This window comes from Ambystoma mexicanum, chromosome 7q (assembly GCF_040938575.1).
Source record: "Ambystoma mexicanum isolate Mex_15411 chromosome 7q, UKY_AmexF1_1, whole genome shotgun sequence".
NCBI classification, from domain to species: Eukaryota; Metazoa; Chordata; class Amphibia; order Caudata; family Ambystomatidae; genus Ambystoma; species Ambystoma mexicanum.
In genome coordinates, this window is record NC_090941.1 from 955,813,662 (window position 1) to 955,885,750 (window position 72,089).

Consider the following 72,089-nt stretch of genomic DNA (forward strand, 5'->3'; position numbering starts at 1 on the left):
GGTCGATTAAAGTGTGTTCAAATTCCACAGATGGACAGTGCTAGTTTTTGGGTAGTTTAGAAGACTGACGGCCTCATTAGGACCCAGGCGTTAAGGGGTTAACGGCACCGTAAAAGGTGTCGGCGCCGTTAAACCCTTAACGCCTTACTACGAGGTCCCTTTGCGCGACCCGACCTTAACGGCTGGTCTAGACCACCCCCCCCAACCTTGGAATGGGGTGGTAATTCTCCATTCCGCCATGGCGGCCTCCGGCATCGACCATGGTGCTAATAGTGTACTATGATTCAGCATTTGTAATCACCAGCAATGGATATAGAGGAATTCATGAAGTACACGTGGATATATAATCAACGGGTTGTGGTACAATGCAGTATCGAACTTGGGCAACTCTGGATATCGATATATAGGCCCCCATTAGGACTCTGGCGGAAAACCATTGTGCTATTAGCACCATGGTCAATGCTGGTTTCCGCCATGGCAGAATGGGGAATTACCACCCCATTCCAAGGTTGGCGGGGCGGTAATTCCTCATGTCACCATGGCCCTTCCCCATTTCCATTTTTGCCCCATGGGGCATAATGGGAATGGGGAAGGCGGTAAGTACAGTACCGCAAATTGCGGTACCATACTTACCTCGAGAGTTCCTTTGCAGGCCCCTACTTTAACGGCTGGTCTAGACCAGCCGTTAAGGTCGGGTCCCGCAAAGGGACCTAGTAGTAAGGCATTAAGGGTTTAACAGCGCCAACACCTTTTACGGCTCCGTTAACCCCTTAACGCTAGGGTCCTAATGAGGGCCATAGTGTTGAATGCGATTGTTGCTATAGTTTTGTTTACTGTCCCTTTGCCTGCCTTTCAGGTAACCACCCATTATTATAACTGCACTAAGGGGACTGGAATCCAGTTGGCGCAACAGCTAGAGGAGTTGTTTGGAGGATGACAGAAAAGGGAAGTGATTGATCAAATGTGCAATGGGGCAAATACTGCACCTGCATCGTGGGAAATATACAAAGGGTCACATTTACATGGTCACTTTGACTGACTTGAAAAAGCCACCAAGCTCATATCTGGGGCAGAGCTTACAGATAGTGAGGCACGAATTGGTGACGCTAAATAAACTTCTCCAAAGACTGATGTATGGTGTGCTTGAAGCAGGAAGGAACCTGCAGAGGGACACGATGTGTGAGGACGTGCAAGTCTACTTGAATACTCAGATGAGAAGACGTGCAACACAATAGCTGGACAAGATTGCTGAAGAATGATTCTGGGATACCAGAATGCCTATGGCTGTGGATACATTTGAGGGAGTACAGCGGCTGGTTCTGCAAGGACAAAGAATGTTCCTTCACTGTGCATGGTCCAATCAAGGGACTTTGGGTACTGGCGACTAGAATCTAGGTTTGGAAAGTGTAAGGGCTCAAGAGTAGGACTCAGACACAGAGGCACTTTGAATGATTGTTATAGACTTTTATATCCAGAAAGTAATGGGAAGGGTTGGGGGAAATCCTATCTATCCTCAATCCTAAAAGGGGTTTCCCTGTCTCAACTTAACTAAGGAATATCTGCATCAGGATGTCAAACAAAAGAGTGTACTCTGTCCTGTGTCCAAGAATCTTAATCTGACCTTACACGTTAAACTCAAAATAATGTGCACAAGGGTTTTCTGGTTAGCTTTATACTCGTAGCTTGCTTCAAAAGTTCTAAACATAAAGGTTTACTGTGCAGAACAGAAAAGTAATAAAAGTCCCACCAGGAAAGGGGTCTCCCTTCCTCCAGAGTCCTTGTTGCAGTTCAAAAATGTCTTTTCCTTATGGTTTCAACTATATTTAAAAGGTACCGATTCTTACTCTGAATTCCCTTCATTCATGTAGTTCTTTACAATGTTCAATTTCTCACACATTATTCACTTTCCACCCCTCATGTACTCTTCTGCCAGTGTATTTAATGATTCTCTTTCCAGCCCTTAAAAATGGTATGAGTCTTCCTTTTTGTGTCCACAAGTTCAGATGTATTTGTCTTCTCACTCCTGGTTTACTCCCTTGCCAGGATATCATTTTACTTCTCTCCTCTCTTCTGGTTTACTCTCCTCCCAGAATATTGTTTTACTTCTCATTTCTGTTTTACTCTCTTGCCAGGATACTGTTTCACTTCTTACTCCTGGTTTACTCTCCTGCCAGGACACTGATTCACTTCTCACTCCTGTTTTACTCTTTTTCCAGGATACTGTTTCACGTCTCACTCCTGGTTTACTCTGTTGCCAGGACACGGTTTCATCTCTCACTCCTGGTTTACTCTTGTGCCAAGATATGACTTTACTTCTTATCTTATTTTCCTGGTGCACTAACCTGCCAGGGATCTGCCTTTCTCCATTCACTCTTTCTTTTATCCACCTTATCACATATTCCAAAGTTGGGTCACTGACCTTTTATTTAAAAGTTCGCGTCAGCATTACTTCCTTCTTTCAAGTAGTGAGTCCTCAACCCTTTCTCAGCACTCTTCGTATGTATTTCAGTTCTTTCTTTCACTGGTTGGGCTTCTAACCCTAGTTCTGCCATATCAAAATGTCTCCTTTTAAAAACTGGGCTTCTGTCTTACTTTCAATACTGTTCATATGTGTATCCCTCCCTTGTTTAACACATTGGGTGGCCAACCTTTCTTTCGTAAAGTTATCATTCATATCCGTGTTTTTAATCTTCACCCTTGGTTTCTTGTACTTTGTCAATTTGATGCAGCAAACATTTGAAGATGCTGCGGTAACCCATTAATTCTCATTGGGCTTACCGGGCAGCTTGGGCAGTCCTTGTGTCTTCCTGTAAGTTGGTCCATCTTTCTTTTATCTTCTTTCACTCTGGGTGCCTTCCACTGTTCCTGGTCACCAGGTAGTAGGCTGCTTTTGGCACAGTAGTTTCCCTCGCAGTCCTATCTCGCCTCCGCAGTGCTGCTTACAGCTCGTTTGTCTCTGGCGTTTCATTCGGCATTTTCACAAGCTGCCAATAGCCTTTGACTCTACTACTCTCGGCACTCAGGATCAGCTGTGGCTGTTTTAAACTTCCCGGCCACAGTCAGTCTCCTCCAAAGACTAAAACGCGGCATTGGCTTACCGCATCTCACCATCTTCATTGCTCTATCTCTCTTCCTCGTCTAAGTACTAACATGGAGGTGGGGCATATAGGGCAATTGATTGGAAAAACCTGAATTTCTTTTTCTACAGTAAGTCATACATGTATGTTAAAAAGGCATAGGGATATCAAGTGGGATTTTGACTGCCAGGTTTCTGGGTCTATGATTGGAGATTCTACCTTTACATTACAATATATCATACCAGAATGGTGAAAAGGCAAATGGGTCTTACTAAGATACATAGATGAAGGGTTTTCTGATCTAATGCTTTGGTTTTGTCCCTCTGGAGTTCATCCTCTTCTACGCGGTCCTACCGCAGATAGCCGCCCCCAGGGGCAGAGTCAGGTAGTGTCAGCCCTTCCCTGGCCATGTAAAGGAAGCTTCACTCTAGAGAATCAGTGACGATAGTGCCATATTCATTACAGATGTCAAACCACGCAACAATGCCTCCTAATACCTTGTCTCTGCCCAGAGGATGGCCCTGATTTATGGTTTAGTCTTGGTTCAAATTGGGAATTGCAACTTTTGTAGCTGCCACCATTGCAATGTTTCAATAAATCGGGTGGGGACAGATAGTACTAGTCAGAAACATAGTATGTTGGGGAGGTGAGGGAGCTGAATATAGTTTTGTAGGACAGAACTTGTTTTTCGAGAAAAGGATCGTTGTGTAGAGTTTGTGACTTCTCCTGAGTCATATGTGCGTTTTACAGTTCATACAGGTACCAAGCGATTTACTGTCTTTTGGCCAGCTACTGAGAAAAGGACAGTAAAGGTGTAATGTTGAATTTTTGAATGGATGGCCTAAGTTAGTGCCACACAGATTTCAGGGTATTGAGGAAATAGTGGAAGCAGTAAGGTATGTGCAGGATCTAGCTAAGAGTTTACAGGTACTGGAGACGGTGTATAATAAAGAGAAACATGCATTTGAAGTAGCTCATCATACACCCACTATATGCACTTTAGGAGATGGTTTGTGTGCAGAGAATCAAGAAGTGTCTGAACAACCTTACCTTACCACCACTTTCTGTTTTACTGTGTTCTCTCTTATATTGGCGGGGTTAATCTGGTGCTTTTAAAGATGTTATCACCAACAAGGAACTGTGGTAATCAAAAATGGAACCTCCAGATTGCCTCCTATTCGATCGGCCCCTGATCATTGTCCCTCCTACTCCCTGCAAGAAATACAGCAGGAAACTGACATGTAACCGAAGGAGTTGGGGAGGTGTTGGAGCATGATGAAAATGTTTGTATGTACTATACATAATTATAATTGTAGTGCTAGGTGGTTTACCTGCGCAAATGAAAAGCAGCATTGGTCCATATCTGAGGGGAGTTAAAGAGTAGAGATCCCTGTGAAATGAAAATGAAAAATCAGTGAATTGGGGGCTACTACAGGAGAATACAAAGACATAGATTAGTTGCGCAGTAAGTGCAAAAGCGGAATATGTGAATGCTGACAACCCCCAAGGGAGGGGAGAGGATTTGTATTGTGACAATGCCTTCAAGGCATTTTGTGATGCGTAATCACAACATGTGGGTACTTGGTGATATGAGGAGACGTCTGGGATGATATCTGGATACCTGAATTGGCGCTCACTTCATGTATGTCAGAGCGCTTATCATTTCCTTTTAAATGCTAGCAGATATTGGATAGGGAAATCACTACCTATTGGATTTAGGTAATGCTTGCCCCTGAGCACTCTCTATAGGGACATGAACTATAGGACTGATGAGGCAGCTTTTTCGGAAGTAACTGGGTGAAGGCCATCCAGCCACCATCTTTGGACCCGACTGGACCGTACCATATAAAATAATAGAACCTTATTCCTCAATGCAAATACGCAAGCAAGCGGTGGCTCTATATCCCTGATACTCTTCCATTTTTAATTGTTTCAAAGACTGTAATGGAATCCCAATTTGTCCATTCTCAATGGGACTCATTAGTCTTTGAGAAAAAGACTAACGAGTCCCATTGAGAATGGACAAATTGGGATTTGTCCCTTCCCTCAGATATGAAAAATGGTGGCTGGATGGCCTTCACCCAGTTAATTCCGAAAAAGCTGCCTCATCAGTCCTATAGTTCATGTTTTCACTTCAATATATGGTTGAACATTCTTCGTCCTGTGATGAGAAGTGCTGCGAGAAGTGCTGCAGACAGCTGTACGGCTTTCAGTGGGTCCAAGGTGGCATCTAGACCAGGACTTGGACAGCTGTTTTGAAACTTGGGGCACTGATTAAAGTGTTGACTTTGCAGCAGAGCCCAAGCTGGCACCTTACAGTTTTGGCTTTCTTGGTGATGTGTGTTTTAAATGAGAGGTCACATTAGATGGAAAACTGAGACATTCTGCAGGGGTGAGGGGCGGGGGGCATTGAGGCATGAATCCGTGAATTTTTATGTCACTTAGAAAAACATGGACTTGGTCATTCTTGGTGGGATTCTCTGGGAGAATGCACTGCATCTATGTTGGGTTGAGCATCAGATAGGTGCTTAGCATCCAGGAGGGAAAGACAGTGCTTGAGCCGATGAATGCTATTAATACAATTGATAATTAATCAGTAAAGCTGAGTGTCATCTGTGTAATGGTGTGTCTTTATGGTGATGGCAAAGAGTTCCCTCAGAGATTTTATGTAGAGTTAAAGATAACAGAGGATAGGATGGAGCCTTGGGTGACTCGTCAGGCTACTGGGCGATGCTGGGATTTGTGGGACAGGGGGATGTCTGAGGAAAACCAGGACTATTCTGCAGAATACCATGCTCATGCTAAGTATGTTGAAGAGGGCTTTATGGTTGCCGTTATTGAAATCCCAGCATCGCCCAGTAACCTATCAAGTAGGACCAGTAAGCAGGAGTCTCCTATGGCCAGGATTTTCAGAGTGTCATTGATAACTTGGATTGTAGGTTTGTTGCAGCATCATGGTCAAAAAACAAACTGGTAGTCATTTAGGAAATTGTGCTGTGCTTCATTTCATACAACTTAATAGTTGAATCACTTTGCACAGGAAGGGTAGATGCATGATTGCATGATAGTGGGACCACTAATATGGTTGAGTGAGGTTTTTTTCAGTAGTAGAAGATCTATACTGTTTTCAGTGCATCTGGGACGGCGCCTTGTGTGATTGATGAGTTGAAGATGTAGATTAGTGGTATGAGTGCTTCACCATGAAGGAGAGGAGGACGTTTTCTTTGTATCTGATGGGTTTGAGGGATGCAAGATCCTTCTTCAGGTCTTCTGAAGTAATTGTGCTGAATTTGATCCATCTTGGCTGTAATGGGTGGGTGTATGTGGTGTGTTTGGAGCTGTCAGTGGGCCTCATGCTGAGTTTGCCTGTCACCCTTGTTTCCAGACCGGAAAACTATGGATTTTCCTACTGGAGCCGCTGTGCCCGACAGGTCTAACCCTGTCAGCACAGCGGACATGGTAGGCAAAGCAATCACGGAAGCACCGGCACTGTTAACAACAGTGCCGGTGCTTCCATGTCCCCACTCCCATAGAGTTCTACTGGACTCTATGGAAATGGAGGTTAACAAAATTACTGGCGCCTGACTTCCCTTTATTACGGGTGCAGTGGCAACCCTTCGGTAGCAGGGTTACCGTCGGAACCACAATGAGGTCCAGTGTGTTGATTTAACATTTGTATCTGGTCTGTGACAAAGTTATTGATGATGTTGCATTTGGTGTGAATTCCAGTGTTGCAAGGTCTGGCAGAGAGTTGATGCAGTGTAAAATGGCCTGGAATATCCATCTGCTCTAGTCAGATGCTTCCATGATGGTTGTTGTGTAGTAGCTTGCTTTGACAGTGGTGATGAGTGTCTTGCATGCTAAATGGATAGTTCTCCGGGTGATATGACATTGTAGTTGTTTGGGCTTCCTCCAGCACTCGTCTTTTCTGCGTATGGCACACCGGCTCTTGATGAGTTCCTGTGTGTACCAAGTCTTGGAGGGCTTATGCTCATTGACTGAAAGTTTCAGTGGTGCATAGGTGTTGGTGGACACAGTTACGGTATGGTTGAATACCCTTAGCTAGGTGTTGATATTCTCTGAGGGGTCGGACATGAAGGCACAGCAGGTGAGATTTCATTCCAGCACATCCCATCGGGAAGTTCTTGAAAGAGCAGTGGGGATCTTGGTTGGATTGAGTTGGCCCTGGTGGGGGAGAGGTGTGTAGAGGATCAGCATGGCTATGACTGTGTGGTCTGTCCAGTGAAAAGGCAGATGATTTAGCTGAAACATTTAAAGAAGGTACACTTCCTCCAACTGCTAATAAGATGTCAGGTGTATGGCTCACCTGAGAATGGACATGAAGCAGAGATGTAGGTGATGTGCTGATTGGGCGTCTGTTCTGAAAACGGGATTCCTGAAGAAATGGACGGTCCTCTCGGGACACGACCCTGCCTGGTAAGGGTCAACACCTGGAGTGAGTGTCCACAATGTAAGGGAAAGACAACCAGTGGGGGAAAACCCCTTTTAGATACAAGAGTTCTTGTGTATCAGCAGAAAGTATCCTGATGTCAGGTTAAGTGGGGAAATAGCTGATCAATAACTACAGTAGTCCAACAGGATGCAAAGTAGGAAGAAGGCATGAAGAATAAACAGGGGAGCAGAAGCAGGGATCCAGGTGGGAGCAAGCAGGTGGGCGACTGAGCCAGCAGGAACAGCAGACACAGAGAAGATGGAAAACAAGACAACGGAGGCAATGGAGGAAGGGCGAGGAATGGGGAACAACAGAAGGCAAGTAGAAAGAGACAGTGCTGAGCTAAGGAAAAAGCATAACTCTGTTATTTGAAAGGTGTACCTACAACCGCTGTGCTGAGCCAAGCATACATGCCGCCATGATGGATGTAGCACGTACTTAAGCGTAGGTCTTGTTGTGATCTCTATCTTGAAGGTGGCAAAAAGTGATGAATATGCAGCTATGTGTTCTAGGTGCATGAGATGTTTCCATCTTTGTCAAAGAGACCAGTGAGAGGCACTGGGATCCGTCACATAAGAGGAATGAACTTCATCAAAAACTTTCTATGGGCCAAATAATAAAAACTCACTTTCAGAGTTGTTTAATTGCAAATGGGCCAATGTCATCCAATCCCCAATAGCTGAGAGGCAATTGCCCAGTTGACGGGCCTCATCTTCAGATGACACAGCAAGATATAAGTGCGGCTGTGACAGGTTGAGGGCTGAGTGGCACAGTTAAAAGGAGGTTCCCTTGATTTAGTTTTTCATTTTTTTGGTCTGTCGGTTTGAACATTTATCTATAGCCTCTACTCGTTGACCTCAACTCCCCTGTTCTCCATACCCAACATCTGCCTAAACAACAGAAGACTGCAACTAAACAAAATGTGTGCTGCCATTAATGGAATTTCCAGGACTGAAAGTTTTATCTTCTCTGGTCTAAAAGAGACCTAGGGATGGACAGACGTTGATCCTCCATAGATGAAAGGTTATATTCTGGGATATGTACTGTGTGATGCCATCCCCAGGGTAGGTTGGGGCTGCCCCATGTATGCATTTGAAGATAATGCAGAAAATTGTAATCTGAAATTTCTGCTCTACTGGAAGTCAAAGCAAACAGTTTGGACATAATCATTTTTCCTACATCCAAAAACCAATTGGTTTTGTTCCCCCTGAGTCTGCTACTAGGTTTCATTGAAGTACCTCTCAAGATTTGATTGCAGTAGACGAACCGGCAAGTCACTAAGGCCCCCCACTAAAACTGCATACTTACCCAGTGGCATGTAGAGACAAATTCCCAAAGGCACCTGATATAAACATACAATTCTTTATGAATGGCCAGGACCTTTCAACTATAATATACAAATATTTAACCTGAGATAACAAATTGACAATGTTTCCACAAATCTGGGGGATACGGGAGTGAGGAGAGATTCCTCCTTAATGTTAGCAGATCCATCTTTACAGTTTAGTTTCATCATCAGACAAAAATAGACAATCAGGGTTGGGACAATTATCTCCTTGATCTGTTCATTCAATCCATCAGCGAAATTTGGGGCCTTTGCTTCCTGTGTAGTGCAAAGGACGCGTTCAACAACCGTTATTTGCCCATCCAACTTGCCTGCCACTTCCTTCAGATATATATCCAGTGAGGTTTGTGACTTCTCGCTTGGTTTCATTCCGCATTTCCTTGGGCTCTCACCAGATACTGCCTCATGGGGATTGGGTGCTTTTCATTTTCCCATTAATTCCAACAGATTGGTTCAATTGTTAGGGATTATGGCTCCGATTTCGACAATGCCTCATTGGGCCAGAGCAACTTCACGAGTGGCCCAAAGTTTGAGGGCATAACCACAAGCAGTGACCTCAGGTATATAGCTTATTTTGGATTGTTTAGTCCACCAAATTCCACTGAGGGTCCAAAGGCACCTGCTCACAGTCACCCCCAGTGAAAGCCCCCCCAACATGAATACAATAAATAAATTAAGAAATGGCAGACTCAGTCCCAGGTACAGTACCACGTACTCACTATGATTTCATTGAGTTCAGCTCAACTCAAACGACTGGCTTCTCAGTAGCACCTCGAGGGGCTGACCACATCTATCAGCAGCTACCATAGGCTACCAGAGCCAATTTAGGAGAGGACGGAGGACGTAAAGCGCCACATAAACGGCACGTACTTAGACGGAGAATCCTTCCACATAAGCATCCGCATAAGCATCCAGGAGCATTCAGAGGCTCAAACAGGCTGTGACAAATGAAGAAGATGAAGGGCTCTCCAGGAGTCCCACGACTCATACCATGGACCACTGAACACAAGCTGGCACTGTGGGTCCCCAGCTGATGTTGGAAGAACATTGGAAACATGTTAGAGAATCCAGGGCTCACCACACCAAACTCCCACGCTCAGTCTCTCAGGGAAGTAGATGGGGCGTGGAACACTTAGTTGAGCTTCCTGCTCCTCCCAGGAGAATAGTGGGAACAGCCTGCTGCCAGCACAGCTCTGCTTGAGCGAGCAGGGTCAGGCTTAAGACGCTTCCAGTTCCTGGTCCCTCCTCCAAGCAACGATGCCGCTGCACAGCAGTGGGAACATCTCGCTGGCAGCACTGCTACATTCTTGCTCCTCCGATCGGTGACAGAGGCATGGTTATGCATGCCTTTTGAAGGGCATTGCCTACTGAGCCAAACCGCAGAAGAGGATTTATTGCACTTTATGTTTTTCTGCTTGGCTTGTTCAGCTATACAAGCAAGAACTCTGAACCCTATACTTAGAGAAACAGGATTTCCTCATTATCGACAGCCCCATTGTTTTTATTGTGAGTAGATTCTCCCCAGATAGGATGATGTTTACTGTCATATTTAAGAACAGCTTTGTACAGGAGGAAGCACCTTAAAAATATATTTTTTAAGTTTTGTATAGAAGAAAATACGTATTTGCATTTTATATGTCTGCTTTTTGTACATGCTGATGATTTTTTATATCTCTGTTTTTATGGATATTTTATCTGAAATAAACATAATTGATTGATTGATTGTTAGCAGCAGCTCCTCCATCTCCAACTAGCTTAGATGAAGCAATGTAGAGCCTATCCAGGCTGAGATGCCAACCAGGCTTCATAAATGTATAGTCAAACATACTTCATAAATGTATAGACAAATATGTTACATTTTTTATGGTAACTGTTATAGGGTAGTACAATGAAGAGGTATCTTTTAACTTTAAAAAGTACATTTCAGGAATGGGAAAAAATTGTTGTAAAAAGTAGTTTAACAGTAAAACATAAAAGTAGTGGAACTCAGCTCTTGATAGTTCCCGCTCACTTTGACCTCTGTTTGGGAATGACTGTGGGCTCACACAAAGCCCCAGGGAGGAGCCTCTCAGAAAACAACATATCCTCAAATTGGCAGGAACTGGCTGCAGTGGATCAGGCCTTGATGACGTTTTCTCTCCAGGTGCTATTCAGACCAGTCAGGGTTTGAACAGATAACACATTGGCAAAGGCAAACCTAAACAAACAAGCGGGGACGAGAGTCCTGTCACTGATGAGGATGGTAGAGAACATATTCAAATGGGCATGGAGAGGCATATTTTCCTTGACAGAGACCCATATTTAGGGCTTCATGAACAAGTCGTAGATGGGCTAGGCAGGAAATGTCCCTTGTCCAAAGAACTGACGTGTTGCACAGAAGCTTTCTTGTTGACATGTGCCAAATTTAGAGTGCCTTGGATCAACTTTTTGAATCCACGCTCATTGTAGAGGTTCTTTTGTACTGTTTCCAGTTTCCAGATCGTCATGCTTGGCATTTGGATGACTTTCAGATTCCCTGACCAAATTGTCTCCTAAACACTTTCCCTCTATTTCCGGCTTATCCTGATGGTTCTCTGAATTAAAGAGTAGAAACAAGCAGAGATCACCCCTGAGGTTTCCTTTGGATCCAGGAGGATTTAGTTCTCTCTCCTTAGGGGGATTTCAGTGACCCTAGAGATTCTGCTCCTTAAGTGTCCTCCCCCACTTCACTTCATAGGGCAAGAGTCATCCTCGCTGAAATGCTTCATCTCGAGATTGAGGGGCAGGACCTCCAGGAGTTTTGTATAGCAGGCACAATCATTCAGAGCAAGCGAAAATCTACTTGTTACTTATGGAGAGTACATAAATGGTACCAACCTGGCCACAGGGGAAACGCGCTGGTCTTGCAAGCAAGACCACGCAGAGCAACAGAGGTTGGGATCCCTGACCCACGCTTAGAAACCAAACTCAGTTACAGTATTATGCACGTTATAAAAAAACAATGACTTTAAATTAAATTTAATTACATTATTTATACACTAAGCAGATGACTTACCTTGTAAATTCTACGACCTATCTGAAAGGATTTCCTGTTTCTCCCACTTTGCAGGGCACATCAACTAGAGGTGTGGCAGCCTCTTAGGCAGCGGCCATTGGGACCCTGTTGAAGGACATCTGTTGATTTGCAACTTGGGCAACCCAGACAACATTCATTGAACACTATAAGGCCACAGTAAAGAGTAGAAACCTGCTGGCAGATTCTGTGTAGAACACAGTGAATATGGGTTCTAATGGTGCACAGAGTGGAACCTTGCTGGTAGGTTCTGTGTAGAACACAGTGAATATAGGTTCTTATGGTGCACAAAGTGGACCTTGCTGGCAGGTTCTGTATAGAACACAGTGAAACCTTGATGGCAAGTTCTGTGTAGAACACAGTGTATATGGGTTCTTATGATGCACAGAGTGAAACCTTGCTGGCACGGTCCATCCAGAACACTGTGAATATGTAATCTTATAGTGTACAAAGTGGAACCTTACTGGCAGGTTCCGTGTAGAGCAACGTGAATATGTGATATTATGATGCATAGAGTGGAACCTTGGTGGCAGGTTCCTTGCTGAACACAGTGCATATGGGTTCTTATGGTACACAGAGTGAAACCTTGTTGGCAGGTTCCCTGTAGAGCACAGTGAATATGGGTTCTGATGGTGCATATCATGGAACCGTGCTGGCAGGTTCCTTGCTTAACACAGTGTATATGGGTTCTTATGGTGCACAGCATTGAACCTTGCTGGCAGGTTCTGTGTAGAACACAGTGAATATGTGATCTTATGGTGTACAAAGTGGAACCTTACTGCCAGGGTCTGTGTAAAACAACGTGAATATGTGTTATTATGGCCCATAGAGTGGGACCTTGGTGGCAGGTTTTGCCTTGAACACAGTGAATATGGGTTCTTATGGTGCACAGAGTGGAACCTTGGCGGCAGGTTTTGTGTTCAACCCAGTCAATATGGGTTCTTATGGTGTGCAGAGGAGACCCTTGCATGGGGAATTCGACCATCCGCATGGTGGGTGTCTGGTCACCTAGGCTTTTTTGAAATTTTAAATGAAATTGTATGATGTTAGATCAGCCTCCGGAAAATGTGTGGGGCTAATCCGCACACATTTTCCAATGCTCACTGCACGACATGCACATAGACTGGTGTACTCTAGGTGGACAAAGCCTACAGAGGCATTCTCCCTGTCATATATAGTTAGGATATGTAAGTGAAGATTACACCTTGTCTCTCAGAAGGGGGAGGGCAAAACCTTCCTCCTGCCATGGCCAGCCTAATTAACTATCAAAGGCTCCATGGATCTGCCCTGTTCATTGTCAGTTCTGCTGGTGGCAGCCTTGCATACTGAACAGAGTTAATTCAAGCAGGCCCACAGGAGGCCTGGTCGCAGGACTGACAAAAGATAGAGGAAACCCCCAACAATCTTTGATATGCACTTTGTCAACCTGAAGCCAGCTCCCACCTCTCACTATCAATGCCAGTGAGCTGTCCTGTTTGGTACATGTGTTTGCAGTAGGCAACCCCCATAGTGGGACCCCATTCAGAGGGTAGGAGTATGTGGTTTAATGGAGACAGAAAGTCTGGTCTCGCCACATCATCAAGGGAAACCTGCTGGTTTAATCAGGAACCACAGAGATCTCAATTAACCAGAGAGATCATGTGGGGCTCATCACGAGTTGGGCGGTATCCCAGCGGTATTACCGCTCGGATACCACCCGGCAAATAGCGCTACCGCCAACCGGTCCGGCCGTATTACTGCCCCAACACGGCTTTGGCAGTAGCAGTGAGTCCCCATTCCCCATTGGACTCAATAGGGCATTTTCGGTGCAATCACTGTGTGCTAATACCACCGGCTGTAATTGCATCGAAAATTGGCATTTTCTCATCCTATTTAATGTAATGCTGCCAGACTTGTGATACGGCCAGCCCTTAAATGCAGCTGTAATGCCATTATCGCTGCATTTAAGGGCTACCGCCCAACTCGTGATGGAGCCCTTTGATCCACAACAGACAGGAAGATCGGTGGGCCTTAGTATTATACGTTTTCATCCCTTTACCTTTTCTGTTGCAAAGCACTCTGGTTATGTCCTCAGTCATACAGGAGATTGTTGGTGGGGACCCAGGATTTGTACATTAAGGTAGGCTTAGCCTTAGCTTAGGGTTTGTGCGCTTAGTTTGTAGGAGAACACAAAAAATGAATCTTCCATCATTGAAGCTTCCCAGTCAAGGGTGACAGTAAAGAACATTACTGTTGGGATCCAGACAGACTCAAAGCCTCATCCGTCTAAATGGGAACCTGTTTTCTATCAAACAAAAAAGGATCAATCTTTTCTCTCAACTCCTAGTGTGGGATTAGAAAATGTGATGGTAGAGAATAAACAGAGTACAATTAATGACAAAACAAGTGGTTGTTCAGGCACTGTTGTGAAGGCAGAGAGTACCCAGTGTACATCATCACCTGTGTTGGTAGACATTGGATCATTGGCCACCAACACTCATACAGGAGAGAATACATTAGGTTCAACTCAAGATGTGCAATCGAACCTTTCTTTTGCAATTCACAGAGTCTGGATGAGTAGTATGAGTAATGATGGCAAAGCATTAAATCGGATTACATTCTTAAGTATTTTTAAGAGTACTAGTGACTTGTACTTTTTTTCTTCCACTGACATAGAGTATATTTGTTTTCCTCACCCCATATGTACAATCATAGTTAAAATGGGCTCAAATTCCAAATTGGGAGCAAATGCAATTCTGGCAGCCAATCGGGAATTGAAAGAATGGGCCTATGAGGTATCTAGTGAATTTATTTTAAAAAAGTGTTGAGGGAAATTATGGGACAGAGGAGGATGATAAAGGTCAGAAATTGTGGGGTCAAATAAATTTACATGTAAACAGGCCAGGGTTAAAGGGGGATGCCCGGTCAATGAATAGCTGCTCGGGTGACACAAAGACAAAATTATGGTCCCTGCTAGCAGAAATTCTCTCACAAATCTTTGAGAAATTAGGGGCTACTGAGGATTGTCTCTAAAAAGAACAGCGATAAAATGGATGGGCTGGAATACAAGGGGTTCCAGTTCTTTTACGAACCAATTGATGAAGGAGACAATCTTTGGCCAATTTTTTCATCATAATGCTGCAAGAGACATGGTTGACTACCAGTTTTATGGTGGATGGGTTTCTGATTTTGGAGCAATTAGCCATTTAACGGGAAAGCGGACAACCATTAACATGGTATTATTTAGTGGGAATACCCAAGGTATACTGGTTGTAAACATAGAATTTAGGGTAGACAAGGCTATTCAACCTGTTATAATAGTCAACCTTCACTGGAACCCTCTGATTCTAATCTGTCAGATTTTTGTTATCATTATCTGCAATATTGCTGGAAATTAAAATACTACATGGTCCGATAGGGATCATTCTGGCAGGTGATTTGAATTCTCTATGTGTTTCAGCTAGTAGTCTGGGAGTTATGAGAGGTAGAGAGCCTTGCCAGAATGGTTGTCACTGGTCTGCATTTTTCAAAGAGTGGAACCGTATGATGACTAATGAGAACATAGAGGGGGCATTCCTTTGAGCTCTACATGGAAGCGAGGTTCATCTTGGTCAACTATTGATTACCTAGTACTATCTGAGGACTAGATCTCAAATTGTATGCATTTTTTATAAGGAAGGCACTAGTGATCACAACATATTGACATGGTTCTTTATTAACCCGGTTTTGATTTCAGACAAACAGCATTTAGATACTCTGTGCATCAATGTAGGGTGGAAGATTATTGCTGGCATGATATTAAGTGAGCTGGAAAGCTGGGCGGAAAGTAAGGAGATCCTTTCAATGAATCAGTAAATAGGTTACTATTGAGCATGTTCAGTAGTAAGTCTCTATTGAAAGGTGGTCTGATACTTTTTGGAGCATGGATAGACCTAAAGAAAGCCTATGACACTGTAAACAGGGAACGCATTTGGCTGAAGTTGAAAGAGTGGGGATCCCACATTCCTTATTGTCAATAATAGTAAATTGACATGATAAATCCAGGTTCCAGCTCAAGTTGAACTCGCCGGGAAATCTAACAGATTCTATTCCAACTGAGAGAGCTGTAAGGCAGGGATGCATATTAGCATCCTACCTCTTTAATTTATCTCTTGTTGATTTAGCTCCTGTTCTGGAGCAGGCGGCTTTGGCAAGCCCAAATATCGGGTCTGAAAGACGGAATTGGGTTGCATATGCTGATGATATTGTTTTGTTGGATTATACAGCTATTGGACTACAACGCTTATTATCAGCATCAGGGAATGATGTAATTGAGAATAATCTTGCAATAAACCCTGCTAAATAAAAGATTGTCAAATTTAAGAGGCTTTTAAAGAAATCATCACTCTTCAAATGGGTAATGAGCAACCAAGAGATACCCGTAGCAAAAGAAGTTATCTATTTAGGTATCAAAATAAGATCTTCCCCTACTTTAACTCAATTGACATCAGACTTGGAAGGTAAATTACTGCAATTGACATGTCATATGAAAAAGATCTTTTGTACATACTGCAAGTTCTTAGTGATCCCGTTGATAAGGGTTTATGTGAGTAAAGTTATTGACTCTCTATAGTATGGCCTAGATGCAAATCCCCCCTCTAGATCATTAGTTTGGCCAAGACTAGAAGGGAGGATTGTGAGGCCTGTGTTAAATTTGCATCAAAGTCTTTCGATTCCCTATTTAAGGTATGAGTTGGGTCTGCAGTCAATGTGTTTTGTATGGACTGGAGACTTGTTTCTTTATATAGGCTAATTATAGGTCCTTATCGAAAGTCATTATATGAGGAAATAGTTCAGGTCCTGAACAAATCTAACAATGCATTTTCGAATCATCTCAAGTATGATGTGATGAAGATCCTGCAAATACGTGAATGCTCAGTAAAAGATCTAGCTGTAAATCACATGAGGGTTAAGGAATTCTTGAAAAGACAAGATTGGATCCACACAATATGTATTATGTGCAGCTCAGGAATTGCTGTTTCTCTGTCGCTGTTTGAAAAGCCAAGGGGCTCTCTTCCAACATATTTGAGGCGTTTTCCAAATGCTAAATGGCTTTCTGAATTTTTAAGATTTGGTTCAAACCTGTTATTGACAAGAGAGATACAATTCATAAGGCATAGTGAAGTGGAAGGGAATGATCTTTGCACTCTTTGCGTAAAATCAGAGCGTCAGACTTTGAGGAATTTAATGCTGAACTGTCAAGGTACTCTGGACTTGAGAATAAGACTCCCATCTCATTTTGTGGATACCATTTGGTGGATATCTTCAGACTCATTTTAGGAGATATTGGCCTCCGGGCATGAATTTCCTTTAACTTTGGAGGTATTAAAAGTTTTTATTTTCTAATGTTTAATGTCTGATTAACTTGACATTTTTATTTGTATGGTTATGTAAGTATTTTCACTTATTTGTATTTTTTTTCTTTCCTTCTTTTTTCTTTTTTCTTCCATGTTTTATCAATGTGATAGGCTGTATATCGTCTGTAACACAATAAAATAGAAACATTTTAAAAAGTAGGCTTAGCCTACACCAATCACTGGGGCCCTGTTTGCAATTAAAAGAGGGTCAAGCCCCTCTTTTGGGCAGATTATCTGAAGACTTTGCAAGGAGTAACAAGAAGAACTAATTTGGACTCTGGCTGAAGTTACAGTCTGCCTTATAGCTTCCACCAGTGAAGGAAGGCCAGGATTTCCAAGAGGGAAGCACGACCCCTCCCCTAAACAGCTCCCAGGGAACAGGGGGAGATAGTGAATCCAGAGGACCCTCAAGCAGCTCCCGAACCGGTACCCAGTCAGCACACAGCGTGCCCTGCTAGGCTCTGCAAGCAAGCTTCCTAGGTGGAAAGTGCCAGAGAGTCTCTGAACCAAACACTGTAACACTCTCCTCAGCTTTGGCCATCCTCCTTAAAGGATGACTCAAGCCCAGTGAAGAAGCTAGGAGGAGTGCATCAAAAAGCATCAACCAGCGTCTGCCTTAAAGGGCATTTTATTTGAGCCAGTCGAGCCCGTTGAGCTGCAACCAACTGCACCACTGCAGGGACGTCATTTCACCAAAATGCCACGGGTAGCGGAAGTGACATCATATGGCCCTTGACCACTGATGATGTCACAGGAAGTGATGTCATTTGACCACACCCCAGCGCGCCCCGGAAAACGATGGAACACGACCTTTCACCCTTTCACAAAACAGCAAGTGGCATCACATAGCATTGTTTCTAAGTACACTACAAAAAATATGGTTACGATATCACTGTAAAGTGATATACTTGTAGACAAGAATGGAGCTCCACATGTACCATTAATATCAGTGCGTATAAACCCATATTACCAAATTACTGTGAATGCAAGCAGACGTCCAAGGCCAAATGATGATGATGTATTATTATATAGCACTTACGCTTAAGCGCTTCATATAGGACAAATATACATACAATATTACCCAACCTGTGTTGGTACTCATTTATCAACCTCAGCAGGATAAAAGGCTGAGTTCACCTTGCCGGGAGTCGAACCTGTAGATCACACACATATTGCAGCAGCTAGCGCTCAACCAATGGAGCTATCCTAACGGCTATAGATATCAGAAAACCAGCCACCCCAGAAACAAAGAGCCCCATGCTGGTGGCCACAGCCCAGAAGCCCTGATTTAAAAAATGTTTAGGGCTAGCAAGGGAAACCACAGGGATAGCAAGGGGAACCTCAGGGGTTGCAGTTGCAACCCCTGGCGATCCCTAAATGACGTCCCTGCACCACTGATCGTTGTCATGCCGCAGCCATTAATGTCGTCCAAAACGCCTCGACCAGTGTTTTAGACCCACCAACTAGCACTGAGATAATTATTCCTGACCCTGAGGTGCCATGTAGGCCAGCCTGCCGTCTGTCCAGCTTTGCATGCTGAACTACCTGCCGCCTGATACCCACAGCTGTTTTGTCTCGTAACTGTCTCACACCTCTATTCTGGATTAGCTGAAGGGGTCGTAGAGTGGAAGAAAGAAGATTGAGGAGGAGGCTATTTGTCATGATTCCTGCCCGTCATGTCCCCAGCACTCCAACGAGCCCGCATCAATCAACGCGCCCCTGCGCTGAAAGCAGGACGAAGAGCACACTATCCAAGAAAACAAGGTGAGCTGTGGATCAAAGGAAAGGGTTGGACCCCGGGGAAGAAGGGGTTCAAGCACACAGAGACAATAGCGAGTTAAACTCTACCAATCCTGTGTTTCAGGCACAGTCTTCAGTCGAATAGCCTCCAGGGAAGGGTTTGAGGGCGTAAGAGGTCAGAACAGGCTGAGTGACGTCCCCGTGGATACCAGGTGAGCGTTACAGAATGCAAAGCCTCACATCAAAATCCACCTGGGCATCATGGAAACGTCAGAAACTGACCAGTTTGCCCACATGTTGGGGCAGCTACGTTCCGAAGTACATGCAGCCAGGCAGGAGACCAACACCCTGAGGAGAGGAGAGAGCTGATAGTAGCCAAAGAACGCACTGATGATTTAAGCCGGCAACTTCTCCAGTAACAAGCAGGGCATGCACCATTGCCGGGAAGCGTGCCCTCGATGCCAGCGCCATCAGCCAATCCCGTTCAGATAACCCTTCCTGGGGCAGTTCTCTTGGCCCCTCCAGAACGATTTACGGGGGATCCCAAGAGGTTTGCAACGTTCTTGAAACAGTGCTGCCTGCACTTCCTTTGTAGGCCAGGGGCCTTTCCGAATGACCAATCACGGGTCGCTTTTGTGCTATTCTTCCTGAGTGTTAGCGCCGCGGACTGGTCTGTACCCTTTGTGGCCCAAGACGATCCTTTGCTGCATGACTTCAGGGGCTTTCAGCAGGAGATGGAAAAGCTGTTCGCCCATCGTACTCATGGGCAGGCATTAGACAACAAACTTCTGTCCCTACGCCAAGGGAATCAAGACCTATTAACATACATAGCCACGTTCAATAGATTCGTAGTTGAAGCAGAATGGCCAGTGGAGAAGAGAACCACGTTATTTCCTCAGGGGTTGCGGGGGGAGCTCAAGGATGTTCTCGCACAAGTAGTGAACCCCCCGAAAGACTGCTCAGAATTCATTGACCTTGTTGTTCAACTGGATCTTAAGTTGCAGGACCGAAGAGCAGATCGAACCAGACTGGACCCTTGTCCTATGTATGTGCGTTCAAAGGACAATACTGCCCGAACAACGGAAGGTTCAGGAGAACCAATGCAAATCGGGGGGTCAGATCCCCCTTGACTAAAGCGGAAAGGGATAAAAGGAGACAGCAGCAGTTATGTCTGTTCTGTGGAAGGTCAGGTCATTTCCTTAAAGAGTGCCCTGTGAAGCCACCGAGGAGGACGGTAGGGGCCACGGACAAGGAAGAATCCATCAAGGAATCAGAAAACTCCCCAGCCCAGCAATTGTAGGGATCCAGTTGTCGAGCGAAGAAAGTGAACTACAGACCTCCCATTTTGCATCTGTGGTCTTGATCAATCACCAACAACCATCTCGGATGCACGCAGTAAGAGCGTACATAGACAGTGGAGCCATTGGGAATTACATCGACCAGGATCTTGTAGCAAAGATGGGGCTTCCGTTACGCCCTAAATCAACCACCGACACTGTTACCACTGTTGACGGCACGTAAATAGCTTCTGGTACAGTATCCCAATGCACTGCAGCTTTAACCCTTCTGTGCCAGGATGGGCACCAAATATCTATTGTTTTCGAACTCATTAAGGCACCACAGTTCCGGTTGATTTTGGGAATGCCATGGTTGGTAGCTCACAATCCTCGAATCGATTGGCGAGCAAAAGAATTGGCCTTTCCCAAGACTTGCACCCACACATGTTATCACCAAGAGAAACAACCAATAGACACCAGAACCTCCACGCTTGCGACTGTGGCAATCGGCACCCTACCAAGTAAATACCAGGACTTTCAAGAAGTCTTTCAGAAAGAACAGGCTAATACCCTGCTACCGCATAGACCATACGATTGCCAAATCGACCTGATACCCGATGCACAAATCCCTTCTGGGCGAATTTACGCACTCACGGAACCAGAAAGCCAGCACCTGAAAGCCTATCTTGACCAATACCTGGCCAACGGGTTCATCCGTCCCTCGAAGTCTCCAGCAGCCAGTCCTCTATTCTTCGTACCAAAAAAGGATGGGGACTTGAGAACGTGCATTGACTATCACGCACTGAACCAGATTACCGTAATAAATCGCTACCCCCTGCCACTGATCCCTGAATTGCTCGATCAAATCAAAGATGCCAAAATCTACACAGAGCTAAACCTGAGGGGGGTATGTCACCTTGTTCGCGTAAAACAGGGGGACGAATGGAAAACCGCTTTTCGCACCAAATACGGCTTGTACGAATATCAAGTAATGCCCTTTGGCCTTTGCAACGTGCCTGCTGCATTTCGATACTTCATGAATGATGTCCTACGGGAATTGATTGATGTCTGTGCTCTAGTGTACACCGACGATATCGTAGTATATTCCGCATCAAAGCAGGACCACGTTAAACATGTCCGATCCGTATTGGAGAAACTCCGTCAACACCAGCTCTACGCCAAGCTTGAAAAGTGCTCATTCCATGTCTCAGCCTGAATGGAATCTGAATGAATGTACACAAGGTAGATGTTATCCTGAACTGGCCATCCCCAAATTCATTCAAGGGGGTTCAAAGTATGCTGGGTTTGGAAACTTCTACCGCCGGTTCATTCCAGGATTTTTGCAAATCGTGCATCCCATCAGGTCATTACTAAGGAAAAGCAACAAAAAGTTGCAGTGGACAACAGAAGCTGAGGAGGCTTTCCAGGAACTCAAAGCAAGATTCACATCTGCCCCAATCTTACGCCACCCTCGCCCTGATCTCCCATAGCTGGTGGAAACGGATGACTCAAGCATGGCTATGGGAGCCGTCCTCTCACAAAAGGACCCCGAAACGGGCCAGTTACACCCTGTTGCCTTCTGGTCGTGTAAATTCACACCACCTGAACTCAATTACGCTATCACAGACAAAGAACTCCTGGCCATTAAGTCAGACTTTAATGCATGGCGGCACTATCTCTTGGGCGCCAGACACACAATCACCGTAATAACTGACCACCGGAACCTCCAGTACCTAAAAACAGCAGAGGCCCAATCCTCACGACAACTACGTTGGGCTCTTTTTTTTGCTGAATATGACTACGTGATTACATTTCGACCAGGGGTGAAAAACGGGAAGGCCGATGCCCTTTCCTGTATGGGGGTGGAACGATCCGTCAGTCCCATGTTAAGCGACCGGAGTCACATCGAGAATCAGGACTCGGAATTTTTCCTCTCCTCTGGTTGCTCACTTCATAGAGCACCTTCACAATTGTGAAGACCTACGATGGTGGTGCCTGGAACGTGTAATGGGCACAGACCAATATGCTATAGCCAACAGACTCTCTGTACGCGAACATTGGTGGATTTACAATACTCAAAGTCATATCCTGGGCTTGAATGTCCAGGAAGAATGGCAATCTGTATTCAATTAACAGTTTCACCCGAGCCTGGATCTACTTTTCATAGCTTGCCTGACCATCCATCCATCCGGTCAGTACATTTAATCTATTTTCCTATATAGGTTTTTGATCTTTTCTTTATATTTCCCCATTCTTCTGGTCTAATCTAGACGTCCATCTTGAGTGGATAACCATCGAGCCGTGGTGTACGGCGTGTTGTTGCTTTTCTGACGCGCACGCATGACCCGAGTTACGTTGCGCCTTTTCCACCCGGAACGTACATCTAGACCGAGAAACATTGTGCAGATGCGGTTCCGGCTCTTCCGGTTATAGCCGAGTACGAGACGTGAGCGATCAGGTAAGCCGGGGCTTTGTTTTTCTTTACGAATCACTACCTCGCGTAGTGCGAGACTCTGAGTGCATACAGCATTTTGCCTCTGTGACTCTGGTCGCTTAACATGGGACTGACGGATCGTTCCACGATCCCATCCTCAGGCTATTCATAGCCTGGATTAATATGCACGCGTACAGTCCGTACCTTTTTTGTTTCACTTTACTTCTATTTCTGTCTTTGTATCGGCTTGTTCATCCAGCCGTCTAATGAGTTAGTGGGCTGATTTATTCTCCGTTTTCTGTAAAGCCATTTGTACATTTTGCGCAGGCGAGATTAGATTGCCTACAATGTGTTTGATTCTCATTTCGCTTTCTGCACGCATCTAACAGAGTTTCCCCACTCATTTGTTTGTTCTATAGATGCGGTTCACTTTCCCACATGGATTAATCTAATCCAAGTTTACTCTCCAGCACTGCTTTCAACAGAGTTTCTGACACTATGAACTGCTGAAACGTTACATTCTTTAAAAGTTAATTGCCAGCACATGCACGATCAAGCACACCTGGAGGTGAGTCGTGTGCTTCCCTTTGGGTGTTTGATTGTGTAGTGGTCTGGTTCCTTTTTGAATATATATGGTTCTACTTCAACTGACTCATTTTCGGATCCTTTGGCGACATTCATTTTATTCTATTAATTCAATTTAATTTATCCTTTCAGATTAGTGGATTTTTCTTTAATTTTGTTATTAAGGTTTGACTACTGAAGACTCAAGGCAATTTGCAACTTGAATTGTGACGTGACACCTTACTTTACAGATCTGATTTGTATGAGATCTTTTCGTGATGTGGCTGAGCCGTTAGCTCCTGGACTTATCGACAGGTTTTTTGAGACCAGCCCCCGTTCAGGGTTGAGACTATGGTAATTACCTTTCTCCCCTCTATTCACATGACTTGTCTTAACCTAAATATATGGGCATAGCACTGCTTGTTCATTTTTTTTCGGATCACCCTGCTTTTAACAATTTTAATCTTGCTGTTGATTCATGATGATATTTTCTTTTTCCTTTGCCTATTTTCTGTTTTGTTCAACATCTTTTATATAGGCCCCCATTAACCTAATGTGTTCTATTACAGATGTGAATGTTCTTTCTTCAATCTGAGCATGTTTATTATGATGCGGCTTAATGACTCAGAAAAGATTCAATTTTTGGGAATGCTCTGTCCTGATGAAGATGGATTCCATCTGCACCTTTCTGCACGATGTACTTCTTCCATCTAAACTACCTAATCTTTCATGATGCCATGCTTCTCTGATTACCGTTTATTCTTTGCACGACATCGGAGTAGTTGACACACAGCATCCCTAACTTGTACTTTTATATGTATGTCCTTTAGATGTGTTTTTACTCTGGTATTGAGTTTTTTACAATTGGTCCTCTAATTTGATGATTATGACAATGATTCCATCTTGTTTCGCTGCATTGTTCAGCATGTGCCATTAACATAGTTTTGCTGTTTGCACATTAGAACTCCCTTAGAGTTTCTGTGGGCTTCCCCGATTGAGTGATCCCCTTCACTCACTCGGAGATACCCCCCAGTTACCCTGGTGTTCTCCGTTTGGGAATCTATTTAGATTGATGTACTTTCTGTCGCTATCCCTTTGAGGTTTACAATTGACATTGGCACTTTACCACAGTATGCACTTTATCTCTTAAATCATATGACCTAACCTTATGCATTGCACAAGTTTTTGGCTATCTAATTCTGTTTTTTAATATATTGAAATAAACGTATATAAAAAAACTCAATAAACATGTTATTTTTTATGATATATTGATTGATGTACGGTGATCGGTTCCATACAGATCCAAATTATACTACTTAGTAGACTGGAAGGGGTATGTTCCACAAGACAGGACATGGGAGCCTTGTGAGTACATCCATGTACCTCGCTTGCTTTGACGATTTCATCAAAGCCATCTAACCAAACCAGGACCAGACAGAAGAGCCATCTTGAGAGGGACATTGGGGGGAGTGCTGTCATGATTCCTGCCCCTCATGTCCCCAGCCCTCCAAGATGTCAGGCTGGAGCCAGGCCACGATCACCTACATGGCCCTCAAGGGCCTCTCCATCCCTCCAAAGACCCACTTGGAGTCAGACTTGTTGCTTCTGGCACCAGACTCACTCACTCCCATAGGATAACATTGGGGTCTAGTCTTTTGGGTGTGGTTCAGCCCAGAGACACCTGCACCTGCAGCGTGACACTCACCGTGACACTCATCGTGTTCGGATCGGTCTCCAGTAGGCCTGCATCTTTCTTCTGCGCTCAGTTCCTGAAAGAACAAGAACACTGTTAGGAACAGCCTTACCTTGCGGCACTTCTGCCCATCATTCATCGCTCCTTCTGTTCTGCGGGCATCTTTGGCGGTGTCATTCCCATCCCGGCACGCTGCTTCCTAAGGAAAAGGGAAAAGAACAGAAAAAAGGCATTAGTAAGCATTCTGCAAATCTTTGCTTATTTTTAAATACTGTACGAGCTTCAAACAGTTACCTGAATCCCAGCTTCTCTGGCGGAATTCTGCCTCCAGAACTTCTCATCCATCTGCAAGAGGGAAAAGACACTCCAGGTTAGCGTGGAAACATCTAGAGGCACTGCATACCACGCTTACCTACCGCATTTGTTCTTCATAACCGGCATCCACTCCGAAAACGTTGCGGCACCTAAAGGACACAGAAAAAGAACTCTGTTCAATATAAATACGAAAGGGGTGCATCGCGCATCGCGCTCTCACTCACCTTCAGCAATACTCATCTCAGCAGCACGCCGCCATCCCCGGACGCCGGCCATCATCTAAGGAAGGAAAGGAACGAAGTTAGAGAACTGTTCAAAAGACTCATTATACTTACCTGTCGGACTCTTGCCAGTGAAGTAACTAGGCAGCAACGAGCCTGCATCAATCAACGCGCCCCTGTGCTGAAAGCAGGACGGGGAGCACACTATCCAAGAAAACAAGGTGAGCTGTGGATTAAAGGGAAGGGTTGGACCCCGGGGAAGAAGGGGTTCAAGCACACAGAGACAATAGGGAATTAAACTCTACCAATCCTGTGTTTCAGACCCAGTCTCCAGTCAAATAGCCTCCACGGAAGGGTTCAAGGGCGTAAGAGGTCAGAACAGGCTGAGTGACGTCCCCGTGGATACCAGGTGAGCGTTACACTATTGCAATAGCCAATCCTTTGAGAAGGAAGCGTCGAAAGTGAGACTTCTTAGCAATGTCCTGAGTGTGAGGGAGGAAGGAGAGAGAGGAGTCAAAGATGACTCCAAGGTTTCTAGCTCCAGAAGAAGGAGCAGGGGTAGAGCCCATTGAAGGCCAGAGAGAAGGGACAAAGGAGGGAGCAGGGGTCCCAATCGGAAGGATATCGGTTTTGCTTGTATTGAGGCAGAGATCATTGGAAGGGCACCAAGTCTGGATGGCAGATAGGCAGTCAGGGATGAAGGAAGGCGCAAGTGAGTCAGTAGGAAGTCTGAAAAAGAGTTGAGTGGCACCTGCATAACACTGGAAGTTCGGGGGAGAAGGAGAAGATGAGGAGTGCCAGCTGAGCAAGGTTGATGCTAAAAAGCCAGGGGGAGAGGATAGAACCCTCGGGGACAACACATGTGGAGAAGGAAGTAGGAGAGGAGAAGGTGCCACGGATGACATGAGAAGAGCGGTCCGTTAGGAAGGAGGTCAGCCACTCCAGGGCCCGTACCGAGATACCCAGGGTAAGATGGAGCCTTTGTATGAGGATGGTCTGTTTGACAGTGTCAAAGGCAGAGGAGAGATCAAGTAGAATGAGGGCAGCTGGGAAGTTGAGTCCAGGGATGCAAGCAGTTCTTCACGGGTGTTCAGAAGAACAGTTTCTGTGCCTCTGGATTCTCGGAATCCAGACTGATGGAATCCAGACTGATTGATCCTTTTGTGCTGAAACCAAGTATCCTTGAGCTATTGCGATTAATTACTTTACCGACTACCCTCCTGTCAGTATCCAGAGTGCATCCCCTTTCCTTCTTGAAACTGTCTGTCCTCTGCATTCCTTTACAGGGTGGGTTGTATTTTGTAGTGTGCTAGAATTGTCTGTTGTGATAATAATAAAGTAGATATTTGAATACAACCTTGACTGGTCAGTCCCTTTTATCATTGGGTAATGATTGTATTTTGGCTGTGTTGCAACTAACCAACGATTCACTACCTTGCGGAGATAAGCCTGCCAGTCTGTTCACGTTACCAAAATTGGACAAAGAGATTTATAATTTGCTTGTGTTTCCAATCTGTTCAGATCCCTTCTGCAGTACTAGAGCTGGGGGACTGATTGATGGTTTAGAAACCGATATTAATCCCTGGACTACTGGTGCCCTGGAAGTTGATTTGTCACAGCTTGCTTGCAGGTTCTGTGTTGAACGCAATGAATATGGGTTCTTATGGTTTATATAAATAAATGTGCTGTTGCACATTTAGTTTGGTATGCCTGTTCTTTCCCAGTTATTGTTTGCTTTGTTATTTATCCCGTCAGTGCGGATGGTAATGAGAGGGGGTTCTTGGCTAACGCCAGCCTTACATACTGTAATTATCATTACCTACAACTCCTCTCTTGTCATTTTACCTACGCTTCATCTGTTTGACCCTTGGGGCAATGTCAAGTCTAGGACACGATTAAACTCAGGAGGGATTAGGGGCAAGCGTCATTCTTATTGGTAGCCTCTGAGGGACAGCCGTGTTGGATCAAAACGGAAAAAGGTTTGAGAGGTTCTGCATTGATATAAGAATATCTCTATTAGTGAGTAGGGTGACGACGTGGGAGGGTATATTGGTAATAGAAATTGTCATACGTAATGTTGGCAATGCATCTGTTCTCGAGTCCTGCTGCCAAGTCGGCAAGATGTGTGTAAGTTGCTGATAAATGGAATATAAACGTATTACTGTGTTAATATCTACTTCCTCAGCCCAGTGTATATAGCGCATACATGAATAATGGAGCTGTTGCAGTATGATATCCCCACATTGTGTAACTACAAAACACTCGCAATATGCAGAAAGAAAGGTTACTTTGCAAGTGAAGTTCCTAGTGGGCGTGCTCCCTGGTTCACCAAACCTTATTTCTTAGACTTTTACTTCCTGTTAACCTCGTTGGCACCAGTCCCATTATACACTTGGGTCCAGACCCTTAGGGCCGTTAAGCCTTTTCAATTGAAATGAGCTTCCGCGTCTTGATAGACCCCTATGACACTGACAAAGAATGCTTAATATCTTTTTGTAATTGTTCACTTAGTATTTCAGTGCTCCTGATGGCTACCTTTCTTTGTTATGCCATGCAAAGGCCAATACATTTGTACCTTGATAATCTGCAGCCACTGACCCCGTCCTGTCATTTATTTATCTACAATTTGTCCATAAGGTGGGTTGATTGTATGCACACATTCCCCAATGAAGTATATGTCTTCACAAACTAAGTTCAGAGGATCCAATTCATAGAAAAAGCAATGTCTGCGCAAACTACTTTGCACCATGAAGAACATTGCTTCTGCAAAATGTGTGCGAAATGTTTAGTGCTGTTCGCTGATTCATGGATTCCAAAGCGTAAAGTAACCCGCGGCACAAACAACAATGAGTTGCCCCTGAAACCCCCATAATAAGCCCCCATGCAAACAAAACTAGCACCAACAAACAACCTTTGCACTCTGCCTTTTCACCACCATCCGGCACCACGGCAAAACTGCAGACCGTCCCCCGTAACTGAAGTCAGCAACACAGCAAAACTGTAGACCATGCCCCATAACTGAAAGCAGCAACCCACCGAAACTGCAGACTGTCACACGTAATGCAAGGCAGCACCCTGGCGAATCTGCGGGACATCCCCTGTAACTGAAAGCAGCACCCTAGAAAAACTGCGACTGTTACTTCTGGGTTCAAGAAACCTAAATTGTGGGCCTACAACCCTAAGTCATAGCAGCCCCCTCAAGTACTCACACCTCCAACCACTCCCACTCATCCATGCCCACTACCCCAAACAGCCCCCTCTAGTCCTCACACCTCCCACCAGCCCCACTCACCTACACCCATTCCCCCAGGCTGCGCCCTCAAGTCCTCCCACCTCCCACCACCCCACTCACCTACACCCAATACTCCAGGCAGCCCCCTCAAGTGCTCACACCTCCCACCACCCCCACTCACCTCTGTCCATTCCCCAGGCAGCCCCCTCAAATCCTCCCACCTCCCACCACCCCCACTCACCTCCATCCATTCCCCCAGGCTGCCCCTCAAGTCCTCCCACCTCCCCCACTCACCTACATCCATTCTCTCAGGCTGCCCCATCAAGTCCTCCCACCTCTCACCACCCCCACTCACCTCCGTCCATTCCCCCAGGATGCCCCCTCAAGTCCTAACACCTCCCACTACCCCCACTCAACTCAGCCCATTCTCCCAGGCTGCCCCTTCAAGTCCTCACACCTCCCACCACACCCACTCACCTACCACCCTCACATATCTATGCCCACTACATTCCGCAGTGATAGACAATCGTTGGAATTTAGCCGTCCCGCACCACAGGAGGGGTCGCCGGCATGTACTATGTACTGTAAGCATGGCATTGGAAGTATAGTATTTAATGACATTTGGCACAGACAAACCAGACATGCCTCCGAACTTCAGTGGCCAATCAATGGTAGTTTTGAAATCCCTCGTATTGAGTATTTAGAGTCAATTTTATTAAAGAAAAAAGCTAGACCTGCAGCATTTGATGTTTTGCAGAATTGGAAAAAAGAAGCGTTGCAACAACTTAAAAGTAGAGAGAAACATGTACGCCGTCATAAAACGAACACTGAAAAAGCGTTGTTATATGATCAGGACAAACAGTCTGAGGCGACTAAAAATATGGATAGAGCTTTTTCACTCGGTATTCAGAAAATCTATCCTTCTAAAGATCTTCATATTTCTGATGAGTTTATTGACAAAATATTAAATGAACAAAGGCCTGGTGCCTCTGCGCCACCTCCGTATGTTCCTCTTCCTGCTGCTTTGCCTCTTCCTCCTGTTATTCCTGCTCCACCTGTTGTTGTTCCCATTGTTCTTGCTCCGCCTAATGTTCCCCTTCCTCCAGCTCTCGCACCTCTTTTTATCGCATCAGTTATAGTATCTCCATCAAATATGCCTGCTCCCTCTCTTCCAAGTGGTCCTGAGCCGCTTGTAATCGATCGAGGTACAGGAACAAAGGTTGTCACTCGCAATACTGTACCACTGGAGAAGAAACGTGAGTTAATTGCATGGGCTAAGCATTGTATGGAGAAGGATGATCAAGCTAGCGTTTTTGCCACACTTTGTAATGCGGATAATTTTCCTGAGAAAAATGTTTTTATTGAAGGTTTAGGGATTCAGTTATGTAAAATGTGGGGAAGATTAAATATTGAGGATCTTCCGCAAGGGTTAAGGGATCTAAATACTCTAGCGCTTTCTAGTGACACTGTGGAGAAGGTAAATGAGCATGTCGAGAGGTTGTTTGGGTATAGAAAGGAGTTATAAAAGTTACAGAATGAGGATGACGAAGAGGAAAATATCTATGTACAGAAACGGTTCCTTCCATGTCGTTAACCGATATCTGAGGAAATGCGAATTTGTAAGAAAGACGCGATTAGATGGATTTCAGACATATCGATAACTCCAGTTAAGGTATATGACACATATAGTCAATATACACTAGAAATGCAGAGGAAAGCGATACAGGTAATGGTAGAGTACCTGCAGGATGAGTGTGTAAAAAGGAAGATTAGTTGTCCCACAGAGTTATTGAGCATTTATTAGAGAGCTTTTTCACTTGACACTTCTTCGACTGCTTTAGTGCTCGACTTGGCTCTGTTGCTTAGTAAGCGTTCAGAGTCACCTACTTCTCAGTTGCCTATGAGAGAGGTTCCTCCGACATTTGTCCCGAAGGTTGAGATTGCGGCTGATCCTGCACATAATATAGTCGCTATGAACATTCCTGCGCATTATGTATCGCAGTTCATTCACGTCCCGTTCTCAAGACAGGAAGTGAATACTATTAGGCAATCTATTCCTGATATTAGGAAAAATCCGACAGGGTTCTATAAATAGATATTGGGCCTCATTACAACTCAGGCGGTAAGGGGTTTACGGCGCCGTAAACAGCGCCGACCCTTACCGCCTGAGTACGAGGTCCCTTAGCGCCATGGCGGATTTAACACCTGCAGGTGTTAAAATCCATGGCGCTAAGGGACCATGGAGTTAATTACGCCACCGTAATTTACGGTGGCGTAATTAACGCCTTCCCCACTCCCATTATGCCCTATGGGGCAAAAATGGGAATGGGGAAGGGTAAATGGGGATTGGGGACTTACCGCCCCGCCAACCTCGGAATGGGGCGGTAAGTCCGCCAACCACCATGGCGTAAACGTAGTTTACGCCATGGTGGTAAAGTCACGGCCCAGGCGGTAACTTACCGCCTGGGTCGTAATGAGGCCCATAGTCTGTTTTGCAGTCCTCAGTGTTCACCCTAGGTTACATTGATTTGTTGTTTCCTGTACTCCTGCCCGTAGATTTATGGAAACAAGTTAGAACTATTAACAACGTACCCGGGTTGGGAGATACATGGGTGAATATAACTAGACTTGATGGGGAAAGGCCAGCTGGTGAAAGACCGCCTCAGGTGATATTAACTTTGCCTGACAGAATCGTTGCTAAATTAAAAACCATAATTCCCAAAAAGAGATTTATTTGGGACAAGCTTACGGCCTGTGTCCAAGGAAAGTCTGAGGGTGCTACCGAGTTCTTTAATCGCTTCGAACAGGTATTCTCGGATTTCAGTGGACAAGACTTAGGCACAGAGTCTGGGAAAAGATTATTTGTGGACAAATGTGTACGTGGATTGCTGCCTGACATCCAGTCACAAATTATGTCTTCTGAGAGCGCTTGGCAGGCGAAATCACAATCAGAAGTACTGCACATGGCTCAGTACTATGAGAACCGTGTCAATAATGAAAAGGATAGGCTTGAAAAACGGAAAGGCGATTTAAAAACTAAAGTGCTATTGCAGAAAATTGTTAGGGGCCCCAGAGGGGGTAGTTCTCAGGTTAGAGGTCAGTATGTCCCGCAGGGGAATGTGCCCTTGGGTCCTGTGAACATTAACCAGTGCACTTATTGTCGTCGAGAGGGTCATTGGCGAGCACAATGCCCCGTCCTTCAACAAAGGTCAAATAATGCATTTGGTAATATGGGTAGGCAATCCAGAGGTCGCCCGGGTGTAGGGGGCCCTGGTAGAGGTCAGTTTACACAGGACCCTCAGCAACCTTTTTCGCAGGACAATCAGACTCCGAGTGTGGACACCAGGAACATATTTGATCATCCTTCCGCTGCATATTTATCTGAAGAGCTTTCTTTTGATGATATTCTGTTTCGATAGGATTGCTCGAAGCAGGGTTTGGAACCCACACCTATTCCCGTCAATCAGAAAGGTCCCTACATTGAAATGGTGGTGGGAAATAGGAAACATCCATTTTTGATAGACACTGGAGCACAGAAGTGTTCCATTGATCATTCACGGGTTCCGAACATTCCACCGTCAGGGCAAACCAATGTTTCTGTAGGGTTTTCTGGTACACCAGTTGTTTGTCCGGTTTCTATTGCTGGTACCTATTTCTTTGGGTCCCTTTATGGACCATTGTCCATTTCTGTTGACTTCGGATTGCGGAGAGAACTTGCTGGAGTTGAATCTGTTAAAGGAATTAAATCCAGTGATTTATTGTTCTTCTGATGGAGTGCGCTTGACGATTTCACCACAGCAATTTACTGCCTCGCAATTCTTGACTAGACCTTTGCCTCCAGAATTCTTTAATGTACCAGAGAGCTTGTGGGCTGTCGACGACAATGATGTCGGTGTTTTACAGATTGAGCCTGTCGAGATAGTTTTGAAAAATGGAATTGAGCTACCACGCATTCCTCAGTATAAGATTTCAGTTGAGGGCGAGCGAGCTTTGAAATGTATTGTTTCTGATTTTGTGCATTGCGGGGTGATTGAAGAAATTTCAGGAAGTTTGTGTAACAGTCTGATTTTACCCATGTACAAGAAAGGCGATAATTCAATTCCATTTCGTTTCATAATCGATTTACGTGCCATTAACAAAGTTGTGGCACCACAATTTCCAATTGTACCTGATGTAACGACAATCCTAACCATGATTCCAGCTACAGCTACTTACTTTAGTGTTGTGGACTTAAAGAATGTGTTCTTTAGTATTCCTATACACAAGGATAGCAGATATTTGTTTGTGTTCACCTTAGGGAGACGCTCGTTTACATTTACTCGTGCACCTCAAGGGTACACAGGGAGTCCTGGCATTTATAGTAGGGCTTTGAAAGAACAACTTGATACCCTTGAATTGCCCTCTACCTGTACCTTGCTTCAGTACGTTGATGATTTGCTTCTAGCTGCTGACTCTGAGAGTGCCTGTAAGGAGGGCACTGTGTTATTACTTATCCATTTAGCTAAGCATGGTCACAAAGCTTTGCTTAAAAAATTTCAATATTGTTGTCGGAGGTCGCCTATTTAGGCTATCTCCTGTCAAAGGAGGGAAGAAAATGTACACCTGAAAGAATAAAACACATTTCCGGTATGTCTGTCCCAAATACACAGAAGGAAGTTAGGGCCTTGATAGGTATGGCTTCTTACTGTAGGTTGTGGATCCCGAATTTTTCACTAGTGATCAAACTGATGTTGGCTTTGACAAAGCAGGGCATTTCTTCGCCATTGCCATGGAACGCGGTAGACCAGCAGTCGTTTGACTTGCTTAAGACTGCATTATGCTCTGCACCATTTTTGGGCACACCAAACTATGAAAAGGCCTTTGTGTTGTTTGTGCATGAATGTGATGGATGTGCTTTGGCTGTATTAACGCAGGAACATGGAGGGAAGAATAGGCTGTGGGGTTACTTTTCTACCGCCCTTGATCCTGTAGCATGCGCTTTGCCAAGATGTTTGCGAGCTGTCGCTGCTGCTGCCGCGTTTGTAAAACAGAGTGAGGGAATGGTCCTAGGCCATGATCTAACCCTGATGGTGCCTCACTCTGTAGATGTTCTTCTGAACCGAACTCAAACGCAACACCTCACTTCTGCACGGTTGACAAGATATGAATTGATCTTGTTTGCTCCTCACATTCAAATTAAGAGGTGTTGTGTCCTTAATCCGGCTGAACTCCTACCTTTCCCGCAAGATACTACTTGCGGCGATGAAGTGCCACTTGTTTGTTTGTATACGACCGAACAAGAGACAAAGGGTAGAATTGATTTGAAAGATACTCCCTTGGATAATCCGCACAGAGAGCTGTTTTGTGACGGCTCCTGCTTCAAACTTCCAGATGGTACATCCACAGCTGCTTATGCGATCACTACCGTACCAGATTCCTCCCCAACTATCTTCAAGGCAATACAGAATCTGCACGTCCTTAGTTCCGAAGTGCATGTTCCCGAGGGAAACTGGGATCTAAGCGCTTGGTTCTGGGACTTCTTGCAATCTTGGGGTTGGAAGGTACTTTCGGTCTTACTAATTATTTTAGGAATCCTGTTGTTTCTTTGTTGCTATATTCAGGGTCTACCTGGTATGTGTTCGATGCTAGGGGATGCTGCGCACAAGCGATAGGTTCGATAGGACATAAAGTGTATGCCCCAGATAAGGCTTCCAAAGAATAAGTGTTGAAGGATATTTTAGCAAATGACCTAATGGCAATAGATATTTCGGATAGTGATTCAGGGTGCATGGACGATGATGCATGGAGTTATTTGCAAGGAGATCCAAAGTGGTTTTTAGCACTTGGCATAGGCCAAAAGGAGGGTTTGTCGAAAGAGAAAGTATATTGTGCCTCCTATTGTAATAAATATATTAATATTGGCCTACGCCAAGCTGCTCGAAAGTCGCTTGCAAAAGAAATCTGTGTTGCAAGGTCCTGACCTTAAATCCATGTATGCCGCCATTTTAGGCCAAACCGCCATTTTAGGATTTGCTTTGTAAAAGTCACCCTGTGAGTTAAAATGGTGGACGATGTAATTCCAGGATACAACATGGCCGTCTTGACCTCTGTACATAGCTAATGTGTAACTTGCCTACAAGCCACTTGTTGAGGTCGTGAACTGAGACCTTGTCCTTCGTTGACCTGTGTGCAAAAGGATTACTCGTGCAATGAAACTAATCCACAAGCATATGCTGAAACAATGTATTAAAATACTGAACGTAGAACATCTGTTTAACTACATTGTATTAATGTTTGAGAAGGCCTGCATGGAAAACCTTAGAATACACAGTTATTGCATAGGCTTGTTGATACAAGTATTAAAGGCAAACCAGTTATATGCGGTTGTTTGAGACTTGGCACGAACCCTAGATCGGTGATGTATTAAAAGGAATATTAACCCGAAGTGGGGCTGGACATCATGCCCACCAAGTGTATAAAAAGCAAATGCATTCTAATGTACAAACGTCTCTCACTGAACACATTGAACCACGCTGGAGTTCGTTGTGTTGTACTGAGGGCCGATAGCTATCTGATCTTGCTCTGTTTTTGTAACTGGATTCAGTATAAAATAAAGTAGTTTGTATGTTCCTTTGTAACTCGTGTTCGGTGTATTTCCTTTTGGGGTACTCAGCCTCGATATTATGATTTTGTTTTCACACCACCACCCCCACTCTCCTACTCCCACTACCCCGGGGCAGCCGCTGATAGTTTGCCCTCCTCCCACCACCCCCACTCACCTATGCCTACTACCCCAGGCCGTCCCTGCTAGTTTGTCCTCCTCCTATCACCCCCACTCACTTCTGCCCATTACCCTAGGCTGCCCCTGCTAGTTTGCCCTCCACGTACCACCCTCACTCACCTCCACCCACTACCCCATGCTGCCCCAGCTAATTTGCCCTCCTCCCATGCCCCACTCACCTCCACCCACTACCCTAGGCTGCCCCTGCTAGGTTGCCCTGCTCCCACCACCCTAACTCACCTCTGCCCACTACCCCAGGCTGCCCCTGCTAGTTTAAAACAAAAGGGGGGTGTCCTGTCGTCTGGAATCAGATGTTTACTTTCTAATTTCTGTAAACAAAATCTTATTTTGTCATGCTTGACACAATCAAACTTATTCTGTGTTCAATGGAGCTTACGTGACTAATAGTAACTAAGCAACTAACAGCAACTAAGAACAAAAGGCTAGGTTGCATTGCCAGGCAAGAGGATGACCTAACAGTTAGTCTACATCTAGATATCAATCAGGCAATACATATATGGTTTTAAGGACAGTAAGGGCACCAAAGGTGCGATATCCAGAAACGTTTTGGCAAAATGCCTTATTCTTGGGCCTGGAGTAGGTCTCCCTGTAGGTGGCACATAAGGCAAGGAAGGGGCTCTATTAGTGCCAATTTGTTGTCGTGTATTAAAAAGCCTTACATGACATGAAAACACCATTATTGTGTCACACCTTAAAAAATCTAAAAACAGGACAGCAACGGACTGACCTTAAGTGTATTCCTTGTGATGTATCCTTAATTGGTAGCTTCCACATGTTGGACTCTGGGCATAGTTGGAATCAAACGTGACTGGGGCACAGATGCTGTAGGGCAAGAAAATGCATGTGTGCACGGCTTTTAGAACATGATATTTGTATGAATGTGCATAGCAGAACAAGTGACACATTTTGCGTTTGCAGTCTGAGTTGCAAACAAAGAGGCATAGCTTATTAGGCAGGCGTGCTTGACTAACCTTTCTTGTAGCTGGGAATTATAGTTTCCAAGATGGCTGGAAAGGTATTGTGGGATGTTTTAACCCACTTTTTGCTCTGCTATGCTGCAGCACTGTGTTATGATGGTGCCAGAAACATCAAAATGGCCACAAAACCCTTCTGCGCGCCAAAACCTCTGAAAACCGCACTTTGCAAAGCACAAAAAGATGGCTGCCCAATCTACCACACATGTTGTCAGTGGTGGAACAGAGATCTCACTCCTGAAATATGTCACTGGGCTCCACAACATGTGAAAATAGAGTACAGAAGGAAAAAAGCAGTGCTTTGTTAACTGAAACCCCAAAATCTTGCTTTAAACCCTGTTTCTTTGTGGCTGAAACTGCAGAATGCTGGTACAAAACACCCTCAAACATCCAGAATTCTTCCTGGGTGCTACAATTCACTTAGTTTAAGAAAGCATTGTGAAACTTGCAAGGTCATGAAAAGCTGAAAGCATAAAGGGATTTCCACCGCAAAAGTGACCTGGCTGTGGATGTCAAAATCTGCCTGATTAAACTTTAAACATGTATAAACTGAAATCAAATGTTTGCAATCTAAGAGGCCTGATGCTGATAGTAACCTATCTTGTAATTGTTTGATCCCATGGTTTAAAATCTAGAATAAGTATTTAGCTGCTATTTTGAAATCACAAGTTTGTTTTAAGCTAAGGAAAATTGCAACAGAATTAACATTTAAATTCAAGCCTGGCTAAAGCCAACCAAACTGGAATAGCAGGTTCCCTCACAGAGGCCTTCTTCCTCTCCAGCAGGAAACACACCTAAGTGATAATTATAGGGTTTGGAAAGAACCTGGGCTACAGAGGCTTGAGGAACAATGAACAGCTGCTACTCAGGAAAGGCAAAGTACGAAGACAGTCGTAAATGGCCTCTGCCAGGATAAAACAAAGGGGGATGGCTCTTGGGCTCCCAGGGAGAGACCAAAGGGTGGAGCTAAACAACAATTTTTTGCTTAACAAGGACAAAGGACACATTTTAAAAAGACTGATAACTTACTATGTGAAATTGTGCAACATATAGAAACAACAGCATTGTTAACATCATTTTTGGCTGCACGTTTCAAGAGGCGGCAAAATCGGGTGACATGTTCTGGAAAGAAACGGCAGAAAATGTATTGCTGCTAGAAGTATGAAACTTTATACACTTATTCCCATGGTAAACTCGCACACTTGTAGAAATTTGTTCATAAATTAGACATTGGCCCTCATTACGACCCTGGCGGAATTCGCGGTGCAAAATGCACCGCGGAGCATGGCGGAAAGCCGCCGATAGCGCCATGGGGGTTGGCGGATTTACCACCCCATGCCGACCTTGGCGGAGCGGTAAATCCCCAATCCCCATTTTACCCTTCCCCATTCCCATTCTTGCCCCATAGGGTATAATGGGAGTGGGGAAGGAGTTAATTACGCCGCCGTAAAGTACGGCGGCGTATTTAACAACGAGGTCCCTTAGCGCCATGGTTTTCTCCGCCCGGTAAAACCAGGCGGAGAAAACCTCCATGGCGCTAAGGGAACTCGTAGTAGGGCGGACGGGTCCGCCGCGATTACCGCTGGCGGTATCCCACTCCGCCAGGGTCGTAATGAGGCCCATTGTGGGCAAAATTCTGTGAAAAGCAGAGCCAAGATCCCATGGCTATGGGGTTTGGAGGCATAGCTGCTATATAAAATATGTAATCTGTATATGTGATTCTTATAGAGGTTGCACATGTGTAAATATGTATGGTGCCAAAAGTAGATTTTGTGTTCAAGGGTCTAGGGGTGTAATCTCAGCCTCATAAAATCACACCATAAAAATGACACACTGTTTCTCTCCTCCTATCAAGGCAGAGAGGAGACTCTGAACCAATCGGCTGTCAAAGGGGCGAATTTAGGATAAACCAGCCCACACACCCCCTTATCATAGCATAAATAGAGACAGCTCACCACTCAAAAGGACAGACAGATTCACCCACTATCCCGACGCTGGCGGAGCACCCTGTTACAGAACTCTCCATCTTCCTTGCTCCAGACTCCAGAAACTTGGCAAACCAGAAACCCATTGCATAGCTGAACCATTTTCAGGTTTAACACCTCCCGCATTCAGGCGGACGAGGAAACACCGGCAGCATTACGAGATGCTGCCGGTGTTTCCATGATACCCATTTCCATCGAGTCCCATAGGACTCAATGGGAATGGGGTTTTACACCATTCCGCCTCCGTGATTCCTGGAAAACCGGGGTTGAAATGCCCCGGTAATTCCGGGAATCACGGAGGCGGAATAGTAATACGAGTCTGGCGTTAACCAGGCGGTTTTACCGCCTCGGTTAATGCCGGACTCGTAATGAGGCCCACTGTCATTTTAAAAGTACATTCCTGTTTTCCATTCTTGCGCCTATCTCGAAAAAAACAACCTCCTTTAAAATGTCCATAACTCCCTCAGAATTTCAACTTCTGCTTGTAACTAACATCTGTAGTTTTAAATCACATCTAAAACCGCATCCCAAATCCATATGGTTCTCCCGTTATCACGATTACCGTGCAGTGAAAAGTTTGCAGCGAATTTCGTTTTGGGGAAATTCTGACAAGTGTAAAACAGATTTTAATTGCTTCGGACTTGAATTTTAAGATTAAAAATTGTTTCTGGGTATTAAATCATTGCTTGTGTTTGTGTGCAACTATCCAAAGTGGATCCCATAAGAATTTATAGTAATTTCCACATTTTTGACCATATTTAGTGTTTTACCCAGTTCTTTCTAAGATAACTCTAAAAGCCATTCTGACAGCTTAACAGTCAATTCCGTTTTTCTCTTGTGTTTGCTGGGGGAAAGTAGGATTGCTATTTTGTGTGAATTCTGCCATTCCTGAATACCTGCTCTCTCCTCCTATCTCTTTACATTGCCTATTGGGGGTTGAGGGGTGTGCAGGGGGATCCTTTAACCACTGTGCTAAATGATCTGCGCACACACAAAAGTATTATTTCTGTGCTGAATTGTTTTGCTCACTACTTACTCCTTGTGTATTAAATCGATTATTCAGTGTTACATCACCCCATTGGTGATAATTGTATATCCATTAAAACATAGTGTGATTAAATTGTAAATACATAAATAAATATTTTAACTTTGCAAACCAGCCTGATTCCTGGTTCAGTGTGACAGGGGAGGTTCCAGGAGGGGGGCGTGATATGAGTGGTATATCGTTCAGAATAAAGAACTTTTAGACAAAAATAAATAAGTGTTTCCGTTGCGCATTACACGCTAGGCGTTGACTTGGGTGTGTGCCGGATTGAAATCACTTACAGTATTTGTGTAGCGCTTCAAAGTGGAAATACTGCAATCCGAAAAACAGAGAGCTCAGCGTGTGATACTATCTGTTTGCAGGGAACTTAGAGGTTTGGAAATGTATTTATCCGGAGGCTTACCTTTCAATAGCGTGAATTACTGTGTGCCAAAGGACCTAGTATCTCGTGGGGTCTGTCTCCATTGCGGAAAAGCTGGTGCTGTTAGAGAGACGCCGAGCTGTATATTTCTATTGCACGCAGGAATAGTGGCAGTGCTTAGCACTTGCGCTGTGTTAGTGTTTACCGTTGCCTAGGTAGCGAGAAACGCCACTCACCTCCACCCAATACCCCAGGCTGCTCCAGCTAGTTTGCCCTCCTCCTACCACTCCCACTCACCTCTGCCCACTACCCAAGGCTGCCCCCTTAGGTCCTTACAACTCCCACCAGCCCCACTCACCTACACCCACTACCCCAGGCAGCAACTGCTAGTTTGCCATCCCCCCCACTAACCTCACTCACCTCCACCCACTCCCCCAGGCTACCCCTGCTAGTTTACCCACCACCCCACTTACCTCTGCCCACTACCCCAGGCTGCCCTTGCTAGTTTGTTTTCCTCCAACCAACCCCACTCATGTTAACTGGACACTATACTGTTGCACAAGATACACTTTGACAACTCCATGTACATGTGAAATACCAATGCAATGTGATATTTGTGTAGTGACTCTTTGCAATTGCAATGGCCTCAAAGTGCTAAGGTCATATGCCATTGCATGACCAAAGTACCTGGAATCATAGATTCGTACAACTGATTTACAATGTGTGTCTGCATTTTATCCTGTGCAAAGGTAGGTAGGTAGGGGTTGTAAAGTATCTGCTAGCAAAGCAAGAAGAGCAGGCTTGTGGTTGGGTGATGTGAAGATTCTCAGAGTGTGTGAGTCAAGGAGACTGATAATGTGTTCAGCTAGACTACATAATCAATCGTGGGACACAGCTCAATTCCAGTGGCAGTGGTGATGGACAAAATGAGAGCAGGTAGTGGCTGATTGCAGATGTGTATAGGTGGAGGGCTGTAACGTGTGAGGGGCACAGCAATCTACCATTGAGTGCACACCTGATGAGAGTAGCCCACTCATCCACAGTGAGGCCACATCCTACCACAATGCTAAATACCCACAATAGTGAATAAAGTGTGGGCACGTACACATTGACGCGAGTGCCAAAGGAACACCTACACATCATTAGATCAGAAAGGAAATTAACGTACAATAAACTCCACCTCCAGTAGCAAATGTGCAGAGGCAATTGAGATGACACCAGATACACCACACAACAAAACCATGTGGAACATGTGGCAATACACATGAACAAGTGAGTATCCATCCCCAATGAAAGACCATAAACACCATCGTGAGACATCTCACACAACACCATAACCATACCCGTATGTACACCATTACACACACACACAAGAAAAGTCGTCACTCCAACAACACCAATACACTGACAACAAACATGCAGTGCCCCTGCACATGGAATGGAATCTGATAATCATCCAATCTCCCCTCTAACTACATGTCAAAGTCATGCGCACACTTCCCCCCAGCAAACATCACAGTATCAACATGACACACATGGTGAGGCCCCAATGCACTTGATTGACAGAGAACATATGCACTGGGAGAACCTAAAAAAGTTAATGGTAACACAGACAAAGAGACTATAAGAAGCATGGAATGAACACAATTAAAACCTGTATTACAAATGAACTATTGACAATAAAATAATGGGAAGGGTGAAACTGTCCAAGGATGAACACACAAAAAAGTCCAAAATGAAACCTAATCCTATGTAACTATGTACATTGGCAGAGGGTTGCATGTCTCCAGTGTCTGCCAAGGCCTCAACCAGGGCTGAGTCACACTCAACATCCTTTGCCTGTAGGAGGGCCACCATTCTTGCCTGGAAGGCTTGCAGGGTGGCCACCACCTGCCTCTCCAACTCCTCTGTCAACTTTCAAGCATCCTCCAGGACGCCAGCCTGCCTCCTTGCCTGCCTTTGTGCCACCTCAGCCCTGACCACCATCACCACTGCCTCCTCGCCCGCTGCCTCTGTGCCACTAGCTTCCTCTGGTAGCAAGCAAACACAGGCATCGTGGTCTGTAGGGCTCCCCTGTGTTCCTCCTGCCCCACATGTGCCAATTGCCTCCTCTGGGTGGAATTGCCTGCAAAAATCCTACTCCTCACAGTCACCATCTGCTGCTGTTGGGCAGAGTGCAACCTTCGCAGGTACGCCCTCTGATTAAATGGCATACATTGGGGGCATACGACAGGTGCACTGCCAGAAAGTGCCAGCTTTCCCTCCACTGCTTGTTCCTGTGTCAGTGCCTGGGCAGGCACAGTGACCACCCCATGTGGAGTTCTTGGGACTTCCACCTGTGGCAGGGATGTTGGCACAACCAGACTGGGTGGTGGGACTGGTGCACAGGGCACCATGGTGGTATGTGGCACGGAAGGCTCACTGAAGGATGACTGGGGCACAAAGGAGGAGGTGGAGGGAAGGAGCAGTTGCAGTGCCAAGCCCAGAGGGACCACCCGAGATCAGTAGTGCATGCCCCAACTGGGCCAGGAAGATGCTCACCTGCTCGTGATCCTGTGCAAGATCATTCCGAGAGACATGCACAGCAGCACAAATAGCTGTCGTCCGTCTGGCAATACCTGCAAGGATGGGATCAGTCTGGGTGGAGGTATCCAGGAAGGTGGTCACTGCTGCAGCAGATGGCCCAGGCACAGGAGGTTGTGCAGAAGTCTCAATGGTGGACTGCACATCCACCTGTCTCTGGGCCAGGGGTGCAGCCTGTACACCCTCATCGTTGCCCCTTCTTGACCCTGTGGGTTGGCCTGCAATGGCCTCATTCTCCACCTCCATGTCCATCAACCCAGATGACTCCAGAGAGTCCTCTGTCCTCGATGGTCCCTGTGTTACAGCACCCTGTCCCAGAGCTGCTGAGGTGTTCCCTGCCACAATCATCTCCTGGCACTTACACTCAGCATCCTTGTCTGATGGTACTGGCACTCCTCCAGCCAGGGCAGGTGTCAACAGTGAGTGGCTGGGGTCTTTACCTGGGTCTGGAGGCTTTGTTCCTGATTCTGCGCTCCACCACACTGCTTCCTCCCTCTTCACCAGCTACAGCAACCCTGGAAAAACAGACAAAGAACATTGACATCAGTCAACAGTGACAATGCATGTTTAATATACACAACATAAACAGTGCCATTAAGTCAATCAGCAACTGCCACACACACACACACACACAAGCCCATGCAATCAGTATGAATACTAACACACAAGTGTAGAACAACAATGAGTTACAGTAACACAAATCATGATATGGCACAATACCAATGCCAAAATGACCCAAGTGTAACACACAGCCGCCAGGGCAATGGGAAGTGAACCTGGGCACATGTCTCACCAACACCTTTGCATGTTTTGCATAATCACCTTGTCTGCTTGCATAGACATGCTACAGGGAAAGGCTACAAACAGGATGGCCACAAGGAGTCACCCATGGAACAGGGAAACGTGACAGCCATGGCCTAAACAGTGGCACACCTGTGTGTGGCCACAATGTGCCCAACTGTGTCCGTGACATTGACGCACTAGAGCAGTACCCTCCTGAGAGTCCTGGGGACCCCAACCGCCTTATGTAGCGCCAATAGCAGTTCCCTGGGACACCTACTGGGGGCCGTGTCCAGCCTGGACTGTCAACTGCTGGCATTAATCAGCCACTCCCACCACATCCAGGCCTGTAGTCACACACCTGCTCCGGTGCCCTGGTACCAGCGCGGAGGAGCTCCCATGCCACATGTCTCTCACACAAGTAGACACCAACCACAGAATACAATGTATCCGCAAATTGGGGTCCAAGAAGCTCGGCCGCAGACAAATGTGGGACACAGCTGGGCCAGCTGCGACTCAGGCCATCTGCAGGGCCTAGTCCGGCCACATGGGCATTGGAGCCTGGCCAAAGGTACTGGCCAAAGGAACAGATGGACGTGTGGACTTGAGGCAGTGCTAGCAATCAGGCCACAATCCAGGGTCTGGCCTTCATCCACCAACACTGTGCTGGGGTCTGCTAGTGACATAATACTGTCTGTGGGTTGAGCCCCATCAAAATTACTTGTGACCCTTGAGCGCTGCAGGTAAGATGGCTGCATGATGTCACATGCCCTGTGTCCGCTGTCAGATGATCAAATGTCACTGTGCACTGTGGTCTTCCGACATCACTCAATGTGACTGAGGAACTTCTGGACATATAACGATGATCCACGCAAGTAAAATGCCCTAGTGTGGCAGTCTGCCTCAGTGTCAGTGGATGGCCCAATGCTGCAGGGTGGCGGGCCCTGTTGGTCACACATGCACCAACGGCCCAGCTGGAGCTGGATGGGTGGGAGGAAGAGCATGTGCCCAGGCACTAATCTTGCGAGAAGGGTGCGGCTGCTGCCCATGCACACACACATGGTGTGTGGAAGAGTGGGTTGGCACATGTGCAACTGTCGTCGCTCTGGACTGCGTTGGAAACTGTCATTGCAAGTCATTGATGGTCATTTGAAAGCCATGCACCCTGCTGGGCCGCACAAGTACTTGTACACTCAGAAGAGTGCCCCAACAGGCAAAGCTCTGTGGGCACATTGTGTGGTGCATGGCCCTAGTCCACCCTGGGTATGTGCAGAGCCTGCGTGTGTCAGCGAGTTCCAAGTGGAGGGCAGACAGGACCCTTACACACTGTCAACAGTGGGGGAGAGGAAGTCGACTTAACTGTGTACCCTACGTGACAGAGAAGGAGGACTGTTCAAAAGTGTCATGCCTCCTCATGCACACAAAAGTACATTCCAGATCGTGGCCCATTCAGACCTTTGCAGCCAGCCATCCTTCTGGACATATCTATCTATATAGCTATATGTTTTTGTATAGCGCCACACAACCAAAAGCCTCAGAGCACTCACATGGCGAACAATGACATAGAAAAACACATAGATCAACCTAATGGGGGTAAAGCCTTCTTAGATTTTTACTTTATCAAACAGGAAGGTCTTCAGATCCTTCTTAAAGAAGGACAGCAGTGGGTTTGTCCTCGGGAGGACAGGCAGTGCATTCCACATTGCTGGAGCCAAAATATCAAAACTAGGACTTTCAAGTTTTTTCAGATGGAAACGTGGACAGACCAGAAGTGCTTCTTTGTTGGAACGCAAGTTTCTTTTTATGGGTTTCTTTTTGATCCGAGTGCATAGGTACAGAGGGGCGTCAGCCGTCAAGCACTTGTAGACAAGTAGGTTTGCCCTGGGCTGTACTTTATGCTCTAAAGGGAGCCAGCGCAACTTCCGACAGGCCTCTGACCCGTGTGCTTGCTTACCAAGCCCATATACTTGATGTAGCCCCACTACCACGAGGTGTTGCTTTTCCAGACTGTGCATTTACCTTAATTTGGGCTTTATTGTATCTGTGTACATGTTGTAGCCAGCCCCCGCACAATCAGGCGTGGCTCCACTTGTTTGCATTTACCTCGATTTTGCCTCTCTTGTATCTATATACCGGATGTAGCCCCCTAGCGAGGCGTGGCTCTGCCAGATTATGCTGCTAAGAAGCACTTGTTGTAACCTGTATAAGTGATCTCACACCTTTAAGAATTCCACATTGCACTTACTGTAACCAGCGCCCTGATGCCCAGTGCCCTGATGCCCAGTGCCCTGATGCCCGAAGGTTTGCTCTGCTGCTATAAATGCAAAATAAAATAAATAAATACAATACTGCGCGATCCGCTCCATTTTATACTATTCGTAGTTTCTTGACATTAGCCTGTGCGGTACCGACCAGCAAGCTGTTACAGTAGTCAAGTTTTGCACTGACAGTGGCGCAAGCCACTATCGCTGTGTTCTGCTCAGACAGATAGGGTCTTATCTGCCAAAGCAGTTTGTTCATATATGAGCCTGATGATTTCAGATGTGCCACATGCGTGTTTGATGATGGAAATACTGCATGTAGAAACGAATATTACTGCATGCGCTACAGCTAGAAATCTGCCTAATTATGAAACATCCACCCTGTTGATAGTAATGGAAATGGCGTTGCAGAAAACTGCATGCAATATTCCTGGAAATTGCAATGCATTCTTTTTAAAAAAAAAAAAATATATTTTATTTTATTTTATTTAGTTATACAAGCCACATTTTAAAATATTGCATCTCTCTCCACATCATCAATTCACACAACTACAGTCAGAAAAAAACAAAGGAGCAAAAAACAAACAATCCCTTATTGATACAATGCGTCCATGATTGCAACAATGTTCCTCCATAGCAAAGAAAAATGGAAAATGCAGCCCTCCTTATTCCCTGCCATGAATGTCTGCCAGGCCTCCTCAGCTGAAAATGGTGCCTGTATTCCAGCCTCTCTGGATTCTGTTAACCCGCAGGGAGTGAAGTGCTTAACAACTCATTAATAGATGTTTTGACGATTCAATGCAGACATGTCCACAATATCGACATTGGCATAGGTTTCGGGGGATTTTTCGCCAAGCCCCTACTATCTCATTTGTCTTTACACAATTGAACTTGATTTTGATATAGTCCCAAACCACTGCGTTCCCCATAAAACTGGCGATGTACCCAGGTATACCAGGTGTTATATTAAGGTAATCAAGGAAACACAAAGCTTGGGATTCAGTTGCCAGCTTCATTATTTGTTGCTCGTGGGCTTTTTCACATAAGACCAGCTTCATGTGTTTCTTGAATTTACCAATTGGCCAGCTCAACACCGGATCAGGTTCCATCTCCAGCCAGATGTTACCGGTGGCCTGGATTTTCCCAATGTTGTTATTGGGCATAAGCCTAGCTCTTGATTGCAGCACATTGTGCAAATGGCCACAGTAGGGAATCTTGCTGTTTGTTACCAAGTTTCCAGTATAAGGATAAACAGCGCAACTGCAGCAGTACACCGATAGATATTATGTTAAACTCTGTGTACAGCATTTCAATGGGTACAGGTGGTGGCAATAGGAATAGTCTCTTGAGCAGCTGACCATCTATTCTAGCAATAACCTCCATATGAGATACAGCCCAGATCTCGACACATAAATGATGATAGAAGCGATCTTGCACATATACAATTGCCATCTTTAGGGAGTAGTCTCTTCCCTTATTTGCTAGTGAGCTTATTAACCCAGTCACTATTGTCGTTCTCATTCTAATGTGTTCCAAATGGGAAGACCCTCATAGCTCAGCATCTAGGTAGATACCCAGATACTTGAACTCGGTCACTAGCTCCACTGTGACCCCCTTCATGGACCATGATAGCTCTTTAGTTCTCCTACCCCTTTCACAGAAGACCATGATCTTGGTCTTATCAGCATTAATTACAAGACCATTGTCCTCCATGTATTGTTGGCGAGGTAGAGATAGAACAACAAGGGTGCCAACATGCACCCCTGCTTGAGCCCCTTGTTTGTTTTAATCCAACCTGTGGTTCTCCGTGCTTGGTCGACTCGTACCTTCACCTGTGTGTTATTGTGCAGAAGTATTATCATTTTGAGGGGCCCTGGGGGAATACTCCATTTTCAAAGATTAGTCCAGAGTTTTGGATCTATCAACCGTGTTGAACCCTGCACTGAAGTCTAAGAATGCGCCGTGCACAGGTGTTTGTCAGATAGACCAGGCCTGCTGCACAATTGTGACCAGGATTGAGCTATTTATGGTTGTGTCACACCCCTTGCGGAAGCCAGTCTGGTTTGGTGAAATGATGTTCTCTCAGCCACCCATTCTTCTAGCTCTGCCAATAGTAGTCGGGCAAAGATCTTTGCTGGAATATCCAGCATCACCAATAGGCGATCATTTTTTGGGTCGTCAGGCCTTCCCTTATTGTGGCCGTTAATACTGTCCTTCCATAATGTTGGGATAGTTTGCGCGTCATTGATCCAACTAAATAACCAATTTAGGGCTTCTGCCCATATGGTTGGCTAAAGCTTGAGAAGTGTGCTACACACCCTATAAGGGCCAGGTGCCTGGGAAGATTTACATGCCCGGATTATCTTCTGTATGTCCTGGCTGTTTTTCCTCTATAGCCATTTGGAAGCAGCAACATGAGCCGGGATATTATAAGACCCCACACCCACGAAATGTGCCACAAAAATGTCCCAACTTTCGTTGGAGACCCCATTCAGATCTCGATGTTTTGAGGAGAGACCATTAATAGTTTTCAAAAACAGAGTGGGGGTCATTTGACTGAGATGACCAGACCTGAAGGTGTCATTTTGCACATTTCTTTTGATATTTATGATTCCTTAACCATGTCACATGCCCTTTTTTAGCAGTTTTCACTACACTGCATGAGCTACAGCATCTAGCTCACTTCGGGAGACAACCCACAAAGCCTGACGCAGGGCTCTTTTCTTTGCCTTAATTGATTTGTTATATATGTGTAAGTGATTCTTAAGAGAGCACGTGTATGTTCTTTTGGTGGTTTTTTGAAGGCCAATCCAGCAGGCCTTGATATGCTCCAGGCAGGCTTCTAAATTACTTATCGCATTTGTGACTTGTGATACGTCACTTTCCCGCTGGCTGGAACCCCAGACATGACAGAAAATCCTAAGGATATCCCTTGCCCTGGTATTGGCCTTCCTCAAGTTCTCATCATACCAGGATATCCAGCTCAGGGCATTGTTAACTGATAGCTGCCCCAAGTCAATAGGTGCTGGTTTTGCTTGGGTTATATTCATGTTCAAGATCAATGGAAAATTATCACTGTCCATTCAATTCCACACACACATATCAGCAATTACATCATTGGGTTTGGTAACAGATGCATAATCTAGAATGCTGCTTGTGACTCTCTCCACCATCGCAAATCTTGGAGAAAATTACGTGGGAGTACTTACATTGAGCATTTTAAAATTGTTAGAAAACAACAAGCTGGCTCAGCTAGCTCCTCGTGTGCAGCCAAAGGCAAATCTACCTGAGCAGCCTCCGGATGAATAATCTTCCTTATCCCCCGTTACTTCCAGAGACAAAGTCGGGATCCTAGCATTGAAATCCCCACATATCACAATCGGGACCTTATTGACCAACTTAATGAGGATGAAATTGACAGTCTTCAATATCTTCTTATGACAAGATTTGTCACGGAGGATTGTGTACGTTAATTGCATACAAAATTCTGCCAGCCAGTACATCCTTATGTTCGGGTAGAATCTGTTCAATGCTTACATTCTTCCTAACACCTAGTACCAAGCCTCCTTTGGCTCTACCACTCCGACACTGAATTGCCAAAGAGGAGACAAGGTTCCAGCTGTATATCACTAATGGGGATGTAGGCAGGGATGGATTGGCCCATCTGCCACTCGGCCCGTGGCCTTGCCAAAATCATGTGTAGTCCCTGGGGGGCCAGTTTCTGCCTGGACCGGTTTGAAAAAATAAAATTAAAAAAAGCACCTGCAACGGTATATTTCATCAAAGCAAGGTAGCACATTACCTTGCTTTGATGATTGATTTGCATGCATGATGTGTGCATCATAAATTATGAATGCATGCATCGTTCACATGCTGCTGCAGCATGCGGCCAACTTTGCACCAGACCTGCAGATTAATTTAACTGGTCTGCTGTTAAATCTCAGTAACCAGTTTAATGGCATCCACTACAGAATAATTGCTAATTTTACTATAGCTGATATGATAGCTCAGTGGACTGAGCACTCGCTGCTGCCATGTGTGTGATCTGCAGGTTCAAATCCCAGCAAGGCCATCTCACCCTTTCAGCCTTCTGAGGTCGATAAATGAGTACCAACACAGGTTTGGTGATATTGTGTGCATATTTGTACTGTAAAAAAAGAGCTTAAGCTTAAATCCTATACAATAACATGATCATTTGGCCTTGGACATCTGCTTGCATTCACAGTTATTTGACAATATGGATCTATACACACAGATATCAATGATACATATGGTGATCCATTCTTGTATGAAATGTATATCACATTAGTGAAATCATAACCATATTTTACGTAGTTTACTTAGGAACAATGCTATTTGATGCCACTTCGTGTTTTGTGAAGGGGTGAAATGTCATGTTTCATCGCTTCCTGGGATGTCACTTTCGGGCGGGGTCAAATTACATCACTTCTGGTGATGGCATCACAGGTCAAGGGTCGCGAGGGGAGGGGTGGGCCACTTTTCTGAGGCGAGGGGTGGGCCACTGTTTCTTGGGTGTCCGGGCCTATTTCTTGTCCCAGTGCGACCCTTGATGTAAGCCAAGTCTCTTGTAGGGCAATGATGGTAAATGTGTCAATGTGTGACAGTGGACCTCCATGGGCAATCTTTTTCAAATTCTTTTGTGTGCATTTCCACTCTCAGTGTGAGAATGGAAACTGGTTGCACACTGAGTTGGCCTGTACCACTACTGTATAATTTTAACTTTATTAAATACACTAAACTGCCTATTCTTACTCTTTTGCAAATTACAGGGCAACAATGAAGGGAAGGTGAGCATTGCATGTGTGTGCGCTTCCCCTCAGTACAGGAAGCAAATATGAGAGCATTGTACCTTCACCTCCTGGAGTGCAGCAACATATACATACCACGTACCGTGATTCAACCAGGCCCATAATCAGGCACCCAGAAAACACAGATGGCATTTCCAAATGCTGCCTGGTTTTACTGCTACTTCCTTACTCGAAATTAGAGCTGGATGAACATCCTGAAAATGAACCCGCACGCAGTGGCAGTCTCATCTCTTTTTTGAGAAGTGTTTTCTGTTTGTTCTTGGTCCTTTGCCCAGTGTCTTTTTGAAGCCATTTCTCCATTCCCACTTGTTTGTTCAGTGTGTGTTAGTATCTTTTGCTAGCTTCATTTGTATACACTTTTATTTTAATTGCCTTCTCTTCTTGTGCCTTTCTCCTTTTGTGTCCTTTGTGAAACATGAAAAATAAAAAAAAAGTTTCCCACACCTGTTGGTTTCCCAAAAGCATGCACTTTGCCCATGCGTCTTTGTCATGCACTGTGTCATTTTATTGCATTGTATTGTAGTAGTTGTAGTTGTATATTGCAGTTGTAGATTGTAGTTATAGATTTTGATTATAGATTATTGGCTGTAGTTGCAGATTGTAGGTTGCAGTTGCAGGTTGTACTTTTAGTATTTCTATGTTCCCTTGTTTTTCTATTTGTTTGTATACTTTTTTTCTCCACTTGGGGTTGTGCTGGTTCTCTGCGTTCTCTGGTTGTCATAACCCGGCAGCCGACATGGCTACACCAGTACGTTTCGATGGGCCTGGAAGTTGCAGACACAAGTCGCATCACAACAGACTTCAAAAGCCGCGTTTGTCCGACATATTGTCCCGCAGACCAACCGGCAGTAAGTAACACACTGAATGCGGCATTTAAGGATATGAATGAAAACCTGTGGTGCTCCACAACAAGAGTAAGTTCTGTGCTGTTAAGTTTCTGCTTTGTTTGTTCCTTGCAGGGGTGTTGCTAGGTCTGGAAAAGATCCAGGGCTACACTAATGTTGGGACCGGTGCGACTCGGGGCTAGCTAATCTTTTGGTTGTAGCTCCTGAGCTTCTATCCAGGGCTAAAACCAAAAGACCCGGGGCTATACCCCCCTGATCCCCCACTAGCAACACCTCTGGTTCCTTGTATTCTTATTGCCTCATTACCCTTATTCCTCCACTTTGAGCCCTTCACTTGATGTGTTGTGTACGGGATCTCTGCTATGCTGCTGGACTGTTCATTACCCTTGGCTAGATATCCTGTGTACCAGATCTCTGCTTTCTCTCCAATTCAGTGAAAGTGTCACACAGTGCTGAGTGAGCAAAGCCAACCCTAAATCGCACTCCCCGACAGGGTACCAGTCAATCACTTTTTAACATTTGGCTGGAATCAATGGATAATACCTCTGATACTAAGCTAACAGAAATTTTTATGGGCCATGGCATTATGCCTCTTACCACCACTCCTTCACACCAAAGGGGGCACTGCCTGATGTGCTGGCAGCTAGAGTATCCAGTTTCTCTATGCTAGATACTATACCTGTCTGACCCCTTTGTAAGAATCTGCTAGCTGGACATATCTGAGATCTGGCAGGATGAGGATAAATCAGAGAGTGGGTTCTGTTTTTGGGCCAGCAGAGATCTGTATCATATTTCTGGGGATGAGGCTATCACAGCCCTTTCTGTGGAATCTAATGGCTCACTATCCCAAGAATCTTTCGAGGCTAGCTTTAAAAGACTTGAGAATGTATGTGATCGAATCACGCCAATTAAATTTAAGCAGCCTGAGAAAACAAACAATGCATGTTTCATGTCCGATCTTAAGAAACTGCAAAAAGAATATAGACAAAATGGAGGATAAAGCCACAATTAAGATTGTCTTGATGAACTATAAAGAAGCAATTCTTTTTAGCTAAATCCTCCCTAGTACAACATAAGATTACATCAGCTCTAAATAGACCAAGGGGACTGTTCTCAACAATAAAGACATTTCTTAACCCCACAAGTATTACTTCTAGCTTGGACCGCTCCAATATTTTGGCTGATCATTTTAACACATTTTCCCTACAAAAAATAGAAACTATTCAACAGGATATAGACAAAAAGCATCTAAATGTAAAAAAATACTCATTGAGTACGAGCCAGTTAAAAGCTTGTTTGATTTTTCTGAGGTGACCTCAGACACAGAATACAAGTACCACAAAATAATCAAACCCACTATACATGTGTTTGATAGGGTCCCTGCATACGTACTCGGAAAAATGCGTTGCTTTTGTTAACTCCTCACTAAACAAGGGAAGTGTACCAACTGCCCTAAAAATCACCACACTAACGGAATTGTTGAGAAAAACAACCCTAGTCCCAGAAATTGTCCAGACCTATCAGCTGGTGCTAGGTCTGCCTCGGCCAGCTAAAGATACTAGAAAAGGTGGTGACCTCTCAGTTGCAGTCTCATATTGAGAAATTCTGTATTCTGGACACCTATCAATCTGGATTTTGCTACCTGCATGGGACCCAGACAGCATTGGTTTCAGTATGGGAAGATGTGCTAAGAAACACTGATGAGGGTGCAATGACATTATTGATCATGTTGGACATCTCCACGGCATTCGATATAGTGGGCTTTGACATCATGTTATCCAGACTTTCCTCAGTGGTGGGAGTGTCAGACAAAGCATTAACTTTGTTCTATTTTTCCTTGACGGATTGCTGCGAGTGTGTTAAATTGGGCAATTATCTATCAAAAGACTCTCCTGTACAATATCTATATGCAACCATTAATGGTTAATCTGTCTAAATTCAATCTGTCACATCATTCTTACGAAGATGATGCACTGTTATACCTGTGGTTTGAAGATCCCTCTGCATCTTTTACAAACATTATACAGTGTACCAAGGAGATTGCACAATGGATGACACTGAATAAATTACAACTTAACCCCTCAAAAATTAAAATATTTATTGTTGTTGCCAAAACTTTGTCTAAAGATTCTATTGTTATTACTTCCTCACCTTCCCTAAATGACTTACTTTCAACCTTTGCCACTTAAGTTAAGAACTCATGATGCTACTGGCAGTCCAATTTGAGCTGCGATTATCATGTTGTAGCTATTTTACATCAGTATACTTTACTCTCCGACTACTCCGGTCTGCTCTCCTGTTACGCTCATCTGGCTCCCACAGAGGCGTCGATCGGAACTGGACAGCTGCGGTCTCCACCAATGTAACGCGTAGGGCCGAGATGGCGGACTGGACTGGCCCACCTAGCTTTGTTTGCTTGGCCCGTAGGAATATTCTTCTGCAAATGGAGAAAGGGAATTAACCACCTGTGGAGTTCAGCGTAAATCCCCCTACCCCCGCTGTTCTCCCCACAGATCGCCTTTGATGTCCCCTCTTATAGTCTCACCTGATGGTTTGAAAAGATGACCTCTCCATCCTGCATTGCGCGCAGGGGCGGATTGATTCACTCTTGTCCGATTCCTTTCAGGTTGCAGCTTGACCCTAATGAAGAGTTCCTCATGGCAACCGGTAGTATTCTGGTAAGGATTTGTATTTTCCAACACAGTTTGATAAAATAAAGTCAATATGTAACCTGTTGCTCTCTCCCTTATTCAGGCGCTGAGAGAAAGTATGAAGTCTTGGGGAATAATACCTCCGGCGGTAAAATCAGGTAAGTCTATTGTGGTGAGGAGGGTTCCCCTTGTTAGTCCCTTTGTTTCACCTTACTGTCCTTTTGTTTCCCCTTAGGGGCCGGGGTTCGGCGAAGATGCAGTGGAAGCTGCGCCAACCCGTGAAGAGGAATAGTACCCCCGGTGGTAAAATCAGGTAAGTCTATGGGGGGGTAACTAATATTCCTCTGTGTATTCCCTTAGCTCACCTTGCTGTTCTTGTCTTCTCCTTAGGAGCCGGAGTGCGGCGGGAACATGGAGGAGGATGCGGTGGAATGTGAAGATGCTGCGAAGGCCGGCGAGTTCAGCGCGGCGCTGCAGCAGGCGAGGCGACGCACATAAAATAACTTCTTTCTTCCAGCTCGAAGGCACGATGGATTGGGAATTCAGGTAAGGATTAAAGGAATTGCTCTTGTTCTAACCTTTTCTCCTTCTTTCTCCCTTTTTCTAGGAGCTCCAAACTCGAGGTGGGCGTGCAGAAGGCTGGATGCAGACTTGCAGGCACGGTGAGCGTTAGGCTGCTGGATGCAGAATAACGCGTAGCGTGTGCTGCTCTTCGGGCGTGGTTTAAATAGCCTCCAAAGTAGTCCCAGGTAAGTATCCCTCCCCAGCCACGCCAGAGTAAACAATAGTCCCTAAGTAAAGTAGTCCCTTCCAAGCCTCTTTTGGCTTGGAGCTCTTGCAGCATGGTCTGCATCAGGTAAGTTTGCAGCATGGTCTGCATCAGGTAAGTTTTACTCTATGAGCCTGGCTTCTATGGCGCCAGGACTGACTCTCCATATGAGCCTGGCGCCATAGGTGCCAGGACTGGACCCAAATAGCCCCTCCATTCTCAAAACGGTTCTGAGTCACAGGTAGGGATAAACAGACTTCTTGCTCTGTGAGCATACACTTTTATCTACAAAAAGAAAGTCTGGAATTCAAAGTGGTGTCACCAAACTCTCTTCCCACATCAAAAAGTGGAAATTCAATATCACAAAATTTTATTAAGATTCAATATATTTCATCATAAAAAATGATCATAGTACATAAAACATATACATTATGTTAAAACCACACATGTTGAATACACCGTAAGTGAGTACTGTTGTGATAACTTCCCTAGCAGGGGTTGTTGGGCTTGCTTAGGATAACTTGATGCCTGCTTCTGGGGTTGCTGGACGTGGTCTGGGTCCCCGGGGGTAGGCATCATGACAGCACTCCCCCCCAAGGCCCCTCCTAAAGTCGTTCTTCCCTGTGGTTTCGGTTTGTCTGGGAAATTTCGGTGGAATTTTTTCACCAATCGGGGTGCATAAACATGGTCACTAGGTTCCCATGACCTTTCCTGTGGTCTGTAACCTTTCAAGTCGATTAAATAATAGAGTTTTGACTTTATCAGCTTGGAGTCCAGGATGTTCTTAACTTCAAATTCGGGTTCTCCGTCTACAAGGATAGGGTCTGGTGGCTTGGTTAGTCTTGTCCCTGGTTGCACTGGCTTCAAAGGTGACACATTAAAGACGGGGTGAATTCGCATATTAGCAGGTAAGTCCAACTTGACAGCCACCGGGTTGATAATGGCCTTAATAGAGTAAGATCCCAAATATCTGGGGTTAAAGGTCCGTGTTCCCTTTAGAGGTATATGTTTTGTGGCTAACCATACTTGGTCCCCTATCTGGTATTGTGGAGTATCACTTCTATGCCGATCAGCATCTTGCTTGTATTTTTCTCTCGCCTGTTTTAAATGTGTAGTTGCTTCCTTAAAGGCTTGTGTAATTGTAGCGTGCAGATGGTCCACTGCGGGCATTTCTAAGTGTTGGGGTGAGTCAAGGTCTGAGGTTCGAGGATGGTGCCCATATAAGGTATAAAAGGGGCTTTGTCCAGTTCCAGAGTGTACTGAATTATTGTATGCCTATTCGGCGATCCAAAGAATGTCTTTCCAATTACTCTCAGTCTGATGTAACTTACAACGCAGGTATTCTTCGAGAATCTGGTTGGTCCTCTCCGTTTGACCATCGGTCTGGGGGTGGTGACTGGTCGATAACCTCACATCGATTTGCGCCAATTGACAGCATTTTTTCCAAAAATGTGAAATGAATTGACTGCCCCGGTCAGAGACCAATATGGACGGAAATCCATGTATGCGAACAATGTTTTCGTGGAACTCCTTGGCCAGGATTGAAGCTGAAGGTAATCCCTTTAAAGGAATAAAGTGGGCCATCTTGGAAAAAAGATCCACAATAACTAGAATGGTGTTAAATCCATTGCATGGGGGTAGATCAGTAATAAAGTCTAATGATAAGGTGTGCCATGGTGTAGGCGGAATGTCTAAAGGTTGTAAGAGTCCAGCTGGTTTTGTCTTTTGACTTTTGTTTTGGGCGCAAATGCCACAAGACATCACAAATGATTTAATATCATTTCGCCAGGTGGGCCACCAGAATTGTCTTTTAATTTTAGCTTCAGTTATTGCAGTACCTGGGTGCCCCTCCATTAGGGTATTGGTAATAAGGCAGATCATTGGTGACAGAGTAGTCTGGGCCTTTTTTTACCCAGTCCTGCAGGGCTGTAGGATCAAAGAGTTGCTGGATCTTTACCTGAATGTCCTATAGTGTCTGTAGAGTAGTCATGCCAAGAATTCTTTGTTCGGAAATTATAGGTACTGGTTCTGGGTTCACTTTTGCCTCTCCCATCCCTATTTGGGATAAGGCGTCTGCTTTACCATTCTTACAACCTGGTTGATAGGTTATTACGAAATCAAACTCAGCAAAGAACAATGCCCATCAGAGTTGATGTGACGATTGGGCCTTGGCTGTCTTTAAATACTGTAAGTTCCGGTGATCGGTGATCACAGTAATGGTATGCCTGGCACCGAGAAGATAGTGCCGCCAAGCCTTGAAGGCGGATTTAATGGCTAATAACTCCTTGTCGGTAACCGCATAGTTTAACTCGGGTGCTGAGAACTTTCTGGACCAAAATGCTACTGGATGAAGCTGGCCAGTTTCAGGGTCCTTTTGAGACAGGACAGCTCCCATGGCTAGACTGGATGCGTCGGTTTCCACTATGTATGGAAGTTCAGGGCGCGGGTGCTTTAATACAGGTGCAGACGTGAATTTCGCTTTCAGCTCTTGGAAGGCATTTTCAGCTTCTTCAGTCCACATAAAGCGTTTATTTTTTCGCAAGAGTGCTGTGATGGGATGTACAACATGTGAAAAATCCGGGATGAATCTGCGGTAGAAATTGGCAAAGCCGAGCATGCTTTGTACTCCTTTAACTGAACTTGGTGATGGCCACTTAAGGATTCCGTCCACCTTTCATGAGTCCATTCGGACTCCCTTTGGGGTCAGGATAAACCCAAGGAATTCAACTTCTGTGGCATGAAAAATACATTTTTCCAGTTTTGCATATAGTTTGTGCTGGTGCAATTTCTCAAGGACTGCTCGGACGTGCTTCACATGGTCAGATTCTGAAGAGGAGTATACTAGAATATCATCGATATATACGACAACACAAACGTCAATGAGTTCACGAAGGACATCGTTCATGAAATATTGGAAGGCTGCTGGTGCATTGCACAACCCGAAAGACATCACCTGGTAGTCGACTAACCCATACTTAGTGCGGAAAGCAGTCTTCCATTCGTCGCCTTCTTTTACACGTACCAGATGCTATGCCCCCCGGAGATCTAATTTAGTGTATATACAAGCGTCCTTCACTTGGTCTAGTAGTTCAGGGATCAGAGGCAATGGGTATCGGATCTTAACAGTTATCTGGTTCAAAGAGCGGTAGTCTATGCACGTTCTGAGGTCACCTTCCTTTTTGGGCACGAAGAACAAAGCTGAAGATGCAGGGGACTTGGATGGGCGAATAAAGCCATTGGCAAGGTACTGGTCTAAGTATTGTCATAGGTGAAGGTTTTCAGGTCCCGTAAGGGCATAGATCCTGCTACAAGGGGGTTGTGCACCGGGTATGAGATCGGTTTGACAATCGTACGATCTGTGAGGAGGTAAGGTGTTTGCCTGTTCTTTTTGGAAGACATCCTGGAATTCTTGTTATTCTGGAGGTAGTTGCATGACTGCTGTGGTTACTGTGGCCAGGCCTGCGTTCTGACTTTTCTTTGGGTAACAGGTTTGTGCACAATCCGGGAAGGTTATTCTCTTCTCTCGCCAATCAATACAAGGATTTTGTGTTTCCAACCAAGGTATCCCCAGTATTATTTGGAACTGTGGGGCTTTGATTAGATCAAACACAATAGTCTCTCGATGCCCATCCTGACCCAATAATGTCATCTCTGCGGTGGAATGAGTTACAGGCCCAGAGGCAATTTCAGTTCCATCGACTGTGGTGATGACATCTGAGGTGGTTTTTCGGCAGAGAGGTAGATTCATCCTGGAAGCCAATTCATAGTCCACATAGTTTCCTATGGCCCCACTATCAATGTATGCCCTTACTGCGTGCATACGCAACGGCTGCCCTGGAGCTACGAGGACCATTGGTATGATGAAATGCGAGGCCTGAGTATCCTTCTTCAAGCTCGGCAAGCGGACCTCTACGCTTGTCGGGCGTGGTCATTTCCCAAGTCTGACTCCATATGGCTTTTATCAGCAGCTCCTACCACCTTCTTGGGTGGTTTTACAGGGCAATCCCATAGAAAATGCCCAGAAGTTCCACAATATAGACACAATTGCATTTGCTGTTTCCTTTCTCTTTCCGTCTGGGTTAAAGATCCTTTAACCCCTCCGATTTGCATGGGTTCTGAAGCATCTGCTCCTTTACGGTTAGCGTGGGTTTTGACCAACACCCGATTCTCAAACTTGGCTCGATCAGCCTTTCTGTTCTGAAGTCTTTGATCTAACTGGACCACTAAGTCTATATTTCAGTGCAGTCTTGAGGTGGGTTCACGACTTGAGCCAAGACATCCTTGAGTTCTCCTTGAAGCCCTTGATGAAATAACATGATTCGTTTTACCTCAGGCCATCCAGTTTCCACTATCAACCTATTAAAGGTTGCGATGTAGGATAGAAGGTCCTGGTTACCCTGTCGTAGGGACAAAAGTTCGTTATCCAGGCCCTGTCCTTGGGAGTGCGGGGCAAATAGTCTTTCCATGCTCGTTTGAAAGCCCTGAAAATCCCGAAGAATTGGGTCATCTTGAGTAACTAGTGGAATTGACCAATCAGCTGCACTGCCGCTGAGATATGACAATACAAGGGCTACCTTGGCTTGATCATTTGGGAAGGCTCCAGGTCTGCATAAAAAGTGCAAGCGGCATTGGTTCATAAACACAGCGAACCTTTTGGGATCTCCGGCAAAGCGTTCGGGTGGAGCTAATGGAATATTTCCTGGTAGGTTTATTTGCACAGGGTTACTCGATAACACAGGAGCTGGATTTCCCCCGGAACCAGTTAGGAGTGCTTGTCCAGCCTGGCTTTGGAATAGTTGCCTAGCAAGGCCATCAGTACGTTCCTTTGTCAAAATCAGTTCTCTCCTAAGAGCGTTGGTTTCTTGACGGGCCGAATGTACTTCAGCCCTCAGTTCCCCTAGTAATTGGGCCAATTGGTCAGTCTCTGAGGTATCCATAACGCCTTGGTGGGAATTTGTGGGTAGGCTTTGCGTTCTGTTATGCTCACCTGGCTCCCACAGAGGCGTCGATCGGAACTGGACAGCTGCGGTCTCCACCAATGTGACGCGTAGGGCCGAGATGACGGACTGGACTGGCCCACCTAGCTTCGTTTGCTTGGCCCGTAGGAATATTCTTCTGCAAATGGAGAAAGGGAATTAGCCACCCGTGGAGTTGAGCGTAAATCCCGCCACCCCCGCTGTTCTCCCCACAGATCACCTTTGATGTCCCCTCTTATAGTCTCACCTGATGGTTTGAAAAGATGAGCTCTCCATCCTGCATTGAGCGCAGGGGCGCGTTGATAACCAGTTGCTTCGCTGGCTCGAAGGAATTGGTGAGTTCCAGAACAATATTGACTCCGAGATTCCCGGCAAGACGCCGTAAGTATAAATTCATAAGAGTTCAAATGCCTGACTTTCCCTCTTGTCCGATTCCTTGCAGGTTGCAGCTTGACCCTAATGAAGAGTTCCTCGTGGCAACCGGTAGTATTCTGGTAAGGATTTGTATTTTCCAACACAGTTCGATAAAATAAAGTCAATATGTAACCTGTTGCTTTCTCCCTTATTCAGGCGCTGAGAGAAAGTATGAAGTCTTGGGGAATAATACCTCCGGTGGTAAAATCAGGTAAGTCTATTGTGGTGAGGAGGGTTCCCCTTGTTAGTCCCTTTGTTTCACCTTGCTGTCCTTTTGTTTCCCCTTAGGGGCCGGGGTTCGGCGAAGATGCAGTGGAAGCTGTGCCGACCCGTGAAGAGGAATATTACCCCCGGTGGTAAAATCAGGTAAGTCTATGGGGGGGGTAACTAATATTCCTCTGTGTATTCCCTTAGCTCACCTTGCTGTTCTTGTCTTCTCCTTAGGTGCCAGAGTGCGGCAGGAACATGCAGGAGGATGCGGTGGAATGTGAAGATGCTGCGAAGGCCGGTGAGTTTAGCGCGGCGCTGCAGCAGGTGAGGCGACGCGCATAAAATAACTCTTTCTTCCAGCTCGAAGGCGCGATGGATCGGGTATTCAGGTAAGGATTAAAGGTATTGCTCTTGTTCTAACCTTTTCTCCTTCTTTCTCCCTTTTTCTAGGAGCTCCAAACTCGAGGCGGGCGTGGCAGAAGGCTGGATGCAGACTTGCAGGCACGGTGAGCGTTACGCTGCTGGATGCAGAATAAGGTGAAGCGTGTGCTGCTCTTCGGCCGTGGTTTAAATAGCACCCAAAGTAGTCCCGGGTAAGTATTCTTCCCCAGCCCCGCCCGAGTAAAAAATAGTCCCTAAGTAAAGTAGTCCCTTCCAAGCCTCTTTTGGCTTGGAGCTCTTGCAGCATGGTCTGCATCAGGTAAGTTGGCAGCATGGTCTGCATCAGGTAAGTTTTACTCTATGAGCCTGGTGCCTATGGCGCCAGGACTGACTCTCCATATGAGCCTGGCGCCACAGGCACCAGGACTGGACCCAAATAGCCCCTAGCAGGGGTTGTTGGGCTTGCTTAGGATAACTTGATGCCTGCTTCCGGGGTTGCTGGATGTGGTCTGGGTTCCCGGGGGTAGGCATCATGACATCTCCCTTATCTGGCCCCTTAAGATGTGCCAGCAGTAGTGGGCTCATTGGTTAATTCAAAATTAGATTATAACAATGCTATTCATGCTGGCACTCCTAAATATCAGTTAAAATGACTGCAACTAGACCAAAACGCAGCTGCTAGATTGGTCAAATGAGTACCAAAGTGTACATCACTGTCTGCCCTCTGATGTTCTTTACACTGGCTGGCGGTGGATCAAAGAATTGATTTAAAAAATCTATGTCTTGCACATACATGTGTAAATGGACTTACACCACATAGTAGATTGGCTGTATTTCTACCATACAGTCAGATGACTTAGATCAGAGGACAACCAATGACTTGTGGTTCTTTGGAACTCCTTCCCCTCATTCTGAGAAATAAGCCCTCTTTACTGACATTCCGTAAAGCTCTCAAAACTCACTTATTTCAATGACTTTTTCTTTACTGACTTTTTCAGTAAATATTTCCTATGGTTAACTTGCAGTATTAAGCGCTGCGTGCGTGCCTCCAAAAAAGAACTACATGCCTCTCTGAAAACTGCTTCAGGCTAAATGGGAGCTTCAAGCAATGTGTCCAACTTTAAACTAATTGCATGAACTTCAGGCAAACCTTTCCAAATGCTCAAAATGCTCATCTGATGTTCCTACTCGATGAATCCCCCAAAATGTGCCTGATTCAGGTGTGGTGCAGGAGAATTCGTCCAGGCCTACATAATGAGTCCACAATTATACCTTCTATTGCAATGCAGAACATTTCTGACTTACAGACTCTCTCTAAGTACGTTATTGGTCTATGTTTGTATGCTAAAACATTTTCATAAAACTCGCATTATTATTGAAACGGAAAATCAAGACTAATTCCAAATACTTCGAATCTGAAAATTATGGAAACAAGAATAAAACAACTCCACAGGTCGCCAATGTTTCCTTGTATCACATAGTTTAATGGAGGGTGAAATAGAAATCATGCTATGTATTAGATGCTGTTCAGTAGGTGCTTACAAATAATGCCATTAACCTTTTTTCCCTGAACCCCTCTGTACCCAGTACCAGTGAAGTGAACAGGAACAGCCAGAGAGACACGCCAAGCTTACAGAAGTTCTCTTTTTCCAGCTGTGACAAGTCACATCTCAGTAAATACAAAATCCATGGCTAAAATCTGTGATTCAATAATACAATTGCTTTCGCAGCAGATGAAATGGAAAATGGTTAAAAACAGAATTGAAAAGATACAATTATAATTAAAAGATTATTTAAAAAATGCAGCATGCTCCATGAGCCCAGCAGATTCCATTTTCAGAGACTAGGAGGAGAGAGGGCTATGATGATACTTTAAAATAATGGGAGAGCGAAAGCCTGTAAAGTCATTAGAAATCAGAGTGATAGTTTGAAGAATGTTTGGGAAAGTATGGAGTAAAAAGAAAAGTCTGGCAGATGTGAATTTAATGAGCCTGGATGGTCTAGCTCTGGGTTGTCCAACATCTAGGCCTCGATGTCCAGATCCATGCTGAGTTTTCAGGATACCCCTCATTAATAGTCATGAGATAAATTTGCATACACTGATTCTAAATATATGCACGTTTCTCCTCATTAATATCAATGAGGGATATCCTGAAAACCTGTCAGGATTCCAGCCCTCAAGGCCTGGAGTTGGACCTAGCTCAAGGCACAGTATCTGGCAGTATTCTCTTCTGGAATCACTGTCTGTTGCTGCTCTATGCTTTTATGGTGTAAATAGCCTTCTGTGTTGCCATCGTTTGCAGCCTTGTGTAGTAATCTGGACGACTGTGATTGTTGTTGTACACTTGTTTGAGGACATGAGTTTGCGGCGAGGTCACTGAGGTATGGGGCGAAGTCCCCAGAGATGAAAGTTAGTTGTTAAAGGAAGCTTGGCATGCTTGGGTGTGTTTGCACAGCATACCTACTTGTGCTTATGTCCCCGATGCCCTTCTTTTTTCAGATGTACGCTGTTCCTTTATTTGCACAACACTAGTGGGCAGCATATAGAAGACTGTGTCCTGCACAAGCATGGAGAGTGTAACACACTACTTATCTTCCATGTTTGTGATATTTGCCAACCGGCAAATATTGCCTAAACATGAGATCCTGTATGTTAACCAGCACTGTTAAACATATCTTTTTATTTTTACCATCACTGATATGCCAAAAGGAAAACTAATTGCACCTTTCCACTCTCTCCATTATACGGTGCTTGGTTAAGCCGCACTGACAATGCTCAAGGTTTTAGCTATATCCAACATTTAGCCTTATGTACTATCCTTCAGAGACTATGCTTAATGCTGTCGGGGGGGAAATTCTGCCGGGGTCGGCCGGGCCGTCCGCAGACCTCCGGGCAGGGAGGCCCCAACTCCTCCCGTATATCCCAAAAGAGATAGAGTATGAGACACACGCCAGAAGCAAGGTGACTCTGCTGTTTATTAGACAAAAACGGCAGGGATGGGTCAAGGAGCGTACGCGTCCGTCCTGACACACACACAATCGTGGGGCTCGCAGGCCCTTTTTACCTTAGTATGAGGCGCTACTTGCGTCACCTTGGAAAGTTAGCAAAAAACCTATCGCCACTCTTAATTGGTTGCTCGAGTGGTAGAGTTAGTATAGCATACGTATAGAGAACAATATTAGTGGACAAGGGTTAGTCAGGTGATATATCTGGGTTGTCCCTACAATTAGATACATGAGAATTGTTACATGAAGACCCCTGATGATTGGTCAATGTTAATGGCGTCAGTGATAGGAGCCCCATGTTCTGATTGGTGCCCCGCGAGCTTCCCAGCCTGGGACCATCGCTGTTCCCAGCTCTCGGTGTACCTGTCATTTGCAACAATGTTTCACTATGAGTACGTGCAGACAATGTGAGTACTTATTCATAAGCTGAAAGGCCGACTACTCCCACTGTCGCAGATGTCCATTGAGCCTTTTAATTGTATCTGCCTATGTCTTGTACCGAGGGATCCAGACGCCTTCTTTCTCCTGGGCTTGGCATCCTGTCAGGTTCGGCTTGGTCACGTGAGGTGGGACCGTGTTTGAGGCAGAATTCTGCACAATTAATATTGTTTTTCCACTGTGTGCCTGGTTTAATTTGCAGGTGTGACTTTAACGTTGGTGTGCGGCGTGCGAGGTTGCAACATCGTGCCCTTGATGGTCTGCTTTCGGAATGTGGGTTTGCAACATTGCGACCTTGGCTGTTTGCTTTCGTCGGGCTCATTCTGCAGGATCAGCAACCTGACTCTTGTTCTTTTAACGTCCATGGAAGCTCTTGCTTGCGGCCTACTCAGGCCTGGTGTATAGGTGAAACCGTTTGGTGCACAGGCGCTTTAGGTTACAGTACCATATTGTCTTATGACCAGTATCGTGTCTTCATTATATTTCTCATTGTGGCACCTAGGTTTAGGAGAAGCGTAAGCAAGCTCTTTAGATGAGTTCATGATGCGTCTTGCGTTTCTGCATTTTGAAGGCCTATGTGGAAAATAATAAAGATGCACGTCCGTGAGTATGTCTGTCGCCTACGTCATAGCACTGAGTATATTCTTCGTGTAGATTGGTGCGGGAGTGTCCAGTGTGTATATTTGTACAGGTGTGCTGACCGTTGGCTAGGTCGTCATGGCATCTCTAACGACGTGTAGGTTTTAGTCTAGTTGATCCGCGCCGCAGGTGTCGGCATGGCCAGGGCGGGCTGCTGGGCAGGCAGATGGACACATCCGTATGTTCCTATACCAGGGTATTTGGTCGTCTGGTAGATGGGCAAACTCTTCTCGTGGCGGGTGCCTGGGTCGTGACCCTTTAGGCCAAGCGCGAGAGGTGAAGGACGGGAGCCTGGTCTTCCATTCTCCCACTTCAGTCCCCCCTCTGGTCGACTTGTCGACCATAAACATATCCTTTTCATTATCTCCTCTTACTCTCCATATCTTAGTTATTCCTCCTAAATGTCCATAGTGGTTCACATGATCTTCAAATGACCAATACATATATTCACAGGTTCCTCCAGGAGTACAGTATACCCATTTCCCTATGTAGCTCCTGGGGTTTCTTGGGTTCTCGATCTTCACCGATGGTGGGTCCAGATGGTTGGTGATGATCTGGTTGCGCAACTTCTCTCTCTCTTGTATTATTATGCCTGTGTGTTGGCCGTCATCTGCTGGCATCAAGGGGTGCATACCGACCATTTCAAGCAACTCGTCAGTGGTGCGTGCCTTCCGGGCCTTCCAAAACCTTATTATGATCAGTATAGCTCCAGCCAAAATAGTACAACCAACTATAATTTTCAGTCCATCTGACAGCCAAGATGGCATCCATGACCATAATAGTGAAAACCAGCTCTCATCTTTATTCACACCTTTACTTTCATCCATCATTTTGGAGTGCATCTGGGCCAATTGTGAAACTGCTTCTGTCAGTGTACCATTGTCAGCATCGTTGGCAGGAATGAACGTGCAGCATGATTGTCCTATCTTTGCGCAAACTCCTCCTTCCATGGCTGTGAGGAGGTCCAATACATATCTGTTCTGGAGTGCTAACATCCTTACAGCTCGCAGCTCCTCTTTTATTGCGTTGAATCCATTTACTGTAGAATTGATGGTCATCATTAGTTCCCATCTAGTTATCTGGAGCCATTTTGCGTTTGCGTAAGCCTGCAGTCCCGGATGTATTATTGAGGAGAAGAACATTGCTGCTCTGCTGAATAGTCTGTGTTCTGGCGGAATTGAAGTGAGTGCCGTTTCCGACCTTCCCCATAGGTAATTTCCTGTCAAAGGTTCTCCTTGTCTTTTCCTTCTATTTAGGACAGTATCATTGCCGTTGGTCCTGTTCCCTTGCTCCTCCTGAGGTGGTGCAGATCTCTTCTTTCTCTTGTCCCCTTCATCCATTTTGGGAAAGTTCGCCACATTCACATGCTTCTTGGGTACCACTAGTGATGGTACATTGACGTGCACCATTGTGCACACACCATTCCACAGAGGGGGCAGTGTGTGGTATGCCTTTTCTCCACAGGCCCAGTAATGGTCCATTATCACTGCTGTTCCTGCTCCCCCCTCAGGTAACTCCATCACGCTTGCACAGTTGGTGTTGTATCCTACGTCCACCTCTCCTTTATGTTGGTAGCATACCTTAGGCGCAGTCAGCGGCAGTATTGTTATTGGGTCTTCATCCGTCTCTATCCACGTGAGCATGGGTACGTACTTGATCCAAGTCGTCCAACATCTGTGATTGTGTGCCTCGATAGTTGAGATAGTTTCTTTTGTTACCATGTTGCTGCCAATCACTCCTATCTCCCAATTGTTGTCCAGGTACACCTTCCCCGTTATCGTCACCAGTGGCCTCTCCCAAAATCCTGGTTTACCAGGAACTTCAGTGGCGTACCAATCACATGGTAAATACTGCAGTGTTACTTTCTTTGTTTCCCCTTTCGCAGGACCACTTGTTATGTATTTGAATGCTTCAGCATGTAGACTGCTCTTGTGGTAACTCAAATAGGTCTTGAGGAAGTTGTTTTCATATGGGTATGAGTCTCGTGTTTTCCACACCATATGCACCACTGTCCCTTGGAATCTTCCTTTCATTTGGAACAGTGCCAAGTATATTATGCATCGTGCTGTCTTTTCATCTATTTCTGTGGCAACAAATGTTCGAGAAGCGCTCATGGCGTATGGTATTAATGAGCAAACGTAGCAGCTGTCCTCTGTTGTCTGCTTACCAATGCGGGTCATGTGTTGGTACCATATGTTGTTTGAGACGTGTGCTGCATCTTGTACATAATTATCAATACCTTTATTATCTGAGTATGTGCTGCGTTGAACTCTATTTTGCTTGTGTGTAATTTTACTAGTATCACCTGACGTAACACCTGTTGCAGCTGGGGATGGGGGTGTATTAGGTTTGGGTACAGCAATAATATTGAAAGCATAGCTGTACTGCCATACAGAGGCAGCCAAGAAGCCGGTGATCATCAAAATCCCTATTATTTTTATTACATATGCTAATTTCACCGGCATTTTGCTCTTACCTTGCTGCGGTCCGGCAGCGTATTCTTGCAACGTTAAAGTTGCCCGCCTGAAAATTCTCAATATTCTGGTTATTAAATGTTAGTTGTTGTTTTTTAAGCTCTCCCTATCAAATAGTCATTCAGTGCCCAGGCAAAGAGCTGTTCCCACGCTATTCTAAGCGATCTATCTCTTAGGACAGGCAAGTATGGGTGGAGGTGGGGCATTGAATATTCTATGGCCAAGAGGAATGCTGTGTAGTAAACACGTACCCTTCTCCTTTTCAGGTACGTTGGCCTTTTTATTTCATATACAAATTAGTGTGACAATTCTTCTGGGTAGTTATCGTCTGAGGGTACCATCTACTCCTGGGCAGTGAATTTGTTAGTTATCTATTTTCTTAGCAGTACAATAATACGCAGTTCCTGCATGTGCGAGAGAAAAGAAAAGAGAGCATTCACGTGTTTACATGTGTACGTGTGCAAGGCAATGTCCTTCAGTTCAGTTATTACTGTAGTGGGGGTAGGGGTCAATGGGCAGGAGGTTTGGGCTCAACTGGCGGAAGTATTTTTACTCTTTGAGCGTGTGACCATGGGGTGGGCAGTATGGGGATCACCCCTTTCTTCTTCAGTTATTGTCTCTGGGGAATCTGGGGAGTGACAGGGTATGGGAACACTTGGGTCGTTGGCTGTGGTAGAACTTTCTTCCTCCGTTGGTGATGTTGTTGCTGTTCTCCCAATGGACCTGTCGGTGGCGCTGGGGCGGGTCTGGAGTTTGTAGATCTTTACATCGTGTAGGTGGTTCCAGGCACACTTGTCCTGTAGCTTTACTGCTCTCGTTGATACCTCCTCTACCAGATGGGGGCCAGTAAATCGTGGACTATTCCATTTCCTGTTGAAATTGCGAAGTAGTACGTGGTCACCTTTAGCAATTTTACACAGTCTTTCCTTTTCCAATTCTTTATCCGCGTCTTCTTGTTGATTGCTGTTAGACCCGCCCCGTGTGCGCTCGAGCTGTTGAGACACAAACACTACACTAGTAATCAAAGAAGACACATATTGGTACATTTCATCACCAAGAACACTCGCTGTGCTTTCGTGGTCGGTAAATGCTCTTGATGTTGGCGTTAGGGGAAGGCGCATTTGACGTCCGGTAACCACCTCGTGTGGGGTGAGGTGGTGGTCGGACCCTGGTCTATTCCTTAGCTAAAATAGGGCTAATGGAAGGCAATATAACCAACTCTTCTTTGTTGTTTGCTGTATCTTTGCAATTGCCTCCTTTAATAGGCCATTCAGGCGTTCACATATACCGTTGGCCTGTGGGTGGTATGCACATGCAAATTTATGCTTTATGTTCAGCAAGGATGTGATGTGCTGGAACATTTCGTTTGCGAAATGTGGGCCATTGTCTGACCTTAACACCTCGCACACTCCCCACCTGGGGAAGACCTCCATCACTAGGAATTTAGCTGCTCTAAATGCATCTGGGTGTGAACAGGGCCCTGCTTCAATCCACCTAGAGAATGGGCATACTACTACAATCATATACCTATTTCCTTGACATATGTTGATCATATCAACATAATCAATATGGAGATGCCGGAAAGGTCCCTCTGGCCGGGGTATAGTACCTCTTATCACCTTTAGGGTATGGCCGGCCGTAAACTGTTGACATGTGAGACAATTGCTGATAAAATTTGACACATGAGAATTTAACTCGGGGCAGAACCAATCTTCTCTAATTCGTGCTGCAATTACTTCCTTGCCTGTGTGGGCTGGATGATGTAGTTGGCTCAGGGCGGTGTTCAAAAGTGCCAATGGTATTACAACCTTTCCAGTGCCACCCTGGCGCCATAATGCGTCGGTTGGTGACATTGTGCATCCTCTTTTTACCCATATTTCTTTTTCGGCCATTGGTGCAGCCGCTTGTAGCTCCATAATCTGTGTGGCTGGGAGATGGGTGTACCCTTCTCTTATCAACATCTCCTTAGCCATTCCCCTCCCTCTCCCTCTCTGAGACTCTGGGGGGTTCCATATCTCACCAAAGTATGCAGCATACTTCGCATGTGCGTCTGCTGCTGCATTCCCCTTCGAGACGTGGTCTTCACCATTGGTGTGTGCGGTGCATTTTACTAGGGCTAATTCTTGGGGGTCATTTATTACTTCAATTAGTTCAGCCAATAAGAGGGCATGTTGCACTGGAGTGCCATCAGCTCTCCTAAACCCTCTTCTTCTCCATTTCGACAGCCCTGAGTGGACAGTGGATGTAACATATGCGCTGTCGGAGTATATGGTCACTCGTTTGTCAAAGCTTTCCTTCAACGCCAAGATCAGTGCAACTAGTTCCGCTGCTTGAGCGGAGTAATGCTGTGGTAATTGTACACATTTCATTGCCACACACACCGGTACCTCCATCATTTTTACCACTGCTGCCCCAGTTCTCCTTATCCCATCCCTTTGATCGATAGTTGATGACCCATCAATAAACAAGAGCTCACCTCCCTCTAGTGCATTTTCTTCAACCTTTCTAGTACATGAGTACATTTCAGTTATTTGCGTACAGTCATGAGCATAATCTCCCTCCTCAATTACTTCTGCTAGGAACCTTGCAGGGTTGACCGTGCTACATCTAACAATTGATAGTTCAGCTCTGGATAAAATGATCTCATAACCTGATGCCCTCTGCGTGGTTAGGGTGGACTTAGGTTTATTCAATATTGCAAATAGTGCATGTTCCACAAACAGTGTAGTTGGGCACCCCATGGTGATTGCTGATGCTTTTTCCACCGCAAAAGCAGCTGCAGCGAGACCTTGTTCGCAAGGGAAGTGACCTAACATCACAGGATCTAAGTGGCCACTGTAAAATGCTACTGGTTTGTAGCCCATGCTTGTTTTTTGAGCCAACACTGCTTTCATTACTGCTGAGTCGCAATGTGAAAATATAAAAAATTGTCGCTCATAGTCTGGGGATGCCAGTACTGGAGCAGTTGATATCGCATCTTTCAATTCATCAAAAGCCTCTTTCATTTCCATCGTCCACCCCAGCTTTTTCTCCCCTCTATTAGCTTCCCTTAACGCCTCAAGCAGGGGCCCTATGTACGAACTGTAATCAAATACCCATGCTCTACAGTAGTTGCACAGCCCCAGGAATTGCTGCAGTTCCCTCACAGTTTGTGGCATTGGAGTGCTTGAAATGGCCTGTGCTCTTTGTGGTGCAATCTTTCTTCCATGTTGGGATATAAGTTGACCAATGTAAAGTACCTGTTCTTGACAGTACTGTATCTTTTCCATGTCTACCTTGTAACCTTTTTCAGCCAATATCGTCAACATCTTTAATGAGTCCTCTCTGCATTTTATTTCGTTTGTACTGCAAATTATTATGTCATCCACATACTGCAACACTGTGCTTTCCACTTCAATGTTACCCAAATCCATCTGTATTACTCTATTGAAAATTGAGGGTGATTCGCAATACCCTTGTGGCAATCTGGTATGCTTCCACTTTGTGTTTCTGTAAGTGAAGCTCGTCAGATCTTGTGAGTCTGGGTGCAATGGTATTGAGAAAAAAGCATTTTTAAGGGCCATCACAGTAAATCATGATGCTTCTGCTGGAATGCCACATAATATTGTGGCCAGGTTTGCTGCTACGGGATATTCTGCTTCTACTATGTTGTTCAAGGGCCTGAGATCCTGTATGAAGCGCCAAGACCCCCCTTTAGCCTTGCGCACTGGGTACACAGCCGTGTTACATGGTGATTCTGAGGGGACCAATATGCCATTATTTATAAGGGCCGTTATAGTTTCATATATGCCCTCATCTGCCTCTTTTGACAGTGGGTACTGTTTCACTCTGGGGAGTATTGCACCTTTTTTCAATTTTATCCTTACTCCCCCTATGCTTTTTATGCACCCCACGTCATAGGGGCTAGTAGTCCACAATGATTTGGGTACCTTTGACATATCCTCCTTAAAGAAGGGGACTGGGGTGCATGCAGGTGCCTCAAGTGCCATTGCAATTTTCTGTGCTACTTGTTTGTAAGCTACTCTTAGCCATATTTCTACACTCATCATGAACACCATTTCACCTTCCTCCTTTTCATCTGAAAACAGCTCCTCATCTGACACCTGGGTGAGCCTACATCCTTCTGCTAATGCTATCACGGCCCTCCATGCTCTTCCTTCTCTGTCTTGGGCATGTACAGCAATGTAATCAGCTGCTGCAATAATGCTCTCAATGTCCATTAGAACCACCTTTCCTTCTGGTTCATTAGCAGGTGTTTCTGGTCTGAACAGATAGGCTGCTGGCCTCCTCCATATTTTCCCTTCTATCCCTGGCATCCATGCAATTGCCATATCTGTTCCATACTGGAATAGTTCGCCATCTACTGGCTCCGCCCTAATCGCAGCCTGTCCGCAGTATGCTTGCATAATCTGTCGTGCTGTGAGCATGTTAATCCCTGGAGTAGAGCAAATTATGCCGTCCTCAGTAAAGGAGATCGTCATATTCAACCTGTTCATTATGTCTCTCCCCAGTATATTTACTGGTGAGGCACTATAATATAGAAGTGGAACTGACAGATCATAATCTCCAATAGATAAGGGAATGTTATCAGTAAAGGGAACCAACTCTCTAGCCCCAGAGAATCCTTGGGTGTTCATGGCTTCGCCTGACATCTTAAATTTACCTTCCCTTATGCAAGACCGGGTCGCCCCGGTGTCAACAAGGAATGATAATTTTTTGTCACCTATCGTTACCTCTATGCGTGGCTCCTCCGCACTATTAGGTGTTACTGACAGGATGGGACACACCAAGGCCGTCTGTGGGCTGTCCTATTGAGGGTACAATGATTGGCCATTTCCTGTGTAAGGGTTGTGTCCCAAGACCGTCACCCTACCCAGTTGTGTTTGTTGTGCTTGGGGTTGTTGTGTCA